Source organism: Opisthorchis viverrini (assembly GCF_000715545.1).
Source record: "Opisthorchis viverrini unplaced genomic scaffold opera_v5_218, whole genome shotgun sequence".
NCBI lineage: Eukaryota > Metazoa > Platyhelminthes > Trematoda > Opisthorchiida > Opisthorchiidae > Opisthorchis > Opisthorchis viverrini.
In genome coordinates this window covers 678,416-750,504 of record NW_008751877.1, presented here as the reverse complement: position 1 = coordinate 750,504, position 72,089 = coordinate 678,416, and the positions used below count along the sequence as shown (strand labels likewise).

The 72,089-nt window shown below is 43.0% G+C and overlaps 1 protein-coding gene across 1 annotated transcript; it reads left to right on the top strand.

Moving 5' to 3' along the window:
* Nucleotides 1-11,994: 11,994 nt before the first annotated feature.
* Nucleotides 11,995-42,670, top strand: T265_08476 (hypothetical protein; the record flags this gene model as incomplete). The annotated part of the gene is made up of 15 exons (XM_009174288.1): nucleotides 11,995-12,232; nucleotides 20,153-20,344; nucleotides 21,748-21,888; nucleotides 23,638-23,838; nucleotides 25,850-26,028; nucleotides 27,353-27,515; nucleotides 28,716-28,816; nucleotides 29,979-30,071; nucleotides 32,075-32,296; nucleotides 32,750-33,301; nucleotides 35,582-35,672; nucleotides 35,715-35,800; nucleotides 38,417-38,801; nucleotides 39,822-39,936; nucleotides 42,547-42,670. The coding sequence occupies 15 exons, from the start codon at nucleotides 11,995-11,997 to the stop codon at nucleotides 42,638-42,640; spliced, it is 2,853 nt and encodes a 950-aa protein (XP_009172552.1).
* Nucleotides 42,671-72,089: the final 29,419 nt, after the last annotated feature.

Here is a 72,089-nt window from a genome sequence, read left to right as displayed (position 1 = left end):
CAACACGGAGCTGATGGCTGAGTTTTAAGCTAATCTGCCACTTAAATCGGTTTTAATCAGGCTTGCTATCTACACGGCTTTTAATGCAACCGAGCACGTTTGGCTTTCTTTAGTAGTGTATACTCCAAACAATTTATAAGAAATTCATCCACCCTTTGGGAGCAGAGGCCCGTGAATACCAATTTGGCGGTCATCCGTTCACGTAGATAAGCGACCGACTGCTTGAAAGCACTGACCACATCAATCGTAGTGACACCATGTTTCAATCCATTTGAGACATTCAAAAGTTCATATAGCTACTGATTCAAAAACAGTTCAATCGCTCGGAGGAACTCAGCTCAGTGAGATTAGGTCCAGTCTTCTTGGTAGGCGGTGATAACATAAAGGAGAACCCACAACATTGCGATAGTTGTCAGCCTATACGGAGTTGCGCTCCATGTGACCAACTGCATTTCAGCTACACAGAATGCATTCATAGTCCAAATACCACCAATAGTTGAACTGAGACAAGAGCAAACGTTTTGCAAGTATGTCGGGCTCAGTTATTGCTCGGGCAATGATCCTATTGAAAAGAATTGCGTTGATTATCACCTCATTTTGTTTAATTCAGTCTTTGATTCCCTCCGGATTCCTTGAGGAAATGAGTTTTTATTCTGTAGTAGTGGACATGATATAATTGAGCTGCTTCTTTTCAAATAGATTTGAGCTAACTAGCTGCTTGCCTGGCTTTTACCGCTCGCACATCAGGAAATTGTGCTTTTATCTAGATTGTAATGGGTCATTCTGTACTAATTCCTTGTCGGTATGATATCCCGAAATCCGATGAGTAGGAGGCATGTTCTACGGGAGTGACCCTCCATAAGCTAAACTAAACGCCCTAAATCCTCTTCACATTTTAGTTACCTTACTACTACACCACAGACTGGAATCAGGGACACTGTAATTATGTATGAGGATTCCGCCTGTCAGGCATAGCTTAAACAGACAGCCAGTTTTCGTGAAAACACATGAGTCCATAGATATCCCAAGGTTGCAGTTACGTGGCATGATTTTTTATGCTTATGACTGATCACTTAACCAGTTCAGTTGCCACAACGGGTGAAAGCCCATTGTGGTCCCACCAGAAGCTGGTGACAACTCACTGTTTGTGAGTACTGCCATCATAGGCTGGGTTCACAGCTCCTAAAACAGAACTGTCCGAAACACATCTTCAAAACTCTTACCTACAAATTTATTTTGACATTGCTTTTCCCGTAGTGACTCCCACAGATACTCACCTGGGATTGAAGAAAACAATTTTTGAACAATACAATGAAAAAGTTGAACATTTTGCAGCAGATCATGGAGCTTGGAAGGTGCTAAGACCTAAAAGACGATGTGATCTTTCGTGGTGAGACAGAAGATAAGCATAAACAATAGTCGGTCCTTTAATTTGAGTTTATTAAAATCTATTATACAAAGGGCTTATATCATGCCCCGAATTTCGGGTGTTTCATTTCCCAGTCTCAGTGCATTCTGGAATGATCCCAACACTCGATCTCAAAATTTTGTAGATCCATCACGTGAGGGCGCCTGCAAAATTTACACATAGGTTGATGCTTTACAATATCGCCTAGGCGTCTGTTGAATATTACACGGAAATCTTGTTCGTTTAGACAATTGTTCACTAAATCCCCTAGATACGATGACCTTCATGACTAATGTCAGTATCATTTCGGATACATTACTAGCAGATGTTGTTTTACGTCCGCTTTTATCACTGTCGGTAGATGCCATAATGTCCGGTATGACCCCATATAGGTAGACCAGGAAATAATGAGGCTTAAAAGGGGCATTCCTCTGTTGTCTACCCCGAATGACTAGCTGGGTGATCTAAGGAGGGATGAACAATCTACTCTGTGCTAATTACCGGTGCTCTAGAGAAGAGAGTGGCTAGTGTTTTTTTTAAAGAAATTTGCTTCCCCTGCGCAACCATCCCAAGCACCCGATTGATTCGCAGTGCAGTCATAAATTGTAGGCAACTCCACAAAAGGACCTGTATTACTGTTCCATATTAGTACATTTCCAGCTGTAAAGCTAGCAGTAGTATATGCTTGTGACCGGAGGCCATAAAATTACTTGAAAGCACTGGTTCTTTCTAGTTTTTTGAGAGTAAAATTTCTTTTTCGTGCTACCAAACTTATTTTCTGTTATGTGAAAATGATAATATTGATGTACTATGATTCTTGTGCTAGAAAAGTGGTATATTTGGACCCATCAAGGCAGTTGGCTTTGTGACGAATTAGGAAGGCTTGCTGTAGAACTGTGAAACTCTAGAACTGTAGAACGTGTCTTCCAGTGTCAGCGTAGTTTGAGCATTTGATATGCGCAGCACACGCGACATACTCCGGAGACCCAGTATATTTACCTTAAAAATTATTGTAACGTTTCTAGTCAGATGTTCTTACTTATGTTACCTTGGTTAATCCATGGTATGCCCAAAGATGAACTTGTGTAAATAGTACAAATGAGTCATTATCTGAATTCCCTGTGTAAAATTTATGCACATACCGAACACAGACAGATAGCAGTATATAAATTGCCGTCTTTGAACAACATGCTACTGGTTTAGGATTGCTGATCCTGCCTAGTATGTATCCCAAAATCGGGATCGGCTGAAAATATTATCCCATTTCGGGTAGTTGCTGCGTAGAATGACCTTCCATCGACGGCTGTCCACGCCCCATTTAGAACCCAGTTAAAAGAAAACACTTATTTATGTGGGTCCTCGCGCTGGCAAGCTTACCGCCCAGCGATGAGAATTTAAAGGGTAGTACTACACCCTTTTCCCGCTGGTGCCTTTCAGACGAACGGTAGCCGCTGGACGACAAGAACAAAACCAGCCCGGGAAACTTGGACGAAAGCCTCGATCCTGTGTATCAATCCGTGAATCAGCACCACACAATTCACTTGGCGGTTTCATAGGCGGTTGGCTTATGGCTCCTTCCATACATATCTTTAGTCATTTTCCTAGTTGGGGCAGTGAAGCGTCTGTGCAAGTGCCATGGGTTGAAAATCTCAATCGCTTCTAAGACTGTGATTGTGACATGGCTACGTAAATGTCTTGATGAAAGTATATGTGGCGTCTTGGTTTTGTATCGTTTACAGTACTTTTGGATCCTTACTAATCATATGGCTCACGTGCTCGATGAAGCGAGCCACCACTCTATAAGTAGACTCATTGCTACTTGGGAAGACAGTATAATCATCCAGATGCGCTCAGATAACTACCACCGAATTTAATAAGGCGGCACTTAATCCTAACGTCTCTGTCATCAAGGTACTTCTCGTCTGTACTTTGGAAATGATGGCATCCGGACTCAGTTGTGATAAATCCATTTAAAACGTACAGTCGTGCAAGACGCAGATACACAGATTGCTGCATATTGCCCGTTGTTCAAGTTTATATGCGTATGTGAAACCTTGTGGGCTCGTGAGCATAACTTTCAGAGAAATGTTTCCCAGAGGCGCGGGTGCCTAAATGGGCCAGGTACATCTCTGATCAGTGGAAAAGTCCAATAGGATTAGACATTTTGCCAATGGGCAAAGTGAAATGGATCACATAGGATACATGAGTTTGGAATACATCTGCACTACTACTAGACCGGGCGGATCAACTGTTTGGAAACGCTGAAACATCACGTCCCTTTTCCATTATTGCACGTTTCACCAGGCCCAAACAGATTTCAAGGTTATTTAGTCTAAATTCGCTTACTTCCCCGAGCTCTTCAATAACTGCTAGAAATACAGTATCTTTGGATCACTGTGAAGAATAAACAAGCTAAATTAATCTAACATCACCCAGGGTTATCTCCCAGAGCTATTAAAGCGATAGTACGCGTGTCTCTTTGGAGAAATGTACTTGAACCAAAAGTTTGCACTGCATTCGTATATGATACTAAAAATATTCTCTGCTGACTTGATTCTACACTGAAGCGTTCTGTTGAGTGAACTTGATTGTGATTCTGAACATATTGCTTGTAAACAAACCCCGAATGAAGAGTAATTCTTTCAGTAACCATCCTCTTTCAGGAGCCTTTATATCAATACTTCCAACCATGAAGCGTGCCAAGATGTTACGTACTGCTATCTCAAATTCGATCACCAGATCGAGATTTGTAAAAACTGTCGCAATTCACACACAAACGATGCCAGGCTGCTCAGGATAAATTACTGGCTTTAGGAGGAATGAAAAATGAAAGTCTATTAAAGCCCGCAGGGTTAGTTTTAAAGAACACAAAGGCATGCGCTGTGTGTTTGCCTGGCTTACGAAAAAGGCTGTTTAATAAAGTTTGCATGCCAAATCACCCTGCTGCCTGGAACATGCCTAATGTACTGTTAATCGTGTGTTTTTGTTTCAGCTGCCTTTGGATGCATCACACAGTATATATATGCGTCAAATTCTTCGTGATATTCAGAGCTGTGAAGGAAAAACAAAACCGAAGCGACCATGGTCAGATACCAAATTATTTGTTCGTAAAACTCGGTATGTTTGTTGATAAACAGCATAGTTCTGCATTGTAACCGGCAAAATACTCCGGGGCAACCATGGTGTCGATCTTAGCGAACAACTGAACGAACCTAGCTGACGCACACTAATAGCATGCTGCTAGGAATCCACGATGCCTAAGTAACTAGCCACATGGAACTCACGTCGATCACAGAGGACAGCTGAACGAGCCTGGCTGATGCACACGACTAATAAACGGCTAGGGGTACACGAAGCCTAATCATCTAGCTACATGGAACAAACGAAGGCAGGGGAGCCACATAGCATGGAATACGAAGCGTGTGCATTCTTCAGTACAGGTGTCAACCGTCTGAGAGCACCTGGGTCTTTGCACAAGGACCTGTCAGTAAGTTAATGCTGATAAACCTCACACTCTTCGTTCTATTCCTTCGATGATGCAGCCTTGGGGGTACGGTCCTAAGTGCCCTATAACAAGGAAACATGTATACACAGTCACTTGACCTCCAGGAATCCCCATCGGTCACAGTGGTAAGATGTACGCATTTCATGTTCCGGTGTGAACCACTCGGTGTGCCCGTACACCTTCTGTATATTGTGCTCCAGTGTGTCTGAGTAGTGCACCCGACTTTTTCACCTGAGCGTATGCATTATACAGACGGTTAATAATAACATTACTGAAGTAAACGACTCCGGATTGTGCGTGCGCAGCCCATTGGGGGTGACGTACAACCAGTGGGCCATAAGGTAAGAGACTATTCGCTGGTCTGTGCGGCGCAATAGTTGCAGCTCTTTGTAGAATTTGCATGCTATTATTGTGGAAAACAAAAAACCTTGTTCAAGTGGAATGGGTGCCGGCTTTTCGCAAAGATACACGGATGCCGCATGATACTCACGTGATTTCACTCTCTGCCGGCATTTGTGCAACCAACTTTTTCGTGATGAAAGACTTCGTTCATACTGCTTGCCCATCATCTCTCTGAACAGTCGGAACAGTTTACACGTGCGAGCAAACTGTTCTCTTTCTACGAAGGCATGCATGAGGGGAAGTCAGGTACCCATGCCGTCCATGACCAGGAAGGTGTAGAGCTTGTATCTACAGACCAAATATTAGTTGCTTCAAAAAGAGTTACCCAGAACGAACAAACACATGCGTACTGTCAACATCTGAGAAGAGTCAAACAGCGCTACTTGCTGCCATCTGGAAAAGCCTATGCAGCTATAGTGATCTTCCTCTGAATGCACCGAATGCCTACCATCTGCTACAACTATGCGTCATGTACTCAATAGGGGTTGTCGACATTTCAGGCAGTAGTTGTGTATGTCCTAAGCGTAAGGACCTTTCCTAATCCGTCAGCCACAAACTGCCGCATTTCACACGATTGTGTCTTGATTGCTGGATGAACGTGCATTCATTTATCGTCTTCTCAAACGCCGTGATGTACGAAATACAGCCACAATTTCTTACCAAAGAAACGTGAAGCTACGTCTGAAGTCACAGCTCGGCAAGCTCAAAGTCGAATGCTCACCGAAAATATAGAAAGGAGATTAACTGAAACAAACCGCGACAAAGTGAAAGTAGATTGGTAATTTTTACTCGAGCGTGCGTGCAGTAAAATGCAATGTTTTGGCGCACAAAGTTTTATTCTGCTCGAAAATGCTTTGCATATAAAAGCATTGTGCATCTAAACATCGGCGTCGGTAATTAGAGCCTTTTACATTAAAGCCTGGGAAAAGCACGTGTTGTTGCCTTTTATCCCTCCGTATTTTAGGAACAAGTTGTAATCTCCATTCCGACCGCAAACCCCGAGGTCTGAAAGACTGTATCCACTGATAAACTTGGTCAAAACGAAGCTGTGAATTCTTCACAAGTACCCTTCAGTACGTCTCAGTGTGCTTTAAAGTTACGGAAACCGTCGTACCAACACAGGATCCATGGACTTCGTGACGGAACATTTGGTTTCTTGGCGCAGACGTTTTCTATTGATCAACGATATCTCAGAGGCCGCTCCGTCAGAGACGGCTTTTTGAGTGAAGCAGGCTAAAGGCACCACAAAGAAGCTTGTATTTAAGCCATCAACTGCCGATGATACAGTGGTCATAACGTATCTCATTGACACTAGACTCCAATATTAAAGGACGAATTCGTCGCTAACAAATAGGACTTTGCCCCGAACATTTTATTCAGCGGGAGTTGCGGCGGAGAGGGGCTATATTATCGGTGCGCCATGAAATGAGAGCAGAGCGTGAAAGACGAACCAGGGCTGTGATAGTACGGTTGCATAAAAGTTGTAATAACGAGAAAGAAATCTCCTTGGCTGTAAATTTGATTCATATGGGAACGCCTATTGCTCGTAAGCCAGCGGTCCTGTGACCAGCTCTTATGCTCCAATAACGGATGGTAGACAAAATGACCTTATATTGATGTTGGTCTTGATCCACATCAGAGACCTTGGGAGAAGACAGGACGATGTATAAACATGGGTAGCTGGCCGCAATCCACCAACGTTGAAGAGATCTTTTGAAGAGTAACAGTGTGCACAGGCAGCGAAAGAGGGCTGCACACTTCACAGGTAGAGCGGTACCAACAGTTTTAGAGGAGTTGAATCTATATACGCTAAAAGCATTCACTGCCTTCAGCTTCTTAAAATCTCGATGTATTAGAGTTTTTGACAAAAATGGTTCCCTCCTCTTTACGCCAGCTCTGCTTCCGTCTTACGTGCATTTTATATAGTTCATTTCAGCCACAAAATGTTTCTCCTGGTTTATTCTCAGGACAATAAATGCAATGGACATCGGCGTAGCTGGACCTCGCTCGAAAAAAAAGTACTGTTCAAGCACATAAAGCATCGCCGCAGAAACAAGCCATCCGCGTTCTCCTTGAGGGACAGAAACGGTAAACCGACAAATGACCCGACAGTGGTATCTGAGATTTACAGAGAACACTATGCGTGTCTATACTCAGCCCCAGCGTCCTCGCTAAATACACTCTTTTCAAGGCGAAACTACGTACAGCCTATAACCGACTTGGTCTTCACGATGGAGGACATTCGTCAACTCTTGCACAAGATCAACCCATTCTACGCTTTGGGGCCCGACGGGGTCCATCCAAGGATCCTGAAGGAAACGTCCTCCACACTGACAAAACATTTGCACATGGTATTTCGCCAGTTGCTTGACAAGAGCCGCCTTTCCCCTGCTTGGAGTGAAGCGATTGTCACGCCAATCTACAAAACTGGTGACCGACTATCGCCTGGCGGCTATAGGCCTATAAGCCTCACTAGCGCGCCGTGCAAAGTGATGGAACGCATTCTGAAGCGAGCGGATGTCCTCAAACTTGGCCACCTCACTGCACCATGAGAAATTGGCCCAAAGGGCATTCGCCATTTTACGGATGATCCGACTCACCTTCTCCGGTATTACTCGCATGGACTTCCAAATACTCTATGGGGCCTACGTCAGACTGCCCCTGGAATACGCCAACCAAGTTGTCTAGTCAGGACGAACGAAAGGCGTCACCCTCATTGAGCGTGTCCAGTGGCCGCTACGAGAATGGTTAACGGCCTTAAGTCCCTGGACTACGAAACGCGTCTCGCGATGCTTGATATCTTTCCACTGGAGTACCGTCACCTCGGAGGTGACCTAATTCTTACATACACCCTGTTTGAACAAAGCTTGGCAAACAGGTTTTTTACCGTTGACCCAGCAAACACCCCGTGGGGACATAGTAAGTAAATTTTCAAGCTCAGAGCACACACATTCACTGGACAAAATTTTTTCTCATTTCGGGTATTAGCTGCGTGGAATGACCTTCTTCCAGCGGTTGTTCACGCTCCTCCTAGAACCCAGTTTAAAGCACTATTAGACATTCATTTATGCGAATCCTCGCGCTGGCAAGCATACTGCCCCGCGCTGAGAATATAAAGAGCAGTGCTACACCCTTTTTCCACTTGTGCCTTTCAGGTGAATGACAGCCACTGACCGACAAGAAAAAAGGGGCCCGGGAAACTTGAGCAATAGCCTCGATCCTGCGTATCAGTGCGTGAATCCGTGAATCCGTGACCTGCTCACGACTGATATTTATATGGATAGGAAAGAGTCGCCGTAAAGTAGCTGTTTTTAACGTTTAAATCATCTTAGTGTGCTCTGCCTTACGCTTTGACAGCATGTGAATAAGGAACAGGAGACCATCCAAAGATGTGTTACAAGGATATGAAGGTTATTCACAGCAGTGCAGGTGAGCATCTCTTTGGAGCCAGACACCAAGTCGTTATTTGTAGTTGAATTTGAAGAACATGCTGGTATCCAGTCTTTGGTTGTCTCAATAGCGTGGGTCCTTAGGCCATGTATTCTCATGAACCTCACGGTCCGTTTGGCGAGAGACAATTCCTCACCGGTGTTTACTGAATCACCTCAATGAGGCTTTTGACTGTCATTCAATACGAAAGATTGTTCCGGTACTTTCGCTCGAGTGGTGCCCAAAAGTAATAATTCTTATGTGATTTTTATGGGTAATCACTGTTGAAGAGGGTAAAGCGCGATCCCGTAGTGCCTTTACTTGTGCTCTGCAGTTTGGGCCATTATGTGACTGGTCTAGTCCCAGGTCCATACGTCGCTGCTTTTCTTCATGGTTAACACTATCATTGCGAGAATATCACAAACGTGCCTATTACAATAGGATTCCAAGAGGGTTGGCGCGTCCTGTTCCCTACCCAACGCCACTAATTTGATTTGTCATCCCAGAAGTATTTGGCTTTTATTATGCATTATATAAACTACACCAGAGTACGCACCAAGGGTACAGACATAACAAGGCCGCTGACAACTTATCAGGTATTTGCAACCGCCCCTCAGTAATGTTGTGCGCCTTAGCGCATTTCTAAGTATAGAGAAGATGCACACAGGCTGGCACGAGAGCTCAAGAAATGTGACGAACAACTCGTCTCATCTTTTATCCCACAGACCGTGCCACCCGATTATGCTATCGACTCAAGCCTGCCGCTAAGGACAGCATAACTGTCTATCCAAACCAGTAGACCATTTCCATCAGATTAATTTACTGCGATACAGTGCACCACTTCGACTACCCTGTAACTCATTTTTGCTCTTGAAATCCGTACCAGCCAACAAAGGCACGAAAAGGCATCACAACGAATCAGACAGCTATTAGATGCTTGAAAGATCTCATTGCTCCGCAACTGCCCGTCTGCTCCAGATAAGTAAGGCCCAGCAGTCGAAGACGTCGTCAGCTCTGCTGCCGCAAGGTTTCCACGACACTGAAAAATGAGGCCTACTTTTGGCGGTTACCTGACACCCACATTTACGATCCCACCACTCAGTGCCATAATCTCAGGGCAATGCAGTTTAAGTAAGGTGACTCCCAGTGTGACCGTGGTTTATGAAGCTCGGAAGACACATCATGGCCACTTCCACTGCAGCTCTTGGTTTCCGTTAATTTCTACGCATTTGAGCTGACTGGAAAAGGCAACATAGTCCGTATAGCGCCCCGCTAGTAATTCTGACTGAGAACACGCACACATCATATATTTGCTTACTGTCGGCCTGTCAACTCAGCAACACCCTCTTAACAAAAAGCACGTCACTGTCAGCTCAGGGAAAGTTAGAATATGCCACCAGCGATTCCACTGGAAAACGTGACCCCCGCTTGTCGATCCTGTCTTTCGCTAAAGTTGAGTTGTAAGCTACTTTTGAATTTAATTCCGCACTGTGTCATTCTTTTTTATCTCACTAAAGATGTGCTCAATAATCAAATGGGGAGAGACGTCAGGACCCTACAGATATAAATGTGTCTTTGTTGCAATCAGAAAAGCGCCTGTTTCAATTGCACTGCCTTTCCGCTGGGATGCCACTGCCTCATTTAGCATCAACTGAAACACCTTCAAAGATATCTATGAGCGTCCTTTCCACACAAACATCACCATCGGAAACACACTACAACCAGTCTGAATGTCCTTATTAAGCAATCTACTACACTATTCGACCTTTAATGCATGCATCCTGTTCCGCTTAAGAAATTTCTTAATGAAAAGCCTGTGATGTTTACTTTCAAAATCGCTTGGAGTGCTGTCTCTGCAAAAGATTTGACCCCGTAATTTCGGAACATGCTTCTTCACAGAAACGTAACGTTTTTGGCAGGGAGAAAATGACAGCTGATGATTTCCGCGTAGTCTCAACCGCTGCCCCGGATCAAATCAACCACGTTGCTATAGACAGTGCTCAGCGAACAAGAGCGGATTTCTAATCGTTCCTGACAACTATTTGCCTTGCGTGATCATGTAACCATAGCGAGTTTTTGTGGTGCCATCGCCTGTGACCTTTTTGCCGGCCTACTTCAGCCAAGGGGTTCCCTGCGTTGTCGAAGATAATATAAAACACCGACCTCGGAATCACACCCAGCCTGGTCGAATCTTGGTATATACAACCCAGCATGCAGAAGCCACACTATAAGATGCAACTTCCGCTCGGCTCGCTGATAGGTCAGGCCTTAACACCAACCAGTGGCGCACGTGAATTTGACATTTGGGAACGTGTTTCTTCTGGTTACATTATCCAACTGATTTACTGTTTCATCCCCCCACCCAGATGAGCACGGAGCACTTTAATTCCATTTGTGTGAAGTCTACAGATTTACCTTATGCTTCGACCTCACATCCGACGGTTGACGGACTTCAGTCCTTTCACTTTCCCAGCTTTAATCAGGCCATTGTTCATGTACTCCTACTCAAGCACGCGCCATCCTCTTACCCTCGGCCCATGCATACCGGCGAATCTCCCTTGTTCCGAATTAACCGCACATTTTGCACGTAACGCCGCTGATGTAATAACGCTTTCTTTGTTCTGGCTCTTTTCCGCCACCTCTCAGTTTTTGTAAACGGGTGGTTCTGCTAAACTCTTAATGTGATTTCCAGTGTCTGTTAACTGTCTTGAGGACCTGTGGTAGGGAGACTACCATTGCGCGATCCTCAATGGTTGCAAGAGATGTGTGCAACACAGGAGGTGAATAGCAGATGCTTCCACTTCTTCAACCTACTTGGCCCATAAGCTTCCACATAACCGATAGTCTTGCATTGTCATGTACGAGTGCTGGTCACCTCATCGGTGCCAAACCTTGTTGATTGTACTGAATGTGTCGAATACCGAGTTTCCTGGAGCTAACTAGTGGACAAACGCTCACTAGTGCAAAGTACCTCTCAATCGTCCGCATCGTAACCGTCCAGCAACACTCACTAATCGCTCTGGGCTCATATATAAGTTAAGTTCGGCCATATCAATGATATTCCGTTTGTTTTAATTGTTTAAAAGAGTTATTCACAGGGTTCCTCAGTTTGTCGGACTTTCGAGTGATGGATGACGCAAAATTTGTCAAAAGGTTGAATATATTTACGTCGTTAAACCCTCGACTTGTAGAAGAATCCGTGGAGGCTCACTTGATGTCCATCCCACTGAAAAAGCATTGGTAGTCCATTATGAGACTGAGGCAACTCGTAGTTGGGGACAGAAAAGAAAGCCAAAAGATGTACGTCTGTTCAAGCCATTTTAATCAACGCAGAATTCGAGTGCGAAATCTCAACGAACAAACAGATATTCCGGAGCTTGCAAGGAAAATTGTCGACAACTGTAAGCTGATTCACGAGACAAAATTGCCGCAGGTTGAACACCTGCTTAAATATCTGCTAAACAGAAAGGACACGGGAGTACAGAAAAGTGAGTCATTTGATTACTATCGAGTTACCCAGATTTTTTAAATTAGTTTTTGCCGTTTTATTCGGAAATTTGTATGCGTACGATAGTAAATCATTTATCTATACCCAGATACATTTTGCTCGCGATGAACGTTGCTTGCAGCGGACATGTCCGTCGTCACAGAATAAGCAATCCGATCTATGCAACATATGGTGTGGCACGGCGCCTTCGACGTATCGTTAGAGGTGAACAATAGCACTGAACATAAACATACGAAAAATTGTTGGATGAAAAATGACAAACTGAACCTCCGAGGGTGATGGTGAAGCCATCGCACAGCAAAGCCGACCGAACGCAAGAAGCGATTGGAAACAGCGAACCATTAGCGTCCTCGGGAGCCAAGCCTATCAAGAAGCTTAATTCAGTGAATAAAAATGTCATGATCTGAGCAGGATGTTATCAAGCTGGTAGATAGATATGGCTGCGTTGACCGTATCCTCAGAAGTTGATGAAACACAATCCAGATATTCAACCATGGCACACGTCCAGGAAAATAGTAGCCCTTCCGCCCATGCAGTAAGTGTAATTGTCTCAACTACAAGTTGAATGGTCTCCGTTGCTAAAGAATAGGGTTTAATTGCAGAGGGCAATCAAACATGTGTGACCTCCGCGGCCACCGTCAGGCTGCTTTGTAAGGAGGTAACAGGTCTCAGAAATTTTCTATTCTCTATGGCACTCCCCTAATTCGCCAAAATCGGCGTTCTTTTAGGAATGCTGAGAGAACAGGAGATGGAGCTGAAAGAAACTATTGTACTGCTGCGCCCAGACAAACAGAAAATCACTGATTAGGTGTCGTCCTGATAAGAGAAGAACGACATTGTAGATTGTCGAGGGTTACGGGGGTGATTCTTCTACTTCTGTTCCGACAAATGCTGATCCCTTGTCCAGTCGCCTGCAGTGGACGGATTATGTGTGGCTTGACGCTGGTCGTTATCTGTTTCAACAACCTTGTAAATAAGCGGAGTGAGTTACAAGCATGGGTAGTTGGCCATCAGGTACATCTTGTCGCCTTCATAGAGGCATAAAAAGTGCTAGGCGCAGAACTTAAATGTTAGCCCACAGGTGTGACCGCGCTTGCAATGGCCACTTATTTGTTGCTAGGGTCGTTTTAAACTGCCCGAATCTGCTGAAACCGAATTCCGTGTACAGAGCTGAGTAGATTATTATATATGAATTTCTCCCTTGGTGAAAACCATGGGATCTAAGTTCACCCTTGTCTTAGTATACGGGAGTCCAGTCGGTATGTCCCAAGACTCGAGGTAGAACAAAGTGCGGTGCTTTTCAGCGTTATTAGGTTCCACGAATTCAGATATGTAAACAAATGGCGTCGTATGAGTTTATATTTACATGGAAAACACCTGAACTTACTCATATAGTCATGAGTAGAAGTTTGTGGATCGCAAACCTATGAACGATTTGTGCCCCTTGGTGTAAAATAATGGCGTGTAACGAGTGCAAATTGACATCATTAAAGTCTTTGGCCGGATAAATCGCATAACTGCATGTGCTTTATCAAGCAGGAAAAAGTTGGAATCTTTTGTTGGACGATGGAGTTGGTAAGTGTGGTTGAAGAACGTCTTCCCGAAACTGAGGCAAAGCATTGTTTTGCGTCATATGATATTGCACTTAGACCAAGAATGCTTACGGCAGTTGCAAATTCCTAAGGAGACCACGTGTGCCCCAGCTATCTATTATTTGTGTGCGGCCAAAAGATGTAGAAATAAGTGGGCTCAATGAATGGAATGAAACCAAGGGGCAATTTCAAACTGTTGTCAAAATGGTTTTCGGGACATGTCTACTAGTAGCAGACCATTAATTATAAGTGACCGAAATGTGATATTGTAAGGAAATGTGATCGTTCTAGTCGCACAAAAGTATAAATTGGCTTATATAGCGTCATTGTAAATCCCAAATTCACCAAAAGATTTCTGTGATGCTTGTGTACAATGTAATATTGGAGTTCGGAATATTCAAGGATGCGTCTTAACCTCACGAAGATGGAAAAGATGGCCTGTCAGGGGAACTATGATCTGCAACTCGTCAGATACTGCGGCGAAATCCATGTTCGCAGGGTTGCGGTCAGCAGTAATTCTACAGGCAGGGGAGTGAATGCCGCATACCGATATTTATTTAACATGGTTGAGAATAAATTCGGACAGAATTGAAGGATAGCTTATTGCCAGATAACAACTAGACGCAAGTGACGGCAGTCTCATAGGTCATTATACGGCTTTTCATATGAATGTCCTTAGAGATAAGATGTCTAAAAATAATGATATAACGCAAAAGAGATGCCTCAATATTTAAAGAGATAGTTGAACGTTCCAACAAAAACTAACAACCCCAGTTCATAGGGCAGTAAATCACTATCCCCTTTGTTTTGTAAAAATGGGTATCATCAAATGAGCTGACGTTGCCCTGCACAGCTATCACAGTAGCCTAAATGGTGCATTAGAGGTGGTAGAAATCCACAGCTAAAAAAGGCTGTTGCTCCAGATTTATTTGCAAAGTAACACTTGCCTCGTCCAGTTTTGATATTTTTACGGTAATCAGCTAGTACTCGTTTTCCTTCGTGCAAGATTTGCTCCAGCGTAGGTAAACACTGATACCTTTTTCCTTGCATAATCTTAGGAGACAAAATCAGTTTGTGTCCGTGACCCGTAAATTCCCGCAGGGTTTGGTATCTGTTCTAGTGTGGCTTCCAATTTACCTCCGTTTTTTTTTGCGCATTTAGTCAATAAGCTTACCTCTGAGGTTTTGTCCGCACTTGGCGCATATGCACTATTGTAACATATCTATCCCATTACTACCGAGGGCGGTTGACGTCCACCGCTTATTTTACCTCCGAAATCCTTTTTCGTAAGTCCCTCTCAAGCACCAAGAAGACCTAGCGGAATTCACCCTGTGCTTTTGTTTTACGGGTGAAGATTTAAAGATTGTTCTAAGTGAGTTCTTTAAGACAACACGTAGCCGCAACTAATGATATGGGACACCTCATCCTTCAGATGTCTGTTTTTATTTCGTTCGCTGAGCTAGCCATCATAATCCCCGACTTCGATGCCGGAGTTTTGTATGTTTTCACTACAACCCCGGATTAAGTATGTCTTTTTCTTCATTACTACCGCCTTTCTCTACCTTTTTACAACTGAATACGTTTTGTGGACAGTCGTTAAATTAAGCTGGTGCACCAGTAAATATGATGCACACTGTGGACAGCAGTAAACCTGAGACAGCCTCCGCGGTACCCTTACAGTAGCACGCCACTGACAAGCAATTGCCAAACAGTTGTTTGGCTCGCAAAGTATCACTCTTATACAAAGCTACAATGATCGCTGAGTCGGTGTATATTTTTGAGAGACATGGCCTCTAATATGACGCAATGTGGGGCAACGTCAGGTTTTCTACTATTAATATCTCGAAACCACTGCTGGTATCGGATGGCGTCAGCAAATCCGAAACAAAGTAATTGGCATACATATAGTTGTTTGTGCAGCAATCAATCGCAAAAAGCATCCAGACAATCGTTTGTGTGCACTCGGCTGTGTGCCACACATGAGCGTCCCCATCAAAATGGTGCAAAGCGCGAGATGGGAGAGTGATCTAGACGACGGTGTGAAGGTTGAGATGTCATTTCTGTAGTTTCCTTCCAGAATAAGCATAGCAATCCTAAGGACCTTCTCTCGGCCACTATTTTTCACTTAATGAATTTAAACCAAATTAGATAAACGTAAGTAGTTGCACGGCAATCAAGGTTTAGTGGCAACAATGATGCTACTGCATTTGAAATTGTCATTTTCTGTAGGAGTTCTCGCAATGCTATCGCCTGATCTACATTAGAAAAGCAAATATATTGCGTTGGTTCTCTTTCGGTGTTCCTTGGTCTTTCCCCTTGCTTCCTGCGTTGTTGACGGCTTTGCCTTGCAGCATCAACCGTCAATAAATCTATGTTTAGCCTGCTTGAGCGTGTTTTGGGAATAGTTACATCCCAGAAATTGATGTATTAAGAGCCAAAGACGTTAGAACAACGGGCCACTTTGTCCTTTCCAAACAAACTGGCGAATCCTTTACTCTAATGTCTGGAATACGGTCACATCAAATGAGTATATTGATAAAACAAAAAAAATTTGATAGCCTTTTAGGCATTTTGCAACCAGCTTGTATGATTTAGAATATTCGATGGCATCTGGTCAAACCAAAAGCAGAACTTTTGGTGCAACTAATCGTAAGTAAAGCATGCAGTCGTTATTGAACTTGCCTTCTTCTGAGCCCTTGTTTTGCAACCCAGAAGTGATGGAACTCCATCTGTAGTTTTTCGCAAAGTGCTCCACACACATCGATATGTGGGTGTTTGCAAGTGAAATGGACCTGTCAGACCCAACTAGCACTGGCAACTCTTCTTGCGTTATTCTTTCTTGATTTACCCAGGTGTGTGCTTTCCACGGGAGGTGATGTACTTGGCTTTTACTTTCGCTCTCACATACTAGCCATCTGCACCTTTTCTGATAATTTCGTAGCAGTTTACTTGTCATAAACACGCTGGTTTTCTTAATTTTCAAAACATATCAAGGCTTCGGGTTTATTTCTTCCACGTCTTGAGTTTTCTGGCGTCTAGATAAGTATGCACACTGTTGTCTTTTTATTTTTTAGCCTCATGTTAGTGGCGTAGTGTTCTAACGTTTTTAGATCAACATTTCCCTTGTGATTCTTAGATGGTCTACGATATAGAACACTTGCTTAGTGGCTCCATGACATCTCACAAGACACTGAACGTGCAGCGCTTGACGTGTTGCGTATCTTTTAACTTAATTTAGTGATTACTATGTCAGAGTCATTTTTTCAAGCTCTCGTTCATTGTACTAGCATCCACTGGCCGTAGAAAGCTTGCAATAACCAGATCTACTGTAGTAGGATCCCTCAAGCTGGATGTTTTTTTGTATTGAGGTGACATACTGAGCAAACTGAAGAAGGTCAGGTACTGGAGAACCTGTGCTTCTTGCAATGGTGCAGAGCCTCACTGACTGTAAATGAACTCGGTTTAGCTTAGCTTATTGTTTCATCATTTGGATTCCGTTGGGTGTATGTTACTTGGAATAAAAGCATACTTGGTCAAAAGTATATAGACGGACCCTTCCGGTATAGCATTCAATCATTATGAGACTGAATTTTTGTCACTCATGGGTTGTTTCAATAGGTTTCAATATATCACTTACGAGGCAGTGAGTTACTTCGCTGCAAGACGCTCCGATGATCCGACAGTGATCTCTGTGACGTATATATTCCCCGACAGCCATCTTTCCGCACAAAGTATGTTAAAAAGACCATTAAACGTAATCTCTTTCGGCACATGTTTTCCTTCAGTGTGTAGCACCTTACTTCAATGTTCACTATTCCTTTATGCTCTTCTTGGGCCTTAGAATGAAGAAATTGGTTTCGTCGAACGATTTACAAACCCTGATAGCTGTATAAGCCACAGTTTTACTGTAACATCTGAAGTGTTTTAGCGTATAATCAAGGCGCAATCAGCGTTTTCAAAATTTATCATTTGTGACATTAGGAACAAATTTTGCGGCAGCTAAAGCTCCGTGTATACAGAGCCAATGCAAGAGCGGTCTTCGTTTGAGACTAAAAATGGTCCGTCCGATCCGAGGACATAGGGTGTATTCAAGTGTCTGATTGCTGGTGTCTACCTAGTACAGCAAGTGTTAGTTGGTTGCAGCGAGTCCTTAACGAGATTATGTGTAGACGGGTATTAATGATGAATCCGACTTCTTAGAGAAGCATATTAACGCTGACAAAATGAGGTACGACAAACCACCTCCTATCACGAAAGCATTATCTTCCGTTTAGAGCGATTGTTGGCGGACTTATTACGGGGAACAGGCCGTGAAATGACAAAGTTAAATGAGAGCGGCTACTGTCAAAATGCTTGCTATAAGATTTAATCGCCTGGCTGGCTGGTTTCCATGTAATCTTGCATGTGGATGGTCTGAAGCTCTGCAGGATATGGCATCCAACCGACTCCAGTAGCGCCTATACTCTGATTTTCCAGCTGGACTGCTTAGCTAGGGCTGGACTTTTGTTGTGCGCTGGAAGTAGGTCAAATGAGGTTGGCAAATGATGCCCGCTTGATCCTGCTTATGGCGCATTACTCCGACCTGACGCTCAAGTGAGCTTACTTTTGCGTTGTCCAAAGGTGTACTCACTTATCGTTGACAATTATTATTATCGGCAAACGGTTTCTTCGCCGCAACGCCGCGTCGTTTTGTCTTCTTCCCATTTTCCACCAAAATTTTCTTCCTTCGCGGTTTAATAACGTTTGAACATCCATATATTTCGCTGGTTCATTGCCGTCAGTGTTAATGTTGATGACTATCCTTGCTTCATTGCTCATTTTCATTCTATTCCCAACTTATGGATCAACAGTGAGTGTAATCACTATCGTTCCTCCAAGCTCACATAGTTCCGTTGCTTGTTTTGCGCTTGTGTAATTATTGGTTGTCGTATCAGTAAGTACCCAGAACCTCACCAGGAGCAAACATAGTCTTTTGGTTCCCCCAGTTCCTTAGTTATATAAAGGCGGCCTTGAGCTTTAAAGGATTTAAATTTGGTCAGGCCTCTGAGATGTCAGCTCCTTAAGAGTATATGTTGAGTACACCTGTCAATTAGTCATAAGCTCCAACGGCCTTGAATTTTCGCGGGTTGGTTTAAACCACTTTTGAATGTTTTCGCGATATTCATGGAGTGGCCCGTACTGAATATCAGGCTCGTCAGGATATTTGTTACCTTTGGCTCGTCGTCCCTTAGTATCACGAACGGAGCTGACACCACTACCTCTGGTATGTCGTTTAACATCAAATAATTGCCCCACTTTGCACCTGAGTATGGTTCGTGAGTGCTTGACCACACAGTACTGATATGAAGAATGTAGAGGGACCTTGTTTCCGGTTATTTGAATTTCACTGTGTTGTTTTACCGGACAGATTTTTCCGAGCCCCATTCAGCTTTGCGCGTTCTGGCCGTGAGCCACCCTTCATTTTTTGCTTAGGCTTCGTCGTGTCTTTAGTGAGCCTACACCTGCAGAATTTTCAGTTCTACCCAGTATAACCGCATTTTCGTTGTGATGTTCTTGTTGGTTCCTTTAATATTATTGGCTTTGAATTTGACGCAGCCACAACAGGTATGCCATCAGTGCTTCTTTATTCCTTCCTCTCATTTGGTGTAGGTTAAACACTTAATATGGCTCAATAAAAACGCATAATAATGTGATCGGAATGCAAAACAGGATTAATCAGACGGATCCTGTTTAAGAACAACCAGACGAATTCATTTTCCACCACATACCCACGTTCGAGCTGGAATATTTACAACCAGAAGAATTTTGGCTTGTACAGCGTTCCTAATTCGCACTTAATGGCTAGGGTCCCGCACCTTATATTCATCATGAGTATGTTCTCGTATGTTACATCCATCCTAATTTGTATTCCTTAGCATCAAAACCTTCCACCCTAGCAGATCTATCTGGATGATACTTGGCGTCAATGAGCTTACCCGTCGCAACCGCGTCCCTTTCTCTATAATGAGTGGGATCGTACCGATACGCACGCATTTGGCTCATCGATGCATCATGTATTAACAATTTCCAAGCAGTGGTATAGGCAGGAAGCCAGCATGTCATTGTCAGAGTGACTAATGAATAAATTAACGAACACGGTCTGTCAAACTAATCAATCATTTTGGACAATTATTAGGCATGCACAAAGCCTTCTAAGTGGTTTCGTCTCAGAGTTTGTTAACATTTTACTATCACAAGTCACTGTTTTTAAACTTTCTGCTTATGTGCGTGATATCAACGCTCATCCGTATATTTTCTAGTCCACTCAGGACTCAATAGTGAGAAGCTTGCGGATCCGGGTGCATTTGACTCTACAGAGATAAACGAAGTGGCACATCTGACCGACCTTGATGAATATCTGGAGTTACTTTACGAAGATATTCCTGATAAACTTCGGGCCTCGGCCTTGGTTCTTCAGCTTGCTCGCAATCCAGACAACCTCGAAGAGCTTTTTCAGAATGGTCAGTCACTTTTTTAACTTATTTGGCAAATGAAACCTTATGCCAGTGCACATTAGCTGGAGCCACAGTAATTACAAGAACTTTCTAAGACCAGATAGTCTAGTGTTTGCTTTTCCCGCTGCGTAGTAAAACTTGCCGACGGAGAACAATTTCAACCAAGTCGGCACATCTGAGATCATATGAGATGCACTTGGCAGCTCTACTCAAAACTAGTATCAATTCTGTGGATCAGTTTCTAAGATTTATGCAAGACCAATTCGTCGTAAAAAAGGAGAATCAATGCGAGAAGCACATTCAGAACAGCTCAAAATGTTATCAGATTGCAATGTGATTTAGAGTATTTTGGTTTGCTGATGTGCGTTTATAACGCAGGTAGTGATATTTTCGAAACATTGCGATCAAAATTCATGTCGCTGACTCCTAGGCCACCAGCTCAATGTTGTCACACAGTGTAAGGAATCTTTGATGCCTTTGAACATCAAACAGGTTTTTTTCTGTACACTTATTTTCTTGCATTATTGTCATTCAGCACCCAGAACATGCTTTCTTTTATCCCGCAAACCACATGGATCCGCCTCCACCCCCACCATGTCCGGGCAAGACTAGTTTTTCGATTTATCATTTATTTACGTTTTACTTGCTTCACCTTTATCATCATTTCACGCCCTCACACAAAACTCCAAGTTACAACATACACATTCTTTTAGTGTGGTCAGAATGTGGGAAGATTTGGTTGACCAAATGAACGGATTTTCACCTGCAAGGTTTCTGGGTGCAGCTGACGGTGTAGGCAAGAAAAAAACCGGTATGGATGTGAATGTACAAGAGAATGACAGAGAATTAAAGACCGTGTTGTAAAATTTTATTCGAACGGCTAAACTTCTCTTTTTTGCTTCCTACGTTTTGTCTAACGTAAATCTAGCCTCATACCAATTGAATGAGCCAACAGTATTCCGTAAACAAAACAAGCAGCGTATCGCTGCAAATGTTTCGTCAAGAAAACGTGGCAATGTGTAGTATTTTCGGTATCAAGTGTATCACTGTTTTGGATGTTTGCCTTCATCATAACATGAAACTTCCACCTTCACCTCCCATCACGTTTCGAGAAAGATAACTGGCGAATTGCAGCCCATCTGACCCACGTAATCCGATTGAATTTTCATTCTTACTCTCAGGTGAAAAAGTTTTAAGTTACTTTATGTAGATAAACAAAAGCTGTATTGTACTATTGATGACAAAAGTGTAAGCAGCGGAGCTGGCTCTATTAGTATACGCCCAATAAGTCCCAAATCAGGGGAAAGGTTTTATCTGACCAGGTATCATTGAGGCCCGTCTGTATTTTACCCAAATGATGCTAGTATAGAAGCCTGAACTAAACAACACAATCTCCACTTTCACTATAGAAACACTGGTGGGCGCACTGGCACGCGTTCTTCGGGAGGATTGGAAAAAGAGTACAGACTTGGCTACTAACATCACATATATCTTTTTCTGCTTCTCTTCGTTCTCCAATTTTCATGGAGTGATCCTACATTTTAAAATTGGTAAGTTGCATTCATTTTGGTGAAACTAATACAGAAAGTCTGGAAGAAGAACAGCACTGAATGGCTGATATTATTGCTATGAAAAACAAGCAGGTATTCAGATGTTCGCATGGGGTGACAGGTAGTTACCGATGAAGTATTGGAGCCAACTAAGCCCGAGTTAAACTTCAGTACACCACAGGTTAGTTTTCAAGAGCAGACATTTGCTTGCCCGAAAGATTTTAAAGGGTTTGGAATGACATATAATCAGATTAGCAAGTTCAAATATTGCAATTAGTTGTTTACTGATCTCATAACAATCCAGACTAACTATTTACCCGCTAAGCGGATTATCTGTACGTAATGTACGTCTCGCAGAGACATTCAGGTTTTTTTCAGTGTGAAGAACCTCCCTCTATTACGAACATGTCTTGCTTACTTCTGTTTACAAACGTTTAGCTCGACTGCCACCGTCACTGCTAAACTTTATCTCACTCATCGAGGGAGCCCTAAGGAACCTAATTTTACCTCTTTACAAATATGGGTCTCCAAGCACAACCATTTTTTATAATTTTTTCCAGGCTTGTAACCGGTTAGGAACATGGAGTAGGAAGGCCTAGATAAGGTGCCAGTATATGAATCTGAGTTATTAGTATGAAGACAAGGCGGCCTGGTAGTTCATTTCATTTTTTATCGGGCGTTACACCGGGACAAACAGACATGATACATAAAAGAATGTGGCTGAATTTAAACGGTAATCAACTTGAATTATCGTGACAGTAGACTGAATCTACAGTGTACTAAGCAGACAAGCTTACAAGATCCCGGTCAGATTACATCGATGAATTTTAAAGCTAACCTCGACACATATTTGATCTTCAAGTATTTTCGGCAGCTAGTTATTAAACTTGCTCTAGTTTCAGCGAGCAGCAATCATTCGCACTGCAATTTGCTTTCAACGGGAGTGTTAATTTATCTCGGCTGAATCACCCAGAAATAAATAAATAAATACGTGACTCTCGCTTTAGGTTCTGATCTTCAACTTTTCACCGAATAGACAAAACTGTGAGCTGAGACGTAGCAGAAAATTTCTGTAATTGGCATAATTTAAACTACCGTTGCATTAATTCCACCAATCCATCCACAATACCTAATTATTGAAACACAACAATGTGTCCACTCAGTACATAGTGCAACAACCTGGACCGAAGGTTATTCTCTGAGGGATGTTTTTGGGAGCCTCTACTCGATGTAGTGTTCTGGACGCCTACTCTACACTTGTTTAAGGTTACATCCACTTTCGTCCCGGTTTAATGCGACTGGGGCATGCGCACGCAACACCTGATAACAAAGCTCAGTGTTCTAGGTTGGGGTAGCAGAGGTTGATGCACTATTGGATTACCCGTGGACGGACCGATGATAGCAGTTCGATTGATGACGGACAAATTGCTCCGGTCAGAGATCAGCTCGACTAATAACAGTAGGCTGACCAAACAAATGACCAAATTTCACTGCTGTTTACTTCGAGCCTGTTTTACTCACGTGATTTGAATCATGCATTATGAAAGACGTAATTGTCTTGGATGTACAAACCTGTAACAACAGACATCTCAGCGTGATCACCAGTATTTTCGGTTGAACGATGAGATTCCCCCTTTTAAGGCGCTATGCACCCTACGTAACAGAACTCACTTATTGCCTATGCGATCGCCTTTTTTAAGAAAATGGTGATTGTTTTCACACACACACTTCGCCTAACACAATTTACAGGGGCATTGACTATGTCGATTATTGAACACGAACTATGCAAATATGACTTGTGGATGGAAGAACTCCGGTGCAAAAAACAAGTACTTCAGGAAGCGACTGACGATGCGGACTCATCCTGTCGAGCAAGCGCTCAAAGCTCGTATGAGTCTACTCTGTCCAAGTTCAATGTTTTAGTTAGAAAACAAGAACAGCTTTTTCGAGGTGGGTTAACTACATTTTATGTTGTTTCTGTTGAAAAAATCTTCCCGCACTGCCCAAAATATTCGCTTTTCGTTTCTCTTGTTTCAAATTTAACAAAAGGCACAAAATTTATCCATTCTCTTCAGTTTTTCAAAGAATTGCCATTATTCAGCAAAGAATCGAGCAAAAGAGCCTATTTCATTCACTTGTTGCGTTGTACTGTCGATAAAACCACTGCTTGCTACTCGGTCATATCAACTTCATGCGGAGAACAGTAAAATCTTGTCCCTCTAGGTTGGACTTAAAATGCGTATTGACACGGAACACGGACCTCGCCGCAAATTGGATTTCATTTTTTGAAGAAAAGCTCTATCACTTAGGAAAAATAATTGAGACAAAATGACAATTTGAAGCTTCCTTGGACTGTGGTTCTTGTTGATCAGCTGGCGGTTTCATTAGTCAGTCTCGCAAATACCAACTGAAGGGAACGTTTACGTTCCGCATATATGGATCTTAGCAAACAATTCTAACGACAATTGGCAGCGGTCTAGTAAACAGGTTACCAGCATCGAAGGACTGGCTAGTTCTCATACGCTCATCTAAAAAGAGACAATAGCATGAAAAAGTATAGTCTTGCTAAGTTATTCGACGACCAATTACGTGAGTGCTACCATAGGGGTCTTCTAAAAAAACTTTCTCATTAGTGGGAAACAGAAGGTGCTATTTGCCCAGCAATTAGTTTATGGAGTTTGATAACAAGTAGTTAAAAAAAACGAGTTATTTGAAACCAACTAATATGTATTCTGTGAACCTCCAACTATTTCATTTGATATGTATCCAAACCGAATACCTTCCAGAACACACATCGATCGCTTACTAAAACTCGACGTAGTTTTATCACATCCGAAAATTTCAGCCGACATTTGGGTTCCAAACCGTAGTCTCCCGTACGTTCTGTGGGTTTAGGTACTCCTTCTTCACATACGTTTGTCTCCTATCCTCCCAGTATGATCTCAACATTCCTTTAGCTCCGGCTATTTTCCCACAAACATGGGCAGGTGTAAAAACACAACGACCGAAAAACAAGTTTATCAAAAGAAAGAGCATGCGGACATGTACTTTGTTGCATCGGGGTAGTTAACAGGTTTTGCAGAACCGTACACATTATCTGAATGGCCGCCTAATTTTTATTTTCAGTTTAACTTTTCTCCCACTTTGTTAACATAAATTTGCACTACTTATGACCATTGTCAGCAACTGTCAGTCGTGTACATGTTGTGCAATGATTCTGACTTCCACAGTTTCGTTCACTGACGAAGAGGATGAGGAAAATGGATAGCCAGACAGCAAAGCCAGAAAGCCTCAGGAAGCCGGACTTTTCACTCAAGAGACTCGACGAGGTAAACTTAGGTGCTGAGCACGTAATCTGGCGAGCCACCGGGTTATGTTTACTAATGCCCAGTTTCTCCAATCACTGATAAGTCTGGTCTTGCGGTCACCATCCAAAACACTAGTAGCGACTAATGCAGCTGGGTCAGTTACACTTTGACGCAAAATCTTCTGGCCCGTCTTAACCCTACACATCGTTTTGCGCAGACAAGTCCTTGAGAAGTTTTTGAAAGACTGACGTGCGAAACATGTGACCAAGCCATATCATCAGCCTACACATAGTCTGCAAGTATTCCCCTTATCATCACCGAAAACGATGAAGTATAATTCAGTGTTGGTGTTCCAATGTTCCCACAAGGTCCTGACAATGCTTCGAAGACGCCAGTTGTCCTACATCAAAAGATTTTGGAATGCTTAGCTGAAAGACAACTGGTTTCTAACTCATATAACAATATGGACTGCACTTCAGAGCTGTATATTTGCCTAATAGCAGACAAACTACCGCCATCATCGACAGGCAGATTGCAATATCTTTTCAAAAAGTGTACTAGAAAGTGTTTCATTAACTCAACTCTCGGAAACTCCTGGTTTACTCTGCTTAAATGAGAACTGTTCGCACTGATTTTATTCTTTTTGCATTCAGTTGCCTTCTACATGCTGTTGAATATCAGTGAAGACCTGAGTGTTGAAGTAAAGATGCACAACAAGGGAATGGTTTCGATGCTTTGCCGCTGTCTGGATCGAGAAAATTTCGAATTACTCATTTTGGTCGTATCATTCCTAAAGAAGCTCTCCATATTCAGTGAAAATAAAGATGACATGGTGAGTTCCAGTTGTCTTTTCGAAGCAGTGAAGGAGTTGTATTGAGGTTTACGTAGCGTCTCATAGATATTACAAATTATCCCAGGATTCGTTTATCTGATACCCTAGGCTAATCAGGGGGTTACAGATTTACGCAGCTATTTCAGTTAATCTTCTGCGCGGCAAGGAACTGAGCTAGATAACCCATATTTTTGCAATCGCGTCAGCCGAGTACTTGCTAAGTATTTGGTTTGACGTTACTAAGCCGCGTCCGACCTCTTGCTGGCCGGATTTCTAGAATACAAACTGACGCTTTTCAGCTTGTCATTATGTAAGTGTGCCACAAGTAACATCTTCACACGACCGGGACCATTCAAAGGCTTCGGCAACGCATAGTGGTTAGGAACTGATATTGTATAACTTACTTCACAAAATCAACTGCAAATTAGCTTTCAATTGTTGGGTTTTGCGGAACAGGTATTTTGGTTGTGGTCACGCCACTCTGGATTGAGCGGTCGTCCTCGTGTTCTGGAGGTGATTCCACACCAAAGGGAAGCACTGGACTCGAGTTTCGCTCTTATTAGAGCTCATCAGTAGTGCATATCCAATGGCCGTGCTGGGATTTGAACCCCGTACATCTGACATACGAGGCGAGCGTGTAACCACTACTCCACCAACGCACGTTGGACGCATCTGAATTACCACGTCTAAACAGGCGAACGTATTCACACTAGATCGATGTGATTGGTGTGCCCGACCAATCGAGCGACGACCCAGTAACTGTCCTGGTTTTGACGATCGATTGACCCGCCAGTCAGAACCTCCCAGTCAGGTAGCGTGACATACTTTTGAAACCCACTGGGCAAGTTTCGGTTGCAATTTTCGGGGTTTCGCGGGATACACGTTACACGCTCGCCTCGCATGCCGGATGTCCGGGGTTCTAATCCCGGCACGGCCATTGGATATGCGCTGCTGATGAGGTCTAATAAGAGCGAAACTCGAGTCCAGTGCTTTACTCTGGCGTGGACTCGCCTGAATAATTACGCCAGAACAGGAACACGACCATTCAAACGAGTGATGTGGCTGCGAACAAAAAAAAATGAACTGCTGGCTCTGTAAAAACCATAGGTTTGGTTCCATTTTGGGTTGAAAGTAATTGAAGCGAAGAATCTCAGTTGCGCTTTGGGACGCCTCCAACACATTTTTTTGCTGTGGTGTGAAATTATCTCCCTATAAATGGGCGGTATTTGGAGGAATGTGCCTTGTCAATCCCTCTAGAAAATTAAAAATATAAAATGATTCTGGTACATATTGAATGGTCACTCATGTAACTTTTGTTGCTCAGCTGAAACACGGAATAATTGGACATTCTCCGCGCCTGCTCTCCAGACCGGAAAAGGATCTTGTCAATGTTACCCTTCGTCTATTGTTCAATCTCAGTTTCGACAAAACAGCTCGAATTGAAATGGTTTCCAGTGGACTTGTGACGAGACTTGTTGAACTTCTAGGTGGGTGAAAACTCTTTTGTTCAAAGGTGTCATCTGTTATTCGATTCTATACTATTTTCTTCTAGTTTTTAGTATACAGAAGAAGCAGTAAATATTCGGTATTCGATGCTAGTGCCAATTCTTTTGTGCTGCGCCAAAAATTTGTGAACTATTTTTGCACTTTAGTGTGGTCTGTTAGATGTCCAATTTTCGATGCATCGCCACCCGTTTCGACTTTACAGTTATTGACATAGCATGTTTGGCAAAACGCGTTTAACGATACCAAGACCACATAAACTCTGTTTGTGACCTAGAAAGATGCACCAACCAGTTTTTTTATGTAACCACTGCTTGTACCTAGTCGTCTGTTCTAAATTTACATCCGAATTGACTCACTGTTATTTCCTGCGTTACCTTCTGGTCAGTGTTTGGCGCAACTTGCAGAACTGGCCATCAATCCAAAAGAGTAACGTCAGAAGATTTTTCACCTAAGTAAATGTGGTAACATGCGCCATTACAATTTGTACCCCTTGAGTGAACACCTCCAAAACAGAGCACGCTTTACGATAAACCACTTTTTTGTGTCCCTTGTAGGCTCTAACACATTGTACGTCCTTTCTCGGGGCGATCAGCCGTCGTTATGTTGAACTTTTTACGGATAATTCTGGTTAGTTTTTTCTTCCAGTCATTGGCTACAACCACCAAATTGCTGGAGTTTCAAATTCACATACAACTACTCAACCAGTGGACAAAGGGAACCAGAATCACTTTTCAGTGGCTTCACTAATAGACTGTAAGAAAGGGTGAGAATACTCAACTCCACTGAGCACTTCTATACATTAGTCATTCGTGCGTAGATATACATAGGAAGGATAGGGGAAGCGCCTAAGTCGGTCACGTTCCTAATTCAAACGCAAGCCGAATTATTTAAAATTGTTGATGTCAGTAAATCAAACGTCAGTTCACGAATTTTAGAATCTTCCTTCGCTTGAGCTAAATCATTGTCCGTATTATTTGCATCCATTTTAAGATCAAGCATTTTACTACTGAGGATCTTTACTATACTTCGGATGTTTCATTCACATTGACAGCCGTGTAGTTTTGATAGTTCGAATCACATTCTGTCTTGCATGTCGACCACCAGCAAGCCTTTGAAAGGTATTGATTTTTTAAATTGGTAGTGGTAACCTAATGTATAACCCCTGTGTATTTCACTCTCAGCTGATGAGGACAACCGCTCCGTTGTGTTCTATTTGTTGTACCATCTCAGCATTGAGGATGAATCGAAACCGGCTTTCGCAAGGACAAACTGCTTGGCTACAGTAAGTTATATGGATGTGCTTGTGACAAATACTGAACCTGTAGACGCGCAGGAGTTCTAAGGCATTAATGGAATAACCCGAGCGGTTTCTGTGGTGCGGGATGTGGGTCTACGTGTTTAAATATGCATCCGATATAAATATGCACTATTAAGTTGGGTGGACTTCCACGGGCCTAATTAAGGGCCATCACTGAAAATATTCATGTCTTTATTCTGGAAGCAGTTACTCAAAGATTGCCAAATTCGCAATCTGTGATTATATAAATCTTTTTTGTCAGCGTCCTTAATTGTTCCCGAACCACTGACTGCCTAAGGTTAGTCATTGTTGGTGTTAACGGATGGGTTTGGAATTGGGCGAAATACTAACAATATCGACTTCATCAGGATTGGTGAGGCAACACACTTTTCTAATACACGCTAAAGCCGCTGGTCAATTAGAGTGAGAAATGGCTTCATATCACCTATCTTGTTCACGATTGACTGGTTTTCCCAGGAAATTGTCATAGATCCTCTAATGTTGACCACAACCACGGGAACACGTGAGTTGCTACGCTCAACTCAAAGGTGATTGGGACAAACAACGTTGAAACACACAGATTCGTGAAATTTGCGTAAGACGGGAAGCGACAAAGTAGAGATCGGTTCGGCCCTCTTGGATCGGCCGAAGTGAATCTACTTGGTTACGGAGTAACGACCGATGTGTTCCGATTTACCGCACAGTGGAATGTAGTTTGGTGTACGCAGAAAATCTTACATTTCATCTTATAGCATAGTTTTATCCTTACACGATAATTGTTGCACTAAATTTCAGGTCAGCCAATTAACGGCTGGTTGTAAACATTGGACAGCCAGCAAAGGAACGAATTTCAGGGAAAATCAGTGCATGAAACTCAAGTATTTTGGCAAAGACTTTGACGTTCTAGTGCTAAACTTGCCCTCTCTTTCTGTCTTGAAATGCTGCAAATTTCTTGCTTCCTTGTTCGGTCTTCAAGTTCCCTGAGAGAGCCTTTTTCAGGCGGGCTGCAGACACTTGAAGCAACGTGTGTTTCCGCACTTGTCATTCTGCTTCTCTGACCTAACCTGACTGACCCAGTGAAATGGACTCCACGTTTCCCTGATTTGCGTGCAACCTTCTCATTCGAAATAAACCCTTGCAATATCAGTTGTTGGTCAGGTGGCTGTTGACCTGTTCGCCGAGCTTGACAACTGACTTGCAGGCATCTCGTCACCATACGAGTAGACATCATCAGTGCGCAGTTGGTGTACTTTCTCTTTACCTGTGTGCACTTATATAGCATTTGAAGACCGTCATCTCTTAACGTGATTAGCAAGGTTGGCAGCGTTTTTCGTAAATCTATTGATCCTTTCGTGAACTTTTTTGCGTTGTGTTCCATGATCCTGTGGTCGGTCGGTTATCCCGATGCCTTCTATTTTTACTAGTTCCTTCCTTCACCTTGAGTGACCCTCTTTTCAATTTGCGCTGCGTTGTGGTTTGATTTTCTAGAGATTGGTTGGTTGATCGCACCGCCCTCAACTGACTTCAGGCATCTCGTCACCATACGAGTAGACATCATCAGTGCGCAGTTGGTGTACTTTCTCTTTACCTGTGTGCACTTATATAGCATTTGAAGACCGTCATCTCTTAACGTGATTAGCAAGGTTGGCAGCGTTTTCCGTAAATCTATTGATCCTTTCGTGAACTTTTTTGCGTTGTGTTCCATGATCCTGTGGTCGGTCGGTTATCCCGATGCCTTCTATTTTTACTAGTTCCTTCCTTCACCTTGAGTGACCCTCTTTTCAATTTGCGCTGCGTTGTGGTTTGATTTTCTAGAGATTGGTTGGTTGATCGCACCGCCCTCTATACTGTGGGTGAAGAGGAAGTACCCAATCAACTGTGCATTGATGAGGCCTTCTCGTCTGATGACGACACTTTTGAATGTTAACTGTCCGGTTTCTTTGAACAGACCAACGCCCACATGACCAACGGCCACTTTACTTACCCAGGCTACCAATACTCTGACACATGATATAACTTTACTAAGCGCCAACCAACGGACCAACTATCCTCATGATAACTTTCACAATTAGCCATTGTTTCAGGCCGGAATCTCATGGTTGCTTTCATTATGTGAATCGTATCCAGATAATATTTGATCAAATGTAGTATATTTTCTCCTTAGTTAGCACTTCTCAACTCAGCCTAAATACACGGACTAGCTGCCTTGTATACGATTATCCTTAGAAGTCCATTTTTCAAAGAGAACCAAGAATATTACTGCATTCTACTGGCTTAATAATATAATGCTGTAGGTAATTTGCAATGCAGAGGGTGAAGAAATAACTATACAAATTATTTTGTTGTTAGGATATCACTCACCCCAACGAGATCATGTTCCGTATAACCATATGTGTGACAGTTTGTTTGAACTCCGTGTATAGTACACCTCACTGCACTGAGCCCTTCTGGGAGATGTTCTTGCTTTCATACTACCTAACCCTTCCATAGTACCAGTTTGAACGTTTTTGTAATCAAACTTTTCAACCAATGGCTATTCATTGATTTCCTCCCTTGTGACTCGCGTTTTTAAACTTACCATTCAAACCCACGGAGGTCTGACTTGTGGGATTTGTGATGAAATTATAACCGTCTTTATCTGTGAAATGGCCATTGGTGAGAGGGGCTCAAGTAGAAACTTTGTGTGATCCTTGTTTGCCGACAAACTCCACACTGAAACTTTACCCAGAAAATACATGCTATAATCTATTTGAGGTCAGAAAGCAACAACAGAGGAGGCAACTACTGAAAGAGAACCTTTGAGCGCCTGCTTTAAGGAAGACACAAAACGGTAGTTCGTGATGGGCTTCACTTTAGCTAGCTGAACTACAGTGACTCAGTCAACCCAGTCAGACCAGGGTTTGATTTAAGCCAAGGCCTATTCTTAAATGCATGCAGCCACATCGTTCGTGATTCGGTGAGCACATTAACTCCCATCAGTAGAGACGCGAAAATAATCAAATGAACTACTTCCAATGATTTTTAGTAATGGTCCTTGTGAACTTGCGAAGAAATTGAAAAGTCTGCAACTATAATTTTAACCTCTCACCACGTCCGAGGTTTGAGCACCAAGATTTGTACACACGCTGATATTTTCCGTTTGTCTACTTAATGAGGAAATCCATGGCTGTCTGGTGGGTCCTGAGTGCTGTGAAGACGTTTTGATGCACCTCGGTACATCTAGCGTTTTTTAACCACTCACAGATTATGAAGTTGGCTCTGGGATCGGCAGATCACTTGAGTGAGCCCGTTCCAATGGCACTCGCGGTAAACTTAGCCTGCAATGAACAGTGTGCGAATCGCTTTGCAGAGGGAAAAGGAATCCGTTTATTGATGAAGCGTGCACTCAAAATGCGTGATCCACTACTCATGAAATTTCTCAGGAATATTTCTGAACATGGGGATGAATTAAAAATGAAGTTCGTGGTAAGTGATACCGTTTCCGTTATCTGCAAGTTTTGAACAAATTTTGCGTGGCTCCAGAGGAGCTTTTACTTTAGTGAATAATTTGTACAATTTCTTCCAGGAGTTTGGATACGGTAGCATTTTTCACTTTCAGCCAGACCGGCCACTTCGAAAATTTTGCGCTTCGATTCCGCTGCGCCTGAGGAAGATAAGTTACAGCTGAAGCTGGTTTGAAAACCCTGATCTCTTGTTTCGTAAGTACGTCGATATTCCGTGAATAGCGACACTCTGAGTCTTACTTCGCACCTGACATTTTAGGTTTGAGACCGCAGGTCTGCCGTTTTATGATGCTTCCGTTTGATTAACCTCGTTCCGTGTTGCATCTAAGACTAATAATCCTGGTTGGTAGATAATCTGTAATTAATATTTACTGTAAGTCTACCAGCTGATCCATGCGGTCTTGTTTTGTCTCAGGACCACCTTCCCGAGTTGGTGAAAGTGGTTGTGAATGGAGAGCCATGTAGAACTAAAAAATCTGCGGGGTCGAAAAAAACTGAGGGTTCTGCATCATTGAGAGCCATGAAAGAACGCACTTGCGACAGCCCGACAGACACGCATCGTCAGTCTTCGCGGCCACACTCATTCAGTTCCTGTGCGGGGACACCTACAGTTGGTCTAACGAACGCTGTTCCCACGACTTCATTTGATGATGAGGAGGAGGACTTTGGAGAAGAAAATGAATTCGGTACAAAAGACGAAGATTTTGTTCTTGAATGTTTGGGCTGCCTAGCCAATCTCAGTTTGAGGGATTTGGACTTCAGTCGCATCTTGACCGAATTGGGTCTGCTGCAATGGATCAAACAAAGACTGAGTGTGAAGGAATCCAGTGTTGCAGTTGGCAGCATATCTGGGATTTCCCCGTACGACTGGGACACAGATGACGATGTACTTTTAGAAGTAATAAAACTGACCGGGACGATCTGCCAAGACCCATCCGCAGCTGAAAAATTGAGTCATGCAGAAATTGTGGAGAAGTTGATCAATATATTGAAATGCAAGTTGGTATTTTCTACGGATTTTCCATGCATGACACAAACAGAGTTCTTAATACTGACTATGGATGTAATTTTAGCTGTGGTTTGGCTAGATTTCGTAAACAGCGGATTTCTGTGGTTTACAAACAAGAGGTTAGTAGTCTGCTCAGGTATGAACTCGGCTTTTCTGTGTAATTGACCAGAATCAACCAATCAGGTAGAAAGTCAGTGTTATAAATTTCCCGCTAGCTCAGATAATTCGGATAGGAACTCATGGAATGAGCGTTTGATGTCACCAGAAGAGTCCTGTCGGATTGATCGAGTGGGCTAGAGAGGCTTGTCACATATTTATGTTGTCTGAATCCTTCTGAAAAAGCAAATATTAACCAAAAAGCTTGCTAAAACATTGAACAATGAACCCATAGCCATCAAACTCAGATATACCGAAAATACTGTCGTGGATTGAGGAGATTGACGGGATAGAGCCGCATATCCAGTGATGTTAGCGCTTTGGAGCCCTCAGTTTATATCAGAACGTCTTCCCGTAGGCACACTGCGTGAAACCGAGTTCGTTGCCACTGAGCGATTACACATAAATCTCCGCTTTGGAGCAGGCACCTAAGTTTTTAATAAACAATATATAAACCCCTGAGTTTCTACAGCGAATTCTTTGTTAGGATATTACCCCAAGAGAGATTTCAGGGGGTATTAGTAGGTCTTTGACGGTGTAAGTTTCGCCAGACACACTTGACTAGATACAACAGGAGGGGCCATCTTGATTATGTTACAAGTTGAAAATTAAGAATAAAAGCATCGTTAAGTGTACACGTCAAAACCAGGAATTTGGTTGAATGTGCTTGTAAGTTTGATTTTCAGCTTAACAACGCGGCATATAAAAAGTAGCCTTGAACACCTTTAGGAAAAACAAATGCATCTTACAAGAAAAAACATCGTGATTTAGATACTTTTACTTCCACAGCAGGCTAATCTGATTCGCCTTACAACGGACTAAACTCCTTCCGGATTGCTGAGTTATGTCAGCAGGTAAAATATGGTGTGCCTATAGGTTCAGTGTCTCTATTTTTTCAAATGTACTGCATTAATTGATGTATTGTTTTCAGTTTTCCCTTTTAGGCAGAACGCATACAGCTTCTTAACTAGATACTTGTATATGTGCGCTGTAGATGCACTTCCCATGAATACATAGGCCATATCTTTGCTTCTCCGAAAAAAAGTGTCAGGAAGCCAACTTGACCTTCTAACTAGTTCAGAGGTTGAGGATGCCTCGTGTAGAATGTATGGATAATTTGCCATGGACAAACGATTGAATAATTACTGTATAACCCATTCTTACAAAAGGAACGCACACGGTTATCATGGACTGCTTGAAGAACCTTATTGTTGTACAGTATTCCAACACAGGTGTATGGAAAGGGTCATTCGTTCATATAGCCATGTAGATGTTCATTCTCGAAACCTCTCTGTATCCACTCACGATATAAACAGTGTGGACTACACGGCAGAACTGGAAACAGCATTTTTGAAAGTTTCCCAATCAAAGGGAAAAAGCCTCACCAACACTTAGTTGGAATCCAGAATGTACCCGATGTCTTTCGATCTGATCTGGACATAAGAGACGGGTACAGGATAATCGGTTTAGTCAACCAAGTTTAGTTAGTTCGGACGGCGGTATTCGCCGGCCGACCGTGTTGCATCTCTGGTGGATTGAAAAGTTTTATTCTTCGTTTTGACTAGCTGAAAATTGACAAACGGATTGATGGGAACTACCAAAACTTCGACAGTCTTTCATTTGATGATGCTTGTGGGATCTGAAATTGTCACTTGAAAACATCTGGTCGAATTCCAATCCTTGGCAAGAATTGAGCTCTCTGCAGGAACTAATGGATATTCGTAACAAATAAACCACCTGGATTAAGTGAATAAACGCATGTAGATGAAGATGCTTTACTGAAATTCATAAACCATACAAAATCACAGCGAAGGATGTGGACCTGAGGTCAACTGCTATACATGGCACAACAAAAGGTCTTAACAACAGAGCCCTTTACACATAACTGAGAGAATAAAATTTCTTAAGATGACCGCTATTATTATTTATCCAGTGACTCGAAATGATAATGATGTGAACCAGTTAAGGCTACTATCAGCTCATATTCAACTGTCTATGATTTTCTCCCATTATTTTGACGTATTATCCCAAGGTTTGGTGCTATTCTACCGACCGCAATCTTTCCTTTCTGTAGTGAAACAGGAGGACGATGAAATCGTGTGTCAGATTATCCAGGTGTTCTACTATCTGGTGTTTCACAAGAGAACAATTGAAATGACCGTCAAATCTACTCGTAAGCATTTTTGTTTGAGAGTCGCTTGATTTGTCCTCATAGAGGTACCGGCCTACCTGATCGACCTTATGCATGACAAAAATGCGGAAATTCGTCGTGTCTGTGACATAGCATTGGACATCATAGCCGTGAGTTTCAATGAACATGATCTCTGTGTCTACTAAGTCTTGTTCAGCTCATGATCCAGGATATATATAACCTTTCCTGTGCGCCCCATTTTCAAAACTAATGTTATGAATTACACAGTGATATGGTTGTTTGGAAAGAACTTTTCCGGGCTTATTTTGTGTTTGGGACTTGATTCAGCTGAGGTCATTGTGATGGCTTCAGATGAAAATGTTTTTAAGTGCTGACCGGGACACTGAATTTCCAATGACCACCCTTTATCACACGCGGGTATGACTGTAGGCAAAGCCTTCGTTCAGTTAAAAAGGATGAGAATTTACAGTTTACAGTTGGAATTTCCAGGGCTAAATCTCATAGGGCTTGATACTTACCTCATTCCAGAAGATGACCTTGAGAATTCAGAAGTGTTTGATTTTGGCGCAAAGAAATCGTCGAATTTCTTGACCATGACTCATCCGAGATCATAGTTTCCCCTTCTTTATCCCTTTCGCACGAGTCGGATACATTTCGCTTGGTTTTCATTATTTGGGTCTTCATACCGAATTTTGCGCAGTGTTAGTTAAGTAGATCTGGAATACCGTATCATCTACTATCGTGTGGCGAGAGGCGAAGAAACGAGAATGAATTGTCGACATAGTGAATGAGAAATTAGAGGTTTCGTTAGCAAGCGCACGAAGCTTTGCTGTTGATAAACTTGAGTTGAAGCCCTGATACATTATTAGTTTCCAACCTAGGAACCTAGGATCGCATCATCGGAAGTAGAGCTTTAGGGCCGATATTTCAGGTTCACGCACATTTGATAACACTAAAATGTTTTGTAAGTTGGACGATCAACATGGTATGCTTTATATATGTGTAATGCACTACTTATAAGGTTGCTGAAAGTCCGTCGACAGCCCTTTGGGGCTCATCAGTTAGGCACAGCACCTAGGTTTCCGTCAACGTTGTTTTATCTGAACTTTATATATTGTAATGCACTACTTATAAGGTTGCTGAAAGTCCGTCGACAGCCCTTTGGGGCTCATCAGTTAGGCACAGCACCTAGGTTTCCGTCAACGTTGTTTTATCTGAAACCAAATTGCATGAAATTAGCGAATATGCACTCATTCGCAAACTAATTTGGTTTTTCGAGAGACTCAGGTGATGAACCCCAAAAAGGGCAAAACCGGTTGTGGGCTGTCGACGGACTTACAGCAACTTTATGAGTGGTACGTTACAAATATATACACGTATCGCGTGATCTCGAATATCGTAGCAATTGAAATATGAGGCGGACTGGTGCAGCACATCCAGCTGCCTGGCAACATCGCTCACGGGAGATTCAGCTGGGTTCCAGGTGAGTCTGTCAAAGCCAAATTAGTTTGTACAGGAGTTTATACTCGCTAATGGTATGCTCTAGTTATTTTGCTCTCCTAAGCCCCCCAAAATGACTGTTTCTGAGGTAAGTGATGTTTCACTTCAGATTTAATCGTGAAAATTTAGTGAGACGGAATTTTTCGGCGGCGACAACACATATGAACCGGAATTTACCAGAATCACAGCAGCCAATCCTGGAATATGCCGTTTCTTTTCTAAACCAACAAGCTCTACTAGATAACACCTTAAGGGACTCGATGTTTAAACACGAACCCATCCCTGAATTCAAGAGCACAGCCGCTAATTCATGAAAATATAGTAGTTGCTCGCTTCCGGAGAATGGCAAATATCTGACGCATGGGAGATTTGTAACATCACTTCTGAGTTCTCCTAGTTTCGGTAGCTGCGGCTCAAAGCAGTTCTCAGAAGCTCATATCATAAGGAACATTTGCATGGAAGACCTGACACGGTGGCGACAGTCGATGACCAGTAAGTGTTCTGAGTCTGCAGGCTGAAACTGAAGGCGTTTCTAAAAGGCAGAGGATATCGTTGGTAATGTCAGTAGCTCTAGCCCGCATATGACATATTGCCAATCGCAGAGAGCCAACCTACATGGTTATTTCGATACTGTAAAAAATGGGCAGTGAGATTATCCTACCACCTGGATTGATGCCGGAAACCAAAAGTACAGCTGCTCCTTTTATTAAAGCGCTAACCTTGTGGTATATCTCACTGCCTGAGTTCGACATGGGATACACCGCATGCTTTCACTACGATGTATAACTGGGTGCCAAACGATGCATTCAGCGAAACAAAAGTCAGTAAAGTAGCACATCCACGGCTAATATTGGCTAGAACATGATGAAATTCATCGACCGGCGAATCAGAGGATGATGGAATGACAGTGGCACACTACATATGAGCAGCTGATTGATTATCACAAAGAGAGGGCGCTGATACTGAAGCCGCTTGCATGCTCTATGAAAACCGTTAAGTCAACTGAGCTTTAAATCGATCATGGTTTCCCCATAGTGAAGCCGCATTCAAGCTAAGATTGGGGCAAAGCTTTGGCGCTTTTGTTAATAAGGGTTTTTCCTGAGAACGCGAATGCCGTTAAGCTTGGGCACACCATGAAAAGTTGTTTGTCCCTACTGTTTGCTTACGTGAACAATTAGGTAGCTTTTGTACCTTGAGACTACTGCGGTTTAATCTTATCCTGTACCTAGAAAACACTGTTTCATTACCCATCTTCTCACTTACAGGAATATGACAAGAATTGGGGGACTCGAATACAAGCTGAACGCTTCCGGTGGCATAATAGTCAGTGGCTTGATATGATTGACTCAGCCACCAACCATACGATCATCGGAAACGATCCGACCACAGATGCCGTAATGGCAGCAGCCTTGGCAGCCGGGCACGCGCGTGCTCAACACCGTCGCAGCATCCCATCCGGATTGCGAGACAGTGAGGATGAAGATGATAGTCAGACCGGAATGGATATGGCCATCGATGATGCCACTGCGTTTCTCATGTCGCTTCATGGAAGCTCTGGGTTCCGCAAAACGTCAGCTGATCATGAAGGAAATTTCGGTATTGGCGCCAACGACATGACTTATCTTAATCAGCTGGAACTATTGTATCCAGGTATGTTAAAGCGAGTGTGATAACATTTTATTACTGTCACTTGTCATTTTTATTTGCGTTATCTATTTTTCGTGGACAAAATCAAAATTGCTGCGCGTTTTTTATAGTCAGAGACATGATTATTTCACATACTGATAGGGTGGTTTTGTCGAAGGGTAACGGTACAGATTTCAAGGTCTCTCAGATTTTCAGACACCTATTCTCCAGCACCTGGTTAGTTGGAAAAAAGTGGCAGACTACCGACACTTTCTTCCGTTTTCCTGATGAATAGCCAAGGTCATTTTGCTAAGGAAATGTATAACCTACGTGATTTTCCTTGCATTTTGGTGAGTTTACCTTTTAATCAGCATGTTATTGGGTCTACTAACGGTGTGCACATTTGAAAAATCAAGTGAACATAATCTACCTGTAAACCCTTTCCTCAGCTCCACAAGGCCGCGTAGTGGTATTTTCAACCAAGCGGTCTTGAGTCAGTCTTTTCTTGAAACTGATTAAACGATCACTGCTAATATATGCTGATGTGAATCGATAGGTTTATAGCACCTTTTTGTTTGATGTTATCAACTTGGACCATTAAAGTTCCAACCACACAATCAACACACTGTCTTTTAAAATACACATACTGTGATGTGAACTTTGCAACCAATGGGAAAATTCCATCGAAATTGAAGTTTCATATCTTAAAAGTGTGATCCCGTACAACTTCATTCCCGTGACTGCTGATTGCAGCATTTTTATTCGGCATCTATAATTTCTCCAGTTGACAAAAGTCTATTAAGGCAGTACGTGTGATTTCAGGGAATAAATCGTTGATAGCGTTTAGCTGATACGCTTCTAAGTATTTTGAACCGCAGTATAATGGCATTACTACCCAGGCGGATTATTTTCGAAGAAAAAGCTTCAAGACAACTGGTATGGAATATCAACGTACTTCAGGTACCTTAGGTGATCATCAGTTTTTTAAACGAAGTTTGAATCGTCTGTGGATTGTTATTTCCTTTCAACTTTTCAACGTTTCAGACATGTATGGAGACCTCACTCATCTCGCAACCGAAGCACTTAGTCCACCTTTGACGCGATCCAGTCCTCTTGTCTCCGATTTCGATGAAAATACTCCTACCGACGTTAATATACCGTGAGTTTGTTGAGGACCGATGTATCGGATCACATTTGAGTTTTATCACATCAATAAATTTAGAAGATTTCTTCACAAAACTCGTGAGCTGACCGGTCATTAGTATGTGGGATGCGCTGATTGGTTCGTCTGGTGCTAGGAAATGGGAGAGTGCGTTAACAAGTTGGTGTAATAAGACAGACATTCGACTACCTGGTGAAAGCTCTGGAGACTGGAGCTGAGCTTTCAGACCAAACATTGTTTAAAATCGTGAAATGAAAGATACAGATGACGCTGCGTATATTATACTTGCTACTAGGTGGTAGGCCTGACGACGATGGATATACCGGAGGCCAGAAGTAAACTGATTGTCTTAGCCGGCAAACCGTACTTTAACCTGTTTCGTTTGGAAACCATGTGTCGGTCACTTGTTAACACATAAGAGCACGTCATTACGGCCAGCAGTGAAGGAACGAGCGTGTATTTGATTGATGCACATTAGGTATAAACGCAAAATGGTCAGTGTATTAACATGAATACTTTAGTGTGTGAATTTGTAGAACTATCAAAAGATGGTTGTGTACCAATCAGTTTTTTAATGAGTGGATGTGGGAACTAGTGAACAACTTGTGCTCACAAGGCATGTGCAGACCGGGCACTGTTTGCGATAGCGTCACGTGTCACTTGTGTCTGAAAGAAGCCCTCGTGATGAAATTCTTTGGATTTGCGATGCTGACAATACCTATTCACTGGCTCTCAATCCAACGCAAGGCGAGAATTTCTGCGAAGTTTATAAACTGCTACTTATCCCAGGTGAGTCTACTGAAACCACACAGGAAGAATCGCATGCGACAAGGCTATAGTGAGGTGTTCAAGGAGATTCGACCGGACAGTTCAGCAAACAGGAGAGGTTTTTGCATTTTAGGAGGTGGGAGCTGAATAGTTTTAAAGCTCAAATCACCATATGATTGAACGCGAAATCCGTAAAACTTAAGCGTTTGTGTGACTTCATTTTCTACCTTTTTGTTTGGACGATAAGTGCAAACTGACTACCTTCAATAGAATCTGGTCAGTAGCTGACATGCCACAATATGATTAAAGTTAGCGCTGGTTTGAAAGAAGACACGGTTCAGATGTTTCGCGTAAGTTGAGCATGTGCCAATTTTGCGTAGTAAACAATAGAATCTGGTCAGTAGCTGACATGCCACAATATGATTAAAGTTAGCGCTGGTTTGAAAGAAGACACGGTTCAGATGTTTCGCGTAAGTTGAGCATGTGCCAATTTTGCGTAGTAAACATTTAAATACTGTCCTTCGTGGAAGCACAAGGCGAGAATTGTTCCCTTTGTTCGGATCACTGAAGAGATCATTGGAAGGAATCATTTAATTAACTATCATGATATGAGTGCTACGTTGCCAGTTTTATTAGAAAACTGATCAACAGAACCATCAGGACAATGACATGGTGAACTTCACAGGATCTTGATAAAGTCTTCTGCACTAAAGATACGTCTGACACTTATTCAGATTTGAATATATAGTTGGGGATTCTCAGCGGCGCAGAGAAATCTCACGAATCACAAAGCAAGCGTTTATAAACGTCGAGCAGTGTCCATAATTCAGTTATTTATATGACGTTCCTTAGGTCATATATGTAGTTCAGGATGACCATTTTGAGTAATGTTCGACGTAAACCCGAAAAAGTTTGCTCACATCGCTTAAGGATGACTTGCCACTTTCCAATAAGTTTGGCTTTTCACTTTTCACAAACATCATATCCGGGTTCCTGAAGGTAGCATTTAATTCATGCATCCTTTGTAAACCTCATGAGTTTCAAAGAAGACATCGATTATATAGCAAAATGAACCATAATAGATTCTAATGACTACCAGCCTTAGGCTAGTGTGGCTGGCGGAGCTCGGACGGATTTGCCACCAACTGCCGAAAAGAAGGGTTTTTAAGCGGATCGGTGGCTGTGTCGTTTGCGACAATTCATCCTCAATCTCTTTAGCGCAAAAATGGCGCTCATTTTCATACCTATAAATCAAACTTACTAGAATCGAGAAATATGTTAGCATTTTGAAGAATATTTCATCAAACGGAAATGTCTACCTTAGTCATTGACGTTTACTTTTGAACCCGATTAATCGTATTCATTTGTTTAAATATTTGTAGAGGGCTTGTCTAATAGTTACCTCTTCAACATTCTGTACGCATGTATTGTCAATTTAAGGCGCAAAATCACGCACATACACAGTCCGTTAGGGTATTCCATCCCCATCTCCATGGTTTTATCAACAAAACAAAAAACCCTCATGTTGGTCCGCCGGACGGGAATTGACATATTCTATGCTACTCAACCTTGATTATGTATGTGCTCGAGACAGCGCAGTGGGTACGACAAAGAATTACTCACTGGGACGTTCGTGATTCAAACCTAGACCTGACAGCTCGACTGCTTCAGTCTTGACTTGGGTAATCGGACTGTATCTAAGCTTTGAATCTTCCTTTCAGAGGCATGGTAGCTAGGCACAAGAATGGTTATTTCATTATCCGATTTGATTTGATGTTTTTACGTAGAGTTCACCTATGAAGTGCATTCTGTCATATTCTCATTTCATTATTATTGCAGGTCTCACGAACTTTATGCGACGCATGGTGGAGGGGGAGATCTGACATGTAACGGCAATCAAAGTACTTGGTCCTTGAATAACGTTCAAAAATAAAAGGAATCGTTAACACTGCCAACACTCATCACAAAATGTATATACCGCTCGCATTGTTTGTTTATTCATTTCGGTGTCACCAGGGTTGCTTCTCTCATTTTGTTAAAAAAAATTTCAGTGCTAAATTTCGATGGGCAAAAATCCAAAAATTTGTTTAACTTAACGAAACCAAAGCAAACGTGAATGCGGCACAAGAAGGGCAGCCAAAGCGGAGAAGCAATCACTTTATCAGTGTATCCAGAGTCGCGAATTAGAAACGAAACTACAGTTCAGCCTTGAGTAATGTTCACTTTAGAGTCATCAATTCCAGTATAATAATTTCGTAAAATCCGAAAGCAGATCACTGTCACTGCATTTGCTGTCGCTTTAGCAATACAAACAACACGTGTATATTACAGCCAAGCGATGCATTTTTTGCACCTCATCGCTAACACTGTTATGATATCTCACTATAAATGCACATTAGATATAAACGCAAAATGGTCAATTTACTAATACGAATAATGTAGTGTGTGAATTTGTAGAACACTTTTGTAATCGGCGTCACACCAAGTAACTGGGCGACCGACGTTACCCCATTTATAACCTATGGCCGCCGCATACTGGTGGTGGATCCTGGCCTGCAAATTCCGTTCCGGTGGATAGTTTTAGCTACAACCCTCTCTATCGCAACCTTCATATGGTTTCTGGATGCACGCGATGGGACCTCATCGATGATGGCTCGAAACTGGGAACTTCTTCGGAGTAATGTTCATTAAATTCGCTTTTTTTGTTAAATTTTACTTTGTTCTAGGTGGACTACCCCGGTTCAGTCGCATTGCTTAAAACGCCACCAGAAACAGGGCAGATCATGTTGCCCGAGTAGCCCAAGATACGCCCAGGCTGAATTTAACCGAACGCTGAGCTTGTGATCATCCCGTCAGCAGACACTCTCTGAATTTCGTCTCTGTACATGGCATCTGACGACCAACAGCGTGACAGTGAATAGTGCGCCCTCAAAAATGCCCTAAAACAGCCAGGTGCCTCATCCCACACTCATAAAAGCTGACGTCCGTCCTCACAATTATGACAGTATTAAGCACACTAACTTAGCGAAGATATACAAACTGGTCAACTGGCGAAGACTAGACAAGTTTTAAGAATACCTGTTATTTTGCGTACCTCTATACAGGCTTTTGTAAGCCTCATGGACCATCTATATATACCTGGGCGGTGTTTATTGGCCTTGAAGACCTTCTCAACGCTCCAGGGAACTGGATGCCTTGTGACTGCTCATCTGTTATGCGACGCAACAAAATGTCAGTCTGGGTGCGTGCACACATTGGTCACCAGCCACCGCCTAAAGCATCAACCCTAAGAGACTCAAACCACCACAAGCCATCTTAAACCAGCTTCCTTCACCAAAAAATAACACCCATCTGACGGGGTTGTTAATTTGTACCGTCGTTTATCTCTAGTGGTGCCTTCCGGGACGTTCCCTCACAGACGTTGAGGATGCAGACGATATTGCTCTTCTTGGTTTAGATCCTTCCCAAATGCAAACGATTTTAAATAGTCTAAGCAACTCCGCCGCACAGTTTGGCATGCGCTGCTACAAGACTGGGTGGGTTCAAACCTACACCTTATGCTTGCGGGTGAGCCAGTCGACGTAGAAGTTAAATTTGCCTACCTGGGCAGCTGTATAGGTCCCTGGTGGGTTGGCTGGAGGTGAGATCACTTCTCGCATCGTAAAGGTCAGATCAGCTTTTGCCAGCCCCCGACACCTATGTCGCCGTCCGTCGAATTATTTGTAAGGAAATAGTTTACAATGCGGTGGTGCGATCCGTACTGCTTACTGGATCCGAGACGTGTCCCCTACGCGCAGGTAACATACGGAAGATGTCAATGTTTGATCATCGGTGCGCCGTCGTGACATGAGCCTGTTTGTAAGGGAATAGTTTACAATGCGGTGGTGCGATCTGTACTGCTTACTGGATCCGAGACGTGGCCCCTATGCGCAGGGAACATTCGGAAGATGTCAATGTTTGATCATCGGTGTCTCCAAAGCGTTTGTTAGGTCTCGTGAGAACATCAAATGAGTATTGAGGTGAGCCAGATGATCTTAAGAAGAAGGAAGGATCCAGCGACAGATGAATTCCAGGTCTCGTGGGAACATCGAATTAGTACTGATGAGGTGCGCCAGATGATCTTGGAAAGAAGGAAGGATCCAGCGACAGATGAATTACACACGCTTCATAGAGCCTGTACTCCGCATGTCGGAAAACCATCTGCTTCACAGAGTTCTTTTTGTCCAGCCCAGTGCTGAGTAGAGGCGACCGATAGGTGACAAACATAACCTGGCAACGAAGTCGAGTGGGCAACTACCGCCACTATTGGGACTCAGACCACAGGTAGTTAATGACGTTGGCGGAAATGACCGAATCGCGCAGTCAGTGACGCTCGTGCATCGGAGCTATCGCTTTCAATGCGTAGCTACCCAATTTCCGAACAAAGTGAACATGCCATCGCCTCCAAGACTTGGTTGTATGTTCCACTTCCCCGGTCTCCGGCGATCGAAACCGTAGCATCTGGAGCCGACATGCCCATGACACATGGTTTATAGCTGATAAAGTGAATGGAATTGAACTTTTTGAAGAAATTCACGTTTACAAACACCTGTTACCGGACTTTTGTAGCACTCGCGAAGACTACTCCACATACAATCTGTCACAATCCATGCCGTGAAAGCATCTTTTTTGTCAACGACAGATGTTTCGGATGTGGTACCGTTCTACAGCGACATGGTGAAGAGTAATGACACTCCTTAGTCCTTTGCTTAGAGTCCTTAGTGCTAGCAGAGTCACGCCATGATGTTTCTGGTCTTGAGTTGAATACCGGCCACTCAGTGAACACCAGTTTCAAGATTGAACATTTATACTGTTCACTGTTCACGAACCACGGATATCTCTTCAGGGGTCAGCGTATGACGGACGGTTTACCCTGAAATCACCTCACGGGCTTGACACACCACAGCGTGCCGGTCTCCAGAAGTGCTGGCATCGTTGGCCCTGCTGGAGTCAAATTTGGAGAAGTGGCTAAAATTGAGTAGTGCCTTCTGTGCCGCTAACCGATGATGTCATTAAGGAACTTGCGCTTCGTTGGTCGGATAATTAGTATATTAGGTGCCCATATTAGCATCCGCACTGTGGTCGACTTAAATCCCAATTTTGTTTGCTGTGGCCTACAGTCAATTGTCTGGCCACCAGCACCATCTACAATGCGGAATGATGGGTTTTGCTGCTCAACATCACCATAACAAAATCGAAAATGGGTTCTGTAGTTGGCACTCTCTTCAAGCGCTTGTTTTAAGTTGTGGTTGTGAACCTGAGTTCTTGTGTTTCCCTCTATCTCCCTTAACTTTTTTGTCCTCAGCTTTGAGAATGGCCCGAAATCGTGCATGCTTACTGACCAAACGCTCCTCCACAAGTTTATCCTCCTGTAACCAATTGATTTGTTTACGTTCACGAATACTACGGTGCTTTTCAATCTACTCTAACTTTGCCCACATACCAAAGCCCAGAAGCTTCATCGGCGGGACTTGAACGCAGTGTTCGTAGAAAACAACGACTGCGATTAAATTGTGAGACAAGTTTAGTTGCCATTACCACACCGAAGACAGACCAGCTCAAATCAGGCATGGTAATGGGGTAGTAATATGGCTGGTCGAAGGATGAGAGCAACATCAGTATGTTGCGATGATTGATAGTTCGAACCAGGGGCCGCACGTGTTCATAAATCTTTGTAGCTGATCTAGTGAAGCCAAGTTGTTTAGTGGTTCTCCGAAGGACTGTTTCTCTTGAAACGCGCCCACCTCTCTTAATTTTTCATTCGTAGCTTCCTTCCTGAAACTTGCGCAGTAGGAACAATTTTAAGAGTTCGTGTTGCGTACGATGGAGGTCCTGCTATTGATGCTGTGTAGTCAAACATAATGCCACAGGATTCAGGGCTTAGCTACCACAAGCATACGGCTGCTCGTTGGTCCTGGGGAGCTAGACCAAGTCGTATAAGGTGCGATCTCCCTTCAGACGAAATTTAACCTTAAGTTCGACTTTCCGCACTCCGGCTATGGATTTTTCTTCTGTGTGAACCTCGCAAAAGTTTTACAATTCCGTGGGTATGTCTTCGTTGCATGGTCTTGTAAGGCGTCTGCATATTCATATGATGATTCGCCAGGGAGCTTGTTCTGGTTGAAAAACGGCCTCAAAGATATCACTTCGATGTAGTGTGTCGAAGACGGAGGTCAAGTGAATCTAGAGGGCGTACTGCGCTGCAGGGTGACGCAGCGTGAGCGGAGTCATATACACGAGGCAGGATGAACTTTTCGTGTTGTTGCGAAGGTACCCTTGATAACAATAATGATAATAATAATAATAATAATAATAATGTTTATTCCCAACTTGTGGGTGGCATACCGTCTGGCATGATCATAGTTTTACAGTCAGAATGGAGCATGACTTAGGGAAGTGTGGGGGTGCGGATTGCACAAAAAGAGGACAGCGTCATGAACAGTGGGGAATACCCGATGATATAGTGATAATAGGTTATTTCCCAACTTGTTGAGAACAATGGGCATGAGGTCCAACTAGTTCAAAGACAGTCCGGTGGCGCGAACTAAAACTGAAAACCATTGCTGGCCATGGGCGACCTTGGGTGGTTATGTAAATAGCCGGAGTCACAACGAGCAAAAGTGGAGATGGGGATGGGTTAATTCAAATTGGGAGCACATGGCGAGTTTTGTCTCAAAAATGTGGTTCAATCTGAAAGTAAGCAAACTTACTGGTTGCACTGTTGCACGGAAGTCAGGTGCAGGGGAATAGGTTGAATGGGGGCAAGTTGCTAATACATAGGGTGACCGGAACTCCGTATACGGATTTGAACTTGTGGAAGAGGCAAGCCGAAATTGTAGCAGAAAGCCAGGCTAGCCAAATCTGAGCAAAAATTCATTGGGTTCGGAAAAGCTCATCCCAGAGACGAGGCCGGATGAGAACTGCTCAAAGTTGTGGCTACAGGCTTGAGTGGGCGAGGAGTTGGGGTCGAGATTCTGGATAAAATAGTTGCGGGAGTGCCATCTCACTGAGTATGACAGTGCTATCCCATCATCGCACTGACATGCTTCGGTTTATGGTTCAGAAGGGATACGCAGTTCCGCGGTGACACGCCGGTTCTGGGTGAGACGTAGATTGACACAGAGTCATGCAGTTGTAGGCCCACGGATAATTTCCTTTTTGTTAGAGGACCGTGTGAGTGTAGACCGGGCACCAGCCAGTTTGAATGAATAACAGTTCTAAGGGGCGTTTGGGCAACTGAGGTCGAGGATTGAAGCTTGTGAAGAGGGGCGACGAGAAAGAAAAAGAATGAAAGCATTAGGGTGTGCGCTAAGTGGGCGCTAAGTGGTCACGGGGGCAAAAAGTCACAACTTGTATCAGGACTGACTGAATATGAGAGATATTCAGTCGTAAAACTCCAACCGATAGCTTGGTCGATTCTTTGTCTTTTGTCCTAGTCGCGTTGAGTTTGGCGGGATTATCTCAGAACTGATACTGGATTCCACATCTGTCACCAACTGTAGCGTGGATAATCGGGTAGTAAACGAGGATGTGGTAACGGTGTGCCGTCATATCCACATGCCAATTCTGACATGAGCAGGTATGGAAGCTGATATTGTTGGAGCCAAACGCCACACAAAGCACATCTTCGCACAGGTTGTGTGAAGCAGGAAGGGAGACCGGGGAAAGTAATAACGTGCATGTGTCCAAACCGAAACGACAGGCACAAGTCAAGTCAGGTGCACGCGGATCACTGTTTCTCGTCCAGGGCCCGTGGTGGCTTATCGCGGGTATCAGGAACAGCGAGAGATACACACTCATTGGGTCATAAGGTAAACTCGTTAATAAGTGTGGCCTAATATCAACTGTCGCATAGTCCACAATAGAAATAGACGCCATAGGTGCCACAGTGGAAATACAGGTAAGTGGCGTGGAGACCAAGCATTCACGCAACTCGATCTCCCTTTCAAGGCGCACAATGGAATCGAATTTTCGAGAGTAACGATGTGTCCCTGGTGGACTAAAGCAATCGGCCAATTCAATTGTGAGTACCAGTCTGTACTGAGAAGCTCCATTTGGGCATCCCGGGGTCTCAGCGATGCTGGGGAATTATCCCAGGCATTTCAACCAGAGGCATGGTTGCTTCAGTGAACAATGAAATTTGGTGAGCTGAATAAATATGAAGGTATATTACGACGGTTTTTAGTTCGAGAACATACGTAACAAAATGCAATATTTTGGCGTAGGAAATTTTACTCCATTCTTGAGGATTTTGCAGCTGAGAGCATTGCGCGGATAATGGGCACTATCTTGAGCCACACAAGTGCAATGATTGCTTGCCTATTAGTTCCATTTTTTATGGTGTGAAAGGTCAGGTAGCATACCGTGCACCAGATGTTGAAGATGAAGAAAATCCAGGAGCTAGGTTGTTTTCTGCCAAACACCGCGCCAGATGGAATCCATCGTACAGCTGAACGGTCAACATCGGAAGAATTATCCGCGCAATGCTCTCAGCTGCAAAATCCTCAAGAATGGAGTAAAATTTCCTACGCCAAAATATTGCATTTTGTTACGTATGTGCTCGAACTAAAAACCGTCGTAAGATACCTTCATATTTATTCAGCTCACCAAATTTCGTTGTTCACTGAAGCAACCATGCCTCTGGTTGAAACGCCTGGGATAATTCCCCAGCATCACTGAGCCCCCGGGACGCCTAAATGGAGCTTATCAGTTTAGACTGGTACCCCCAATTGAATTGGCTGATTGTTTTAGTTTACCAGGGACACGTCATTACTCCCGAAAATTCGATTCCATTGTGCGAATACTGATGACGCCCAAGATAATAAACCGCCACAGATGGGCTCGTGTATGTCTCCATTGCATGGTGACCATCAGTTCATGATGTTTGGTTCAGCTTTTGCAAATGCAACTTCTCAAGTTATGTGTTTTCTAGTTGTGTTATTTAATAATAATCAATCTGCGACAAAGCATAGCAATCACTCCACCGATTCCACCATAATATAGCAGAATACTTTTATTGAGTGCTGCAATGGCTTGGAATTTTAGGAACCGAGCACCTAAAGTGGATGGTTTTATCCCAAGAGATCAATGAACCAATGCCAATGACGCATACTGCGTCTCTACGGATTTTTGCCTAATGGTGACTTCGTCGCTACATGGACAAGAAAGAAACTAAGGTCAAAAAATGGGCCAATAATACCACAAGGTATGCTCGTCATAATAGACTAAAGCATGAATCAAGAAGTTGGCGCAGTCATGTGCGCGACAGTGAGAATTAACCGCAGGAGTAAAAAGACGATGCCACTATCTTTTCTGTGAATTTTGGTGTCTGCTTTAGGTCACCACCATTCGATTCAACTTCAAGACCGATGATCCCCTTTATTTACGCCCATCACTTTTATATCTGCATACCTGCGAAAACACAGGAGATGGTGCTTTCATGGCACGCTGATTAGTTTCTTCTTAGATGAAACTAGTGCTATGAATCGTTGAGTGTGAAAAACAAAATGCAAGCCCACTGAGACCTCCCCGCCTCAGGAATACTGGGGATGAAAACCTATCAGTCTCAACAAAAAGTTGCAGCCACTGTTGTCCTATACCAATAACTCAGTGGCTCGGCACTTGAGACCAAAAATGCTTTGAGTAAAACTCACCTATCTACAGAGGAATAGAGTAATAAGGCGCATCTTAAGCAGAATGACATGAGATAACGGTTATTCAATTCGGTGGTTCTTCTTTCAAAGAGAGCTGGCAGACGGGAAGTGTTGCCTACAATCAGATTCGAGGGCAAAGAGATTGATCAAGGCTACTTCAGAATACCGGGGCCCTTTTATTGTGGAATGGGTTAAGTGTACTAAGGGTAAAAGCAGTTTTTCGAGCAGTTTGCCAGGTGGCAAATATTTCCTGTTTTCGAGGACCGGTTAGCTAGTTGGAGTGTAAGGAAGTCTGAGAGCACGTAGGCGAGGATCCGATTAGTCGGCTGTAAGCAAGCATTCAGAAGCACTGTGACACTTTGGCTTTTGGAAGGCATTGTAACCTACCTTGTGTCTGAAGTGTTTGAACAAATGGTACTCAAATGCTAGAGACCTGTGAGCCAACCTTGGCTTTTGAAGGCATTGTAACCTACCTTGTGTCTGAAGTGTTTGAACAAATGGTACTCAAATGCTAGAGACCTGTGAGCCAACCAGGAATGACAGGCCGGATGCAAAATCTCATGTAGTTGTGAGAGGCACTTTAGGGGGAAGTGCAGATCACTCAAATCGGGGTATTGAAGAAGAAACACTACCAACGCGCTCTTGAGGGTTATCGATAAGATGGACGCGTAATCCAAAAGATATGTTCAGGGGTAAAATGCTTAACTCAATGATCAAGAAAATGAAACGACGGGTGCGTGGAAGGTAGAATATGGGTTTGCTGAGATGGTGAAAGTTAAATAAATATAAGCGAGCGTGTACAAAGCACCAGGTATCGACTCCGAAAAGGTGTGAAAATAGGCCAAACGGTCGAGAAGTATGGCGACTGCGTGCTACTGGTTATCTATTCAAGCTGCGTAGTAACCCACATTAATGGCAGCTGAGTGAGGTGGTTCTGTTGACCAAATACCGCACCACACATTCTAGGCATGTCAAACTTGGGGGTACCTAAAGATGGTTTCAGGCACCTAAAATTTTCGGACCAAGCCATTTTGGAGACCCTAAGAAGGCAAAGACTCTGAGAGTGGATTGTGAAAGGCATCAAGCTAGGCCGCCAATACATGATTCAAATTAGGGGAGGACAAGGCGTGAACAAAAAACAGCCCATGGTACCTACACACTCCACGACGGATGGCTTACAAATAAACTACCTTCATCAGTTTATCGGAATTAGGGGCGGACGGCACAGCGTTCATCGTCACTGTTGTTGCTTCCAGGATTGCAGCCTAGCTGAGGAAGTAAAATGAATTGAGAAGGAAACAAACTTGTTGGCCAGTTAGGATGCCCGCTTGTTTGAAGGTTAGGGAAGCCCATGACACAGTTATTCTCACTTAGCCGTTGGTAGCCAGTCCCAAGAAATTAATCGCCGAAGAAAACACTAGCTATGAACGACCAGGGGTAAAGGTACATTACCTATAAAAGATCCGGTGATTAGCTTTCATGGAAGATGAGACAGGACCGTCGTAATCATTTCATCAGGCTATCCACTACTTTTCTTACAAGGCAAACAAAATCTCCTAACATTTGATGCGCAGGTGGCATGCGTACGAAAGCATGTGGCACTGTGCAAATAGGTGGCCAAACAACTAACATGTTGACCTTAAAACACCACATGTGTAATAAGTCTGTTGTATTCTATCAGATTTACGGGATAATGAGCAAAAAGCTGACGAAAGTGTGGCTTGTACATTGACAACGTGTCCCGGCAGGGGAGCGGCCAAGGCGTTAAAACAGCTCGTTAAATTCAGCGGAGCTGGCGGGAACAATCGTTCGTTCATTGAAGTCAAACATGTAGCGAGGGCATTGGCATAATCAGTCGGACTGAATAAGTAGGATATAGATATTTCAAGGGTGGTAGGGGATTTTTTAAGGGGGTGCTTTCAAGTTCAGTTTCTTTTTCTGATCGTTCATATTTGCGAAACAATTCTTCCAATGTTTAATCCATTTACAGAGTTGATAGGTGTTATTTTATTGAAGTTTTCAGTATAAAATAACCCTGATTGAAAGCCCCTATATTAGAATGCACTCCATTTCTGCAATGCACCTATGTTCGGTCGTAATCCAACTTATAACAAACAGCTTGTGGTAATTGAGTTTGGCGCATATATCGATATAATTAGATGAACTGGAAATTCAGAATTCGGCACGGCGTAACACATAGCCCGCATGTTTTCAAATCAATTTTATGTATACAGAACTCGCTATATTAAACCAATTAAAAAATAGATAGACCAGTGATTGGGCATCTGTCATGCTCGTTACACCCGCCATACATTGAACGAGCGTGTGGATGTTCGTAGCTTATTGGTAGTTTTGATCGTTGGTTTCATCTTTTGGAGCTTCTCGGATTGAGAAATTTAGGTTTTTCGCAGGTAGTATGTTCCCCAGAAATAAGCTTTTGTTTGAGAACCATTAGATCATCTACAGGGGATTCATTGGTATTTGAAATAACAGGAGTGCCATAACCAGACTGACATGTTTTTATGGATGAAAAGGTGCCAGATCAACGGTTATACGCAATCTGAGAGCAAGCACACAGCTGTGACGCAGGTCCAACCCCTACTAGCACAGAAAGAGAAGAGGACCAGACCTTCAGAAGAGGGATTTTATTGCCTCAACGGAAGATAAAGTACAGCAGGAGAACCACCATATATATGTGTATATACTGAGCGACCTTGGTGAAAAATAAATCCGTAAGCACACACAAAGTCCAAGTGACCAATAGGACAATTAAGCGGCCTTTTGGATTAAAGTGAAACATAACTGAAGGGGTACGAAATTCAAAAGTTCAAATTTTTGGGAAGAAAAATTGGCTATAACTTAGAAAATAAACGGCTTCGGGATGCCGATATCCCCACTATATCTGATATTGATCTAAACCTGATCAAGTCAGGACCTGTACCCTACGATCGAGATTCGAGAATGGTGGGACTGTTCCCTACAACTGATTGAGTGTGTATTGCATCAGGAAATTATCACTTTGGCGGTATGATTCCAAAAACGAAGTTGGAGAGAACGAAGCACCGGCGGATTTCAGATTTGCGGACAAAATTCTGAGCAAGCCGATAAACCTGATAATCTCGTGGAGCAGTACACGAATATCGACATTCATGACCTTTTAACCATTCCTCGAGGAATTTCGCAGTGACGTCTGTGCCGTTGTCAGTGACCAAAGAAGCTGGTATACGTTCATGGTTGAATACTTTTCTCGAAGCTAGCTGTGTGAATTCAGCACTTGGAGAATTAGTTATCAAAACGTTAGATAACTTCAGGCCAAGGTGGATGTGCGTCAATAACAACAAATGCAGAGCTTTTACGGAGAGAATGACTGCAGTGGCTGGCAAGAAATCTGGAATGTTTCACAAGTAAATGGCCACAGACAACACGGTGAACATTTGTCATAAATCTTATTTACGTATTGAGCACCATACTTGATGTCGGCAGTTAGTTCCGGCCACCAGCAAGACAACGTGCAAGAGATTTCGTTTTATCAACACTTAGATGATTAGAGTACAAATCTGCAAGAACAGCCACTCGCTGAATCGGAGGAATAATAACTCCATTTCCGAAACACAACAAATCTTCCGTAGTAATGCACAAACTTTCGTGGCGACAGTAACATTCAGGAAATTGACGTCATTTTTGCCGTACCAGCCACGCCGCAGTGCAGAAAACTGGGAGCGAAATAACTTATAGTATCAGCAACAAGCACACATCACTCAAGTGGGTACGATTTTTTCAATAAACCATTTGAGTCGTTCGGACCGTAGTTGCATGATGGAATTCTGGACAAGAACTCGGCATGGGGAATAATTTTTCACTCCCATTTCCAGAATTCCGTAAGGTAGTGCAAGGTTGCAATGAGCGCAAAACTTTGATCCCGATGATCGATGGTCCAAAACTTGAAACTAAAAAATTACACCTGAAAGAGCCACCTTGGGGTAATTTCAAAGTAATAGTACGATCAACAGCTAGAAGTTCAGAATGTCCAGCAAACATCCGCGTATATCAATATTGTAGGCACTGTCACCACACTGGGGTAAAATACAGTTGGGTCTGATTGCGGCATGATGAACTCAACATTTACAGTGTAAAGGTGTATACTGCTGATGAAGCGTGCGAGCAGCATGTGGTTTTCCCGTAAATCCGCTTCGGGTCTACTGAAAAGTGAGACGTATTGCGGAATTTGTGGAAATACTTGGTAGCCTTCGTTTACGTTTCAATGGGTATGCAGGAGAATTAAAGAAGACGCGTACAAGAAGAAGACCGATATTCAGTTTTTATAAACCAGATGTATATGAGAGTTTTTCATTCCTGTCCAATATTTTTAACCCTTCAGCTGCTGTTTTCCAATAAGTAACTCCGCAACAAAGGCCTTCCTCCTTTCACCAGTGTCAACAGTGAATGCATCTTTTGCCCACAAGCGGATACAAACCATGGGCATGAATGTTTCTTAAATATTATTTTATTATTTTTTAGAACAAACGGGAGAACAGCTGTCGTCCGCTTGTATTTCTTGATGTTGTGGGACAAGTGACGACCGGAACAAGGCCAATCCAGGTACAGGCAAACCGCAACGCTGCTCTTTTTTGGTGTTCCTGAACTTCATACCAAACATATAACATTGATGGCAAACCCGCTTTATCTACCGCCACATTTCCTTTACCAGGCTCAATGTAATGCTCCCTTTTCGTTTATTATTCATTACATCTTTTTGCAGTGTCACTCTTAAAATCCACGGCTCCCATTATAGCCGAGTTTCAAATCTCGTAGATGATACCAAAGCCCATGTGCACATATTTTTGGCTGAACTCCAGAAACGCTTTTTTACTGTTAAAGCAATCATTGTGGCGGCTGGCATTGCGCTTTCCGTTACCCAATAATTAACACCGTTAGTTCCTCCCGTTAATCAGTGGTGCCCAGCGGTTATTTTTATATTGAGCTCAGGCTGTTAATGGATTGTGTGATTTGAGTCTGTTTGTTATAATGACGTATTGTCCCCTTGCTGATCGTTTCCCAAGTTCTGGTCTTGCTTAAGGTCCGCCCATTCTCTAGTGCCTGATGTCAATATTTCTTTTCCCAATCCGTCATTGCCTACAATTCCATGACAGAAGTTCCCATCTTCGAATGCCTCTTTGAACGGAAAAACGGACCGATTGAGGGTGGATGTCAGATCTCCTTGAAGAGTAGGTGTGTATGCTATCCGATACAGCAAATCAGCGCCTCAAGAGACCTTTCTTTGCAGTACCTCTTTACCGCATTTTCTATAGATGTTTTGTTGGGACTTGTTTTAAATGCACTCAAGAGTGCAGTCCGATTTGTCACGTGACGCGAGTTGCCTCATCGGGCCTTCAACCGAAGACAGTTCCTTACCTTCCGACAAGACTGTTTTCTCTGTCGCTATCTCTCTAGACGACTGATTCACATTGACTGGTCGACTGTATCCAAAGCTCTGCCGCCTCATTGACAATTTTTCTGCACCCGCAGATTTTGACGCTATTGCTGGCGTGTTTTGTTTGATTCACTATGCTTACCAACTTGTTCGTTCAAACAAACACTTCCTGATGTTCCCCGATACATCACCTACAGCTTTTGTTCATCGGTTCTTATTACCCAATGGATACTAGCTGGGTGCAGACCGATTGTGCAAATAAATTTTGAGATAGATGGCTTTTCGGATCTTAAAATGTTAACCAACAGCATCTAGTGACATTATCGCTAGCTCGACAGACATTGTGGACGACGTCTCTGCCATGTATGGCGAACCTTCCGGTAATTTTTCCGACCTTCCTTCACCAGATTGTTTTTACCCAAAGCGCGAGCGAGGGCTCTTCGTCGGAATGAAAGCTTAGTGGTTAGAAATGAAGATGGCCAAAGTCTTTGAAAGATGTTTAACCTTCAAATTCTTAGTGCTCCTGCAGACAGGAGACTCCGAGACTCCGCTAGACCTCCTTGTTATTCAATAAATTAGGAAGTGGGCGATGCTCTCAACTATCGGGCATCTCTACCACACCAACATCTTTTGGGACTGCTTAAGACCTGAAAGGGCATGTTTGAGAGAAAAGAACTTAAATTTGACGACGACTCTTTAAATTGCTGGAAGTTTCTCGATGGATCAACCCGCGGGGTCGCTCAATATATCATGGATCACGCCAATCACCTTCTATTCCTGATAAACGTATGCGAAATCGAAGCATGAAAAGTTGCTGATCACTGTGCATTACCAGAGCCGGCACATGGCTATCAGGAAGCCCGCAGGACCTAGGTTCGTAGATTTCACGACTTCTTGAGTACCACATGAAAGCAGGTCGGATCTATCAAAACCGAACCACCAATCCAGCCTAATTATGCTGTCTTCTTACTGAAGCTAGCCGGCACAATAAAGTTTATCGGTTTGTCCTCTAAAAACTCAATTATTCATTTGTGCTAAACACCAGAATAACCATAGACGCTATCCTTAATTTTCTGCCGACTACCGTGCAATTGCAATTGTTTGAACGAACCCCAGAAATTCTCATTCGGAACCGGGGACGCAGCTTCGTAGATCTGACAGATTATTTTTAAGACCAAGCAGACCCGTCATCATTCGGAGAGTCCCATTTGTCGAGTGCTATTCCACCTAAAAAAGGGGATTAGAACCCCTTCAGAGCTTCGCAACAACAAAGCCAAGGTTCTTTACACGCGGGACGACTTCCAAGGCTAAGACAAGCAGTGGAAGGCATAATACGACGGTGTATCGTCCATGCTTGTGATATGGTGCAGGGCACTATCTCTTCAATGCGCGCCAGTTGCCCGCCTGGACGCTGATGCACATGCAACGTCCTCTGCTCAGGTGCGCTTTGTGCACTTTGCCCCAAGGCAGGATATAACGCGAAACATTGCCGGTTAAGGCGATGCTGCGAATTCAATTGCCGCGAAGTTCTGCACCACCTATCGCTCCACCCACCCAATCGACCTTCGGCCATGTCAGTAAGGCCAATGTGCCACCGCTCAGACCCCAGCTAGTTAGGCAGTTGGACGAACGCGGCGTTCGGTTTACCACTTGCACTTCGCCGTGCTCCCCACGAGGCTTTCAGAGTCAGCGCACTTCTTGACACTGGTTCTGAATCAGGGATGCTGATGGAGGATGTTGCCTAAAGTCCTATCCACAAACATAAGCGTCGCTCCTCCTTATGTCGCCGCCGGCTAAGACGCCAGTCTGTCAAGGCGTAGACCGTTCATTGACTTTAGCTAATTAATCAAACACTGCTAGAGAAAAGCAGTGGTCTAAGTGAGATCACTTCAAAGAAACCCTGTGCAAGACTGCCGGAATCCAAACAATATCGTTTTCGACCAGGATAAACGTGCCGAATTTACTTTGGGTGTTGAGAGTCCTAGCAAGCGGGGCACACGAGCCTCACGCTAATTGAACGCTATTTGGGTGGGTCCATTTTAGGCCGCTAAATAAAGTTAATGATAATTTCGCCAACCAACTTGAAAACCTTGTAGAAAAAAGCCTGCATTTAAGGCTAGAGGCCAGGCTCAGCGCAGATTCCAGAGACCCAACAACATATAAGCCCTTCATCGCACATTGGCAAAAGGTGTCATTTATTGTAGAGTCTTCTCCAAAATTGACGGGTGTATGTTAAAAATTTGCTCCACCCTGGAAAGCGTGTTTTTCCAGCTTACAATCACACTATCCCATTACTAATCAAATACCCAACCCCTTTGATGAAGGATTTATCGAAGAGAGGCCTCCACGATCTACCAGTGACAGCAAATAATAAACAGAATGTCAAAGGATGTGCCAAAATTTCCAATCAGCTTCCAAAGACCGAAAGGTTGTGATCCGCCCTCATTAACTGAATAGGATAAGAGTTTTCCTTGGTTGTGCATGTCAACTCCAGGAATACTCCCTGAACTGGCTGCTACTCACTGACCCGGACATCGTGAATAGTCTCCTTGGAGTTCCCCGTCGTTTTCGCCCCCACGGGCCAACGCGGCCAACGTGGGACATCATTCGAATCCGGTAGATACTTGTAGTTTCTTGTGCTGAGAGCGCAGTGACATCAAACCATCCCCAAAGACCCACCGTACGATTACGCACACTGGCACCATATGTTAGCTAAGATGGCTTCGAAGACGCAAGGACGAGCTGTAGGTTGCCCAGTGAAGTATGCTTCATTCACAGGTGATTTGTCACGTAAGGTGAGGTGAATTCGGAATTTCACTCAATTCAATACGCCCTCTCGAGGAAAACATAAAAGAAATGCGTTGCAAAAACAGCGATGCGGATAAGCATACGCCACAGCTCTACGCAGACTCATTGGCATTTGAGTGAATCATTTTGTGGTGTCCATGGTTAGTACGAATAGAGGAGCTTTGTTCCAACTGTGCGGCCCAAATTCGCAGTCTTAAGCGAGATACTAATGCGAAGCCTCCATAATGATAAAAACTCTGTTTGTGATGTTGCAAATATAATGTTTTTTTGAGGTAAACTCCCGTTTGAAGGATGGAATCAAGACACCATTGTTGCTCTCATGCGCTGCTGCGTGTTTTTTCTACGGCTTCTATAATGCCTGCCGCGTTATCTGTACAAAAATTCAGCTTCACATTTGTGGTTCGAAACATTTGTTCTGCAGCGACACTATAATATTAAGAACCGACATCTTTGCCCACTCGATACACAGGCTGCAAAATTAATAATAATAATAATAATAATAATAATAATAATAATAGTGGTCTATTCCCAACTTGTAGGTGGCAAACCGTCGGGCATGATCATGTTTACAGTCAGAATGAAGCATGACTGGGGTTTGGGGGCACTGGAGAGTGCGCAAATAGAGGACGATGTTACAAACAGTGGTCAATATTCGATGAAATAATAATTATATTAGGTTCACTTCCTAATTTATCGTGAACATTCCCATTGAGGCATGGTCGGGTCGTTACAAGCTGAACGTGGCATGCAACAATCTAACTACGAGGAAGGCACAAACGAGGAGGCATGTCTCTTACATGAAACTTCAGCGCAATAGCGGTAACGAAAAAAGCTGGGACAGCGAGCACGAGGTTCGACTATTCCGAAGATAAACCCGGCGGACATGAACTAAAGGTGTGAACCGCTGCTGGCCTTGAGTGACCTTGGGCGGTTGGGTAAATGGCCAGAGTTACGACAAGCAGAAATGTAAGTGGAGATGTAATAATTCGAAGTAGAGGCATATAGTAAGATTTGCCTCAAAAATATGGTTTAATCTGAAGTTAAGTAGACTAGCTGTCGCCATTGTCGTGGATAAGTCAGTGCAAAGGATAGGTTCAGTGGAGAGATAGTGCCAATACATGGGGCCAAACGAACACCGTATATAGAATTAAGCTTGTAGATGAGGCGAATTGAAATTGCGGCAGAAAAACCGAGTTGTTCGAATCCAAATGAAGGTTTCATCGGGTTATAATGAACTCGCTTCGGGGGCGGTTAGGTCCAGATGAAAAATTTCCTCGCAGTTGCAACTACAGGCTCGAGTAGGCTAGAGGCTATGGCCGATATTCTGGAGAACTCTGCTTTCAAAACTATGCAGTTTTGTCATCGTTCTGGAAAAGCCATGACCACTTTGATACCGGCCGTGGGCATTCAGTATTTGGAAACAAACACCCTTGTCCAATGTTATTCTATTAAACGAGGACAGTAAACTCCTAGTGCAAACGCCTGTAGGAGTATGACGGTGGTTTGCATACACCAGTGTGCTTAGATACACATAACTACGTAGTTAACGACCTCTGGAGCTTCTTTCAAACATCACAAATGCGAAGTGCCCAAATTCTGCAAAATACTTTTATTGCATTTGTCGGAAACACCGGGAATCCCCTGTTTATGAGATCACTCCTACTAACATACGCAGTGAATTCATTTATTTTATTCAACTTTCCCTACTTCTGGGGTGGAAGTGGAACCGCTCCCTTCCTAACTTGAGTAACTCCACATTAGGGCGACAGAAATTTATCTGCAATATATTTTTGATCCAATAAGCTGAACGTCTATTGCCACACGAAGTGTATTTCATGGAGAAGAATGTCGATAGTTCAGGTAGCGTAGATAGTTGTTGGCTTGTTCGCTGAACTGTGCAACCAAATTGCCCAGCCCAGCGAACAAGCCAACGACCATACACGCAGTGCATCTTCTCAGATCAGGCAAAGTGTTCAGTGTGACAAATGGACTCAGTGAATCCCAGTTTTCGCGGTAAAGCTATGATAAAAGGTTTTCCTTTCGCAGACCTCGTCAGTTGCAACGCTGTGAGCATCTTTTTTGTAATAAAGAGAAGCAGCATGTTCTGGCCACGCTTGCAAGCGCAGCATAGTGAGATGAAGATAGATGCTTTAGCTCCGTATCGTATCTTAACCTGACAAAGTGCCACAGATTCTGGTACCACAAATAAGACTGCAACGTCTACAAATTCAAGTGATTCATCAGTGCCATGCACAACATCAAGCCACTGTGGCAGTTTCTTGATTATAACTGGACATGTGGCCCCGCGAATATGTTGATTCTTACACATTCATCGACCTACAATAACTACAAAGGTTTTGTGATCTAAGTGTCTTATATTTCCTTACTCCCGGCCGTGCTAGTGTCAACCTTGGATTGTGTGCACGATTAATTTTACGCTGCAGTTTATGTCCGAACATGCGCATGATAAATGCAGTGTAGTTCTGGACCGCAGCCCAGATAAGGCATGCTCTATGCACGTAGAGTTGTGCATAACTAAGGGTCTTCCTGGCTAAAACCGCAGCTGGTTGGCGGTATGTAATCAAGTTAATTTTGATGATGGGGTTCTGCCTTCTTTCAAGAGTAATTAGACGGACTCCTGGGGGACGGTACAAAAGCCTGAATGTATCAGGGATCTGTGCGAAGGCACGGAATTCCCGAGAATCGTATCTGCCTTGAGCGTCTTTACTATGAGCCAGTCAGCATGAGTTTCTTACTTTTGTGCCATTAACTTTAAAGAGTCGTTTCAGAATTCGCGCTTTTAACCTACACTCAGCAGCTCAGTAGACCATGAGGTGTCACCGCGCGGCCAAGAGTTTGGTTGTGTGCGTGTGTGTGGAATTTTGGGTTGTGTGTTATATATTTGTGCGCGCTGAAGCGTTTTTAAAAGTCCGCGTACATATGGTACAGTTGGGCCTTCGGGTCAAACTTTTTAATCCAAAAGATGGCCCACTATAACACAATTAACCCAAGCTAAGAGCCGACAAGCCACTGCATCGAAACACGGAAGTATTGTCGCGTATTCTCTTACATGTGAAAGATTCCCAAGCATTGATCTTACAGTGTCCCATCAGTGTTCACCTGCACAGTACATGCCTGTACGACTGCGTTCAACAAAGCAGAGTCTCCGGCCTTAATAGCACTTTACTTCAAAATGGGCGTTACGATTGGCTCATCGTAGGTTTTGGGCCATTGTGTAATTGTTTCAAGAACAATCGGTGGTAAGGGCATTCGAGAGTTTTCAAAGTCCCGTGAATCACCAATATATTTCATTGTCGGCCAGTGGTGGTCGAGTGTTTTCTGAGGTTTACAAGAGAAATGCCAAGTTTAGCTGGCAAATTAGTAACTAACATCCTTGAGCCCGCTAGGCTGGAAATCAAGAAATGTAAGCAAGACCTTTATTCTTTTGATCTATTTTAATAATGTTTTGGGCAAAAACATGCGAAACCCAGTGAATGGCTCACAAATTTTGCCAACCCAAGAATTGCCACAGAAAACAAAAAATGTCTGTTCACCAGAAGGGGTAGCATCAGACTGGCACTGTCCTTGGCGTGATTCCGAATAGGACGTTTCTCTCTTTTCTCCCATATTCTTTTGATACTCTTTCGCATTCATCGCTCGCATTCACTTTTTATGTTTGTGACCATGCTGTACAAAAATAAATGATAGTAGAACTGTAGGCAGTCGTTGGTTTGTCATCGCCACTCGTTGCGATCCCTTCAGTGCGCTTTTGTGGCGCGTAATGGTTGCGCACTTAGCAGCTTTGCGCGCGTGCTGCTTAAAGGGTTGACCTCCAGTCACAATAAGCTGTTTGTTTTGCTGTTTTCATCGGTTGATCTGTTGTCCCGTGTCCCTGTTTGCCGATGACAGCGTGGCTTTTCGACATGAGCTATACCACTGCCGCCTTATGGCGATCGGCAGTGGATGTAACCCTCATGGTCATTGAAAGTAAGCAAGCGAGCTGAGCCCATGACACTGCGACAATTCATGCTCACTCATTCACTTGGTTCTTATAGAAGGGTTGAGAATGCAAAATAACAAAACGAGCTTTGGTAAGTGGATTGTCATTCGCACTAGATTCGGGAAGTTTCAAAACAAACTCTCCCCAAAATTTGTCTGTACAGCGAGTGAGTACCGAAAAACATTGTGAATTTGATAATAAACGCCAGAAATGCGCTGAAATGTGTTGCTTTTTAATTTGTTTGCATTGGTTTGGCCGCCCAGTGCTTCGAAATACGTCAGTTGAACAGCGCCATGCTTTTATTGGAGTGCTTTGTTTGAGAGCGCTTTTGCCGGAAGGTCGCTTATGTAAACGGGATTTGTTAAAATATGAGTTGGGATAATGTACTGTTCAATAATAGAAACCAAATGCGAGGACCAGCGAAATCTAGAAAAGCGTTTAAAGACGGAGGAGTGATCGAATGCAAAACTCCTGGTAGTAACGGCTTACATGCAACTGTGAAGAGCTGAAGCCAGCGATGAAGATTTCAAAAGTAGTGCAGCAATTAACTTGTGGGGACGGTTATGACATTCGGGGAAGCCAAAAATAGGTCAGGAATGGAGCTTAACAAGCAGCGAATCATGCCCATTAACGCTTTCTTCCACTTTGAAGACAGGAAAAAATTGACCGGGGAAGTCACTGCTTGCAAACTAATTGAGCCACGTGGTTGAAATAATGGGTCAAGAATGATGCATTTCCTGCCTTCGATAGATTTTTCTCCCTGAACCTGAGGTATTTCGACATCAGGTACTGGCTGCTGGCTCGTGATGTCAGCTTTAGTTGACCTTGCTGTCAGAAGCATATCGAAGGATGCGTTTTATTCCACATACGGTTTAATCAGCTTAACCTATGGTTCAAAACAATTCCATTCAAAACCGACAGTGCACAGTTAGCGGTATCGTGACTGCTGGCTTGTGCTTTTCTGTCACTGCATCAGCTTTTCTAAGCTATTCGCGCGTGTGGGCAACCGCACTCTTGGTTGCGTTTCCGAACGTTACCTTCTGAATCATTGCCGTATTGCTAATAACATGATGCCTTCATATAAAGAACACAACATGGCCTCTAGCACCCGTGACACCAGTGTTTACTAGTTTACGACGGTCGAAACAAAACGGTAGTCAAAAAACCGTGACCAACCGAAAGTTTCACACTGTGTAGAACCGTCTGGGCGAGCAGGTCCCGTAGCGGTTAATTTTTCCAGACTTGTCAGGAGACTCAACCCGGCAAGTTGTTGCAACGAGTAAGTAAACAATAAAAAACTTGGGAAGGCTTTGAACAACGGGGATGGTAGATAGCTGAAGCACTGCCTTGTGACGCTAGCGCAAATGCATCTGCAGGTGGCTAATAAAAGGGGGTGAATGATTGCAGACAGCATACGGAGCTGATGCAGGCGACCGCGGAGGCGAAATTTTTGCGCTCAAGAAAAAGTTGGTGCAAATAAATACTGGCTTTAATTGGAGCCCAGCCCAAAATTAGGATATACAGTGAAGACCCATTGATAATGTGAGCTTCACACAACGGCAGTACTGACTTTGTGTAAAACAGAAATTAATGCGACCTAGTCACGGTGGTATACAAAGGAGTAGAATAATTGCCAAGTTGACAGTATGCCTCTGAAAAGCCTCGCATTTTAGCGCCAGCAGAGTTGCACCAGTGGCTGCAGTACCAGAGAGCAAAGAGCTAACTTAGAATAAGAAGCATGTATGGGCTCTGACTATTGACGATGCAACTAGAGCCCCTTCAAACACAGGTGCAGTGGGTGGCTGAAAGAGTTTTGGTATCCATGGTTTTGGAATGAGAATAGGTTTATTCTCCAACTTGTAGGAAACGTACCACTCAATGTATGATCAGGCCACCACAGTCCGAGTGTAGCGACCAAAAACATAACGGGGAGAAAGGTGAACTCAGGGAGACAGTTTGGGGTGGGAAGAGAATAGTTTCGCGAGTGCTATCAGACTGAATATGGCAATGCCATGCCATCATTAGGCTGACACATTCCAGGTTCCGTACAGCCCCCAATGGACGTCAAGCCACAGTCCTTTGAAATTGAAGGCTCATTTCTCTTCTGTACGCAAGTCATTTTCGTATGCTTTAGGGGTAAATTTTCCGATTGTGTGCGTTTGCCGCCCAAAAATTAGATAATCGGCCTCATGAAACGCCCTTTCTCGTCGTTCGGCTCTGTTCTGATGAATAGTTACATCTTCAGTGAATCCACTAAATGCCATCATTAGGCTGACACATTCCAGGTTCCGTACAGCCCCCAATGGACGTCAAGCCACAGTCCTTTGAAATTGAAGGCTCATTTCTCTTCTGTACGCAAGTCATTTTCGTATGCTTTAGGGGTAAATTTTCCGATTGTGTGCGTTTGCCGCCCAAAAATTAGATAATCGGCCTCATGAAACGCCCTTTCTCGTCGTTCGGCTCTGTTCTGATGAATAGTTACATCTTCAGTGAAATCCACTAAGATACTGTCATCCCAAAGTGGCCAAGTCCAAACCGAATTCTCCCGACCAGTGACACAACCGCCAAGGGATTGATGGCGTCTTCGCCCTCTAACTATCTTGGCTGCGATGATAACGCACTGCTTTCTCTTGGTCGACCAAGCCGATGGAGATACGGCTTCGTAAACTCTACCGTTTGTCGCGTGAGTATCTACGCATAGCTCTACATATGATTTCAGTGTACCAGGATGTGTTATTGGACCGTGTCCCTGAGAAACAAACCGGCCACAGGCCATGCGACAACAGGCAATCGAAGCTTGAGTATCCTCCGATCAAACATTCCAACCGAAAATTTGCCGACTGTTACGAACTGCCCAGTGTCAGCAAGTGTGTGCGGTTTGGGAATCAAATTTCAGACGACCTTTGTCCTATATTTCTCAGTTCCACAGATATGCGTTTCCTTTAGTGAAAAGATTTTGTCACCCAACACACCAAACAAAATACACACTTCTATCCTGGAAGTATGGGTCCACATTCGAGTTCATGCTTCCCCGAGCCGTTTTACCTTTTTCTCTTTTCGGTGTCCCCCCAGTGTCCTGGAAGCAGGTTACATTTATTCTGTCTTTAAGGAGAGGGGAAAAGCCACAAAAGTTATTGATCGGCCAGTCTCGTAAAATAATTTAGAGTCCAACACGTCTGTACGGCGCTCCCTCACGCAGACTATCTTGTCAAATCTCTGAGTATTTTTCTGGCTCGTTCATAGCCGACGGTGCCACTCTATTTTTCTCTGAATTCGCAAAGATCGTAGAACCTCGAAGTAGGACAGCATTTCGTTTCACTCTATTGCTGGTTGATTGCCTTTTCACTCGACTTCTAATCGATGGTGAGAATAGATACCCTTCATTTAGTGTTTTAACTGAGCCCTTCTTGGGTCCACCTCTTGACCACTTCCTTTCCAAATCTATATTGGCCTCCTTCCGGATGCCCTTTTGCGAATAGCCCGAAATCCTTGAGGTCAAGTGCCAGCGCTCCCCAAGCAAACGTCGATGTCACGAAAAAGTACTAGTGAATTGGCAGGTTCTTCCAAGTCACGAAGTTTTCGCCCAAAACTCGGTTGGAGAATACCCTTTGGATACTATTGCGGTGCATATTGAGAATGGACCAGGTGTTTCACAGGCGGACGTTATGAAGGATTTAGGTACCCGAACTTCATCAGGCGAATCCATCTCACGTCGTCCTGAATAAATCAACAGACTAGCCCGAAATCCTTGAGGTCAAGTGCCAGCGCTCCCCAAGCAAACGTCGATGTCACGAAAAAGTACTAGTGAATTGGCAGGTTCTTCCAAGTCACGAAGTTTTCGCCCAAAACTCGGTTGGAGAATACCCTTTGGATACTATTGCGGTGCATATTGAGAATGGACCAGGTGTTTCACAGGCGGACGTTATGAAGGATTTAGGTACCCGAACTTCATCAGGCGAATCCATCTCACGTCGTCCTGAATAAACTGATCAACAGACATTCAAGGATCTTCGGATGAGTTGACCCATTTTACTCTGTACTTCTCACACGGACATCCAGATATATTGTGGGGCTTATGTCATACCGTTCGTGAATACGCCAAACAACTTTTCCAGTCATCGGACAAGATGAAGTACCCTCTGCCGAACGTGCCCTAGAAAAGCCGACGGATGCTGCTGCCGACCTCGGTTGCTTGGGCTAAACGAGTGTTCAAGAGTTTGAACGTTTTCCCCATGAGAACTGTTGCCGACGAGGGGACCTGAAACTGAGGCCTTGTCTCTATAATGTTTTTTTCCTACAGGTTTTTCACCATTAACGCCACCGACAAGTCACTGAAAGATGACATTTAAGATCAGTGTGCATTTTTACCATGCGAAAATTTGCCTATTTCCCGTAGTTGGCAACCGGAATGACTGGCGTCAATACCAAGTCTATAAAACTGGTTTCGTGATTTTTCTTGCCAATAAGAGAGTACTACTCGATTATCTCTCAGAATGCTACTCTTAGGCATGCCTGGTGGTGGCCCCGCTTCACAGGCATACCCAGCTACGAACACACCACTAACTCTCATATAGTACAAACACCTTTTCCAAAGGCCCATTGGGTGAGACTCACCCAGTCCAAGTAAGCTTATTTAAAATAACCTTGGAATATAAGATAAAGACCCTATTCTGCAATCCCTTGCTTTTTCACTCACCTACATGGATTTTGAAAGATTTGAGATCATTTATAATACATACCAATACTCAGAGTTGCTGGAAACGATTCGGTAAGAGAGCACCAAAGCCTAGAGATCCACCTGAGTTTCCCGCGGACACACTCGGTAAGCAACTGAGTGTGTCTCACTATTAGGACAGTATTCGTGGGTTAACATCACACGGGTTCAAGAGGGGTTTACATTAGTGATATTTGGAACCCTTCTTCAAACGTCCCATTAAATTTGAAAGCCTTTTCTTCCAAAAGGATGTGGCACGATGGCTAAGGTCCCCATTCTGTGCTCTCGAAGCTCAAAACTCCGACGAAAATGAGCCTTAGAAGGATTTTCAGCGGTCCCCACCCAAGTAATTGCTATATGCAATCATTTCATTTGTTTTAAACTATCAATACTAGAGGACGGAAGGTCAGATAATTATAACGAATTTCAAATAGATAAATAATCCCCGAGAGTTGTAAGAGATTAGTTCTCAAAATGTTAGAGCAAGTGTATGTTATGTAAGTACACACACTCAATGTAAAAATTACGTGATTACGTCACCATAATGAGTTTATTTTGAAATAACAGGTTCTTTTTGCCATCAGAATATAATACGTGGTGCCATCAGGTACTTTCCGGAAGGCTATTATCAAATATTTCTCAAAATCATACCTGGTATATACACTCACTAAATACTGGTTGAAACCCACGGAGTTCTCAAAATGACACATTGATGATTCAGTTATGATACAACGTTGAGCTAATCATCAAATGTTTTTTAAACGTGTAGTAGTGGAAATAACCAACACATGCTGCCAACGTTGACTACATAAAATACCAGAGAGATGTCAGCTAAAGCTTTACACAATTAATCGCCCACCCACTAGTTGTTGTTGTTGTTACCGGGAAAAGAAGTGATTGATCATTGATAACTTTTTGTTTATTGTCAAACTGCTTGTTATCCTGTCAGGGCAGGATAATTCAAAGTACATTCTCTCTTGACAGGCTTCTATTGGCTTTCTTAAATATTTGAGCTACTCCCAGCAGCAAGCTAAACGTGACCACAGCTGCGTTATCATTGATGTTGCTTTCTATTAAATCGGATAAAATCTAAATAAGCGGTGACGATGAAATGGTTTATGCAAAAAATATATGGAAGCTCTGAGATAAACGGCTCTGGTTTTGCATCTATTTTTTGCATGACATTTAACTTACACGCTTCAAAATGATTTTAATCACGTGTTTCAGCAACCAAACAGGTACCAGAAAATTAGGGATTAGTTTTTTCAGAGTATGTCTAACAACAATAAAAGCATTTAAAAATAGATGATAAGATGCTTCCGGTTGTGAATATTTCTATCAAATTATTACATGGAATGTCCTTGTAGAAATATTTTGACTTTCAAATTGAGCTTATATATATATACATATATATCAGTTGCACGTATTCTTTACCTTCAGGATAGACTACCTAACTTTAGCAGTTTCTTCTTGAATAGCTTTCTCGCACTCAGAGTTCTAATTTGTATTATGGTTAAAAGCCTGGGTCGTAATATGTAAGTCCTCTTGATAGTAGCGTTTGTTGGCAGCACAAAGGTTCCATCATTATTAGACGTACAACAAGAGGCCTCCTCCAAAGTAGCAAGATATGAAGCCATAACGTGCAATGGAAACGCACTTTACAACATCTAATAGACCAGCTAAAAATGTATAGGCGTCTTAGTGGCAACTAAAGTTTGGGACACTTCACCGGCAAATGATCGCATGGGAGTAATTTAAAAAGGTCGACAAAATTACTGCTAGACAGTATATTTAGATAGTTTTGCTTTTGCTATCCTGTGTAGGGACTGCGCTAGCAGTTTCACTTCTCGGTGATTTATTCACTGAAGACCCCGAAACACTCGTGCAAATTTAAACCGCTTGTTAATTAATCTGCTTTTTGCTCTTGAACTGACCATAAATTGTGTCTCCTACAAACCTTGTTCTACGCGTAACTTTTGAATGGATTTGCTGATACTTTTCTCAAAAGTAAGAAGTACCTTCTACCCTTGAATTTACTAAAAAGGGAAAGCATGACGATGGATGCTTACTTTCTTGATTCCCTTTTATTTCCTTAATACAGGAAATTATGAAATCCTTTCTATGTTATACTGCAGGTTTTCGTTTCTATATCTTATCCTTAGTTTATAGGCAATCTTGTTCAAACCAGGGAACGTTTGTTACTTCCCTGTCTGACAAATAATCAAGCTTATTAGACCACTTAGTTATTACTCGTCACTTACTTGACAGCGGGTCGCATGACATTTCAAATTGCTGGGCTGCCGTGCTGTCGACTATGCTGAGCAAAATCCAGGTTCATATGCATTATGACTTCGAACGTATGTGGCCTTAATCCCAAATGGAATCTCACGCACTAGGCAACCTAACATGACACTGGCGGTGGGTTGCAAAACGGGTGCGACGTTCAACTCGTTCAACTCGTGAATATCTAATGAAACCCGCAAAAGCAGCTGCCAAGAGACATAACAGGAGAAATTACCCAGTCCACTTACGCTTGTTAAAAGGACAGATTGTTGCATTTAAGGATGCCTACGAAGAATCAGTGGTTTCTTCAGTCTAGAAAATCATTTCTATAAAAACCTATCTAAAGTAACAGATAACAACACTTTTTGTCCTACAAAGAATCAGTGGTTTCTTCAGTCTTGAAAATCATTTCTATAAAAACCGACCCAATGTAACAGATAGCAACACTTTCTCTGGCATTTTGGATGTTGTTTTCTCAGCATTATGGACCATTACAGTGTGCCGACTTGTGACATTGCGCATAAAAAGTGGAATTTTGTGAATAAAATGACACCAAAAGGATGGGTCATCTTTTATTTCCTTCGTTGCTTGCATAAAGTGGAATTACAAGCATTGTGGCTGCCACATAAATGGTCCTACTGTCTTTTAGTTTGCTGAGTTTTATTTTGTACGGCAGTTGTTAAATGCGGAAAGAGAAAGTTTCTCAATGGATTACGACGATTCAGTCTTTAAACTGCAAGTATTCAATGCTTGGAATGCTTCATCCTAGCGGATTGTTGCTCAGGTGATTACTCTTAATCATATGTTGAAATCAGGTCGAAGAATAATCCCTTAAATACAATCCACAATATTCTCAGCCATACATATCAGTTTTTGATACGCAGGAGCGTGATTTTGAGGATATCATTTATGCTGCAATTATTCAAGGCTTTAAGTGAAACATGATTTTATCCGAATAGGTATCTGATAAGTAACTAGAAGTTTTATTGTACAGTTTACGCTTTCTTGGTGTTTAAAGAGCATAAAAATGATTTATTTTTTGTAAACTTGAGCAGTGGAATTGTTTTACTCCATATTAAGTTCCATCAGATCGGAAAATCGTTCTTTTAGTCATCCTTTAAGACGAATTAATCAGTCCCTCCGAATGATTTAACGGCTGCAACAGTGATACAGTCTCTCCTCCCTACATTACCGGAGTCTACTGGTATTGGATGCCGAACAAGAAAAAATCCAAGCTTTCACTTAAGCTACACTTAAAATCCGACACTAATAACACTCCGTTATTGAATATTTCCCTTTCATATCCGAATGTACCTTGCAGACGCTTACTCTGTCAATCATCATTTCGTGGGTTGAATCAGCCCACTGACAGCACACCAGTAGAATTTTCGGCATTTTGCTTGGTTTTGGTGGCCTTGTGGCGAAAAAACAAGATTAGTAACGACTGCGATCTTCTCAGATTTGTAGCTTCTGTCAACATACCGGCTCGCTTCTAAGTAAAAAGACTGGCGATATGTATCGTCTTAACGTTTTTAAAGATGTCTTACCCGTTCTTTATTTGCTGCTGACCCCAATCGGCTACGTTTTAACGCAGTAGGTCTGCTGTTGGGCCGTTATGATTACCCACCAAGGTTGAACTACTTGAGTTAACATACCAGGTTAACATCATTTGCAAGCAACGGTTCCGAGCAAGTCGTTATCTCAGGTGTAAATTGTTCTACGCAAAGGTGAATTTTTAGAAGGTGAGAACTAGAATAAGGCCCGTTTCGTGCACTTTTTTGTAAAGCAATTTATCTCAAAAGAAACGCCAGTTCGTTAGAGGGAATTATAAGGTTGTCTCCAAAGAAATTTTGGGATAAAACATAGTTACCAAATTAGCATCCTGTCAACCTCGTCAAGCAATATGAATGTTCTAGTGCTTATTATTTTTCTGAATCGTTTGCAACTCATCATGTTTGTTTTTATGTTTCAGGACCCAAGACATGCAAAAGAAAGGGCCATAGAAGTTCTCATTGATAAGGTAATCTTACTTTCAATCAAGTAAATTGTCACTCGGTGTGTATTTAGTTTCTGATGTTTATCGAGCTATTCATTTTCATCGTTGAATACTTCCTAAATCGTCCTCTCGGTCGTGGACGAAGGCTGTAACCAGATCTATTTTCATCACTATGCTTTTTATCAAGATCATTAAGACGCTAGAAGAAAAACCCTCAGGTAAATTCATTTCCATGTACATATCGTGAAATTGTTACACAGTCTCTGCGCGGGTCATATTAAAAAGAATTATAGAAAATTATTTCGCTGATTCTGTAACGTACGTGGTTGTCTGTCTTAGATTTACAGACATGTTAAACAAGATCTTGGGCTTAATAAACGACTGCCTTACGGGTTAATGTCAAAACCGTTGCCCTGGTCTTTATTCTGCCTCAGTGCCATCAGTTCTACAATCCGATT